This window comes from Camellia sinensis, chromosome 9 (assembly GCF_055761805.1).
Source record: "Camellia sinensis isolate YWXY chromosome 9, ASM5576180v1, whole genome shotgun sequence".
NCBI lineage: Eukaryota > Viridiplantae > Streptophyta > Magnoliopsida > Ericales > Theaceae > Camellia > Camellia sinensis.
This window is the reverse complement of record NC_138969.1, coordinates 68,892,967-68,965,055: the sequence shown is the minus strand read 5'-3', so window position 1 is coordinate 68,965,055 and position 72,089 is coordinate 68,892,967. Positions and strand designations below refer to the sequence as shown.

Here is a 72,089-nt window from a genome sequence, read left to right as displayed (position 1 = left end):
TTGACTCGTGAGATAGAGAGGAATGACCTACAACAAATCTATGCAACATATGAAGAAAAAATTGAAACTCTTGAGATGTCTCAAGTTGCTTTGAAAGAACTAATGATCAAGAAAGAGGAAGAACTCAAGTGTGCTATGGCTACCATTGGTCTTTGGAACAGAGGATCAAAGACTTTGGACAATATCATTGGGTCTCAACAAATTTGTTCTGACAAGAGTGGCATTGGCTTTGGTGATAAGAAAGAGCAAAAACAAAGTGCTTCCACATCTCATGATACAAGAACTCAAGGAAAGGGAGAACAAAAAATTCAACATGAGGATGGACTTCTCAATCTTCCTAGAGTTGGTAAGGTCAAAGAAAAGAAGGTACACTCTGTTTTTATTTGTCATCATTGTGGTATGTATGGTCACATTCGGCCTTTTTGTTTTAAGTTGCATGGGAGGAGACACTTCATGGGTCGTAAGGAGGTTAAGGGTCATAATAAACTTTGCTATTTTGATTTGCTTGAGACCAAACATGGAGCGAGTTTGTATTTGCCTAGACCTAAAAATAGGAAGTTGGAAGCCAAGTCGAGAAGGGTTCCCATTGAAAGCAAAGGGAACCACAACGTCAAGACACCACCCAAGAACCGCAATGCTCATAACTTTGTTCATACTAAAGCAGTTTGGGTAAGAAAACTTGACTTGTGTTAATTTGTTTATTCATTTTAGTTTTTCGGTTTCTATGTGTTTTTTTTTTTAGCCATTTAATGTGTGCATGTTCGTTTCTGTCTTGCTTTGTTTAGAAAAAGAAAAAATTAAAAAAAAATAAAAAAATCCCAAAAAGATTTTCTTAGTATGGTTTTGCAAGCTTGAAATTTTTGAGTGGTCCTTGATGCGTATTGGAATTGATGAGAATATCCATTACATGTTAATATGTGTGTACTTTCTGTGGTCATTACTCATTTCGGAGTGTGTGTTCTTTGATTGGTATGTCTCATTCTGTACACACTCTTGGATTAGCAAATATTGGAGTCTTCCGCCTCAGTGATTTTTTTTTCTCTATGGACTTCTGGCATGGTATCTTTTGCTTTTCTAGAGGAATTGACTTATATTAGCATATCATGGGTGATGTTGAGTCTCTTAACCACCTTCCATCTTTTTGCATCTCCATGGCTTTCCCCTCTGTCCTTTGGACCCTAGCCATGAGAAAAGGCTACCTCAGAGTCACCAACCAGGCCATCCGTATTTTATTCATGCTTCTCTGGTTCGGTTTCCATACTCTTGAGCGTGTCAGCTACCAATGAGTGTGCAAAAGAAAGAAAAAATGTGAAAAAGAAAGATAACATGTGCAAAAGAAAGAAAAGAAAAAAAATGTGCAAAAGAAAAAAAAATGTGAAAAAAAAGGATTCATTGATTAAGGGGGAGCCTCCGTTTTTACTCGCCAAATACCCCTTAATTCCCAGTGGTTTGACTTTCCTTAGTTGTGCTTAGATTCTCTTGTCAGAGGTCCAGCTTTTATATCACTACTAGGATTTAAATCTAGTGTTTGTTGAACCCCAAGAGTCACACACACACTTTTTTCATGGGATCTATGCTTTTCACGTAATGCATCACTTTCTTTTATGATGAATCTTCTAGAGGCTGTACACATTGTGTTTTCAAGTAATTGTGCTTCTTAGATAATCTTGTGTGTTTCAAGGTACACATCTGAAATTCTTTGCTTCCTCCACCATATTATTTTTGTCGTTTTCTTCTTGTTCATTTTTTTCAATTTGTGGTTGCTATTCGTGAGAAGGAGTTTGATTTATCTTTATAGGAGATTGTTAGGTTTTATTCATGTCATGTGTCAAGTGCATGTGTCTTAGTTTTCATCTCTTCATACTATATGTTCTTAAAATCTTCTAGTCGCATCTATTCATGTTTTCCATCTCATGCTTCAAGATAATCTTGTCATATGTTTATTTTTTTTTTTTCATATACTCTTGTGGGACTAATAGTTGTTTTGGAGATTGTGGCACTGATAGTTGTTTTGCAGATCATGACCCTGAGAAAGAAATTTGTGTTCGTTGGCTGTAATGGGTTGGGGTGATTAGGATTTTGTTTGTTAGGTGTGTTTTGTCACGGCATTGCCAAAGGGGGAGATTGTTAGGTTTTTATTCTTGGCAACCCCGTTTGACAAAACTCCTTTTCAGTTGTATTTGTTTCCTTGTAGAGAAGTTTGTGATGTTAATGCTTTCAAGATTACCACTTCGCTGATTATAACGGGGGTCGAGCTACCCGGTCAGCTCGCGGGGTCAAGGGGCAGCGCCCCCGAAGCAAAATGCAAAAATGCATTCAAAGTTGCCTATTCACTCAAGCGGACATTCCCCCGCTCGAGCAGAGAATGCTGAGTTTCAGAAGTTTGGTGAGTCTGCAAATATACTGTGATCCATGTTTTCACGCTCGAGCGTCCATTTCCCCGCTCAAGCGTACACCCTAGTGCGGAACACGTCATATAGTGTCCCCGCTCGAGCGTCAATTCCCACGCTCGAGCGGACCTCGCGATTTCAAATTCTATAAATTGACAAGTTGCTCCAAATCTAGGATTACTTCTCTAGATCTTCTTCTTGGGTTCTAGGGTTTATATCTAGGGATATTTTGCTAGTTTTCTTTGATGTTTTGATTGAGTATTCAACTCATGGTTTAAAGAGTATACATCAAAGGATTATTTGTTTGTTTTACACAGAAAAGAGAGAGTTGTTCTTCGGTGGATTCTGAAGAATTCGAGCCTGAAGCTTTGGTGGATTCTGGAGTGACTCATCGTCAAGACAATTCCGAGGTGAAGCCGGGGTTGGAAGAGGCACATAGGGGTTGGTTCAATTCGGGCATGGATTCGCTAGGTAATTGAGAGTATACCTGTGTAATTCATTTATGTCTTTTTAGTGGATTGTTTTGTGGCTTTTGCCCATGATTTTTTTATCACAATTGGAGGTGTCCAATTGTGGTTTTTCCACATAAAATCGTTATGTCGATTTGTCTTGATTGTTTGATTGGGATTGTTATATACTGCTTAAAATTGATACATAATCACAAATCAACTTCTACGGGATTTCTAGATTTTTCAAGTTGTCTCATGATTGACTCCAACCTTATCCAGGACATGTGGAACAAGCTGCATTATTAAGCGGAAAGTGGTCAAACAAACCCTTTCAGCCAACGCTACAAGACAGAAATGATCAGCTAAATCTTATTTGTTTTAGTCTATCCCTTTGTTTGTATATAATTGTAGCTTAGTTGGAGTTTGTCAAAACCTCCATAAATATATGTCTAGGTGTCATGTATATAATTGTCAAATTGTATTTATAAGCCTAAGTCTAGGTTAGTAAACTTTTGGAAAGCTTTGCAAATTTGGACATATGTATTTGTTAGTCCAACCAATTAGGTATGTATTAAATTTAGGCCATACTTGTTGGTTTTGTTTGTTTATGGAGTTGAATTCTATAAATTGGCATTAAAACCAACAAATAAAACAATATAAATTCTCTCTATCTTTGTTGCCTAAATTTCTCCGTTCCTTGATCTGTTTCTATTACTTAACTCGATAAAAATAGTAGAATAGAAATAGTAGAAAACTCCTTTTTTTTTTTTTTTTGTTTTGTAATTGGTATCAAAACTTGGTGAAAAGCTTTTGAAAACAAGATCAAGCTATGTAAATATTTCTATCTATGTATAAATTTTGATAAGTGTGTTTGGTGTACTTAATGATATAAAAAAATAAATTATTATTTAGTCAAGCTTAGTCTTTAATTGTGTATTCTTTGTGTTTTATAGCTTCTTAATTATTTGTTTCATTTATAATTGTTGTAAAACCTATATGCTTAGTGTATGTCAAAACCCATATACTCATTAAGATTTTTTGACTATTAGCCATAATTAGGCATTTTTAAGTCTTTAAGATCATAAAGAGAGGTTTTAGACACTAGATAAATACACTAGGAGGGTGTTTTAGGTACCAACAAATAAGGGATGTTTGGTGTGGATTCTACAAACTAATTATAGATATTTTAATTTGAAAAAATTAGGTTAGACTGTTTAGTGCAGTTTTTGCTTACAGTTTATTAGGCAGAAACAACTTAAATAAGCTAAGAAAAACTGATTATTTAGACGTTGGAGGAAGGGTGCTTTGGACTTCTACTTTCCAATTTTCAGCTTTTGACTTAAGTTACCCCAAATAACACCATAATATTGAAATTTTCTTGGGTTCTTTCCTAGTCAAACACTAAGAAATTTTGTGGGTCTTTCCTTAGTTAATAATTATTGGTAAGGGTGCAACTAGGGCGGGTTAGGTTAGGTTGAGAGGTTGTCCAAGCCCAACCCAATCCAAGTTATGCTGAGAGCTGCCTAGACCCGCCTAAGCCTGAATTGCAACACGAGCTTTTCTGTCCAAGCCTGACCTGAGGTAGGTCCGAATTATCCGAGTTGTCCAAATTAGCCCATAATTTATTTATTTTTTTTGCAACATAAGTTAATTAATTTGGTATAATAAGTCTCCATTAACAATTTTTTAGTAAAATTATTAATAACATCAAAATAAATAATTTATATGGGAAAGATAGAGAGGAAATAAGTTAGAATTGACAAGACTGATTCTCCACTATAGTGATCTTTGCAATTTCTAGGTGAAAAAAGAAAAGTTTTGTATTGTGTTACTTATATTTATATATATATATATATATATATAATAACAATCTAAATTATTTTAACATTTCACTAATAAATTATATACATGTTTAATATTTTTATATATTTATATATACAATTTGAGCTTCAGGTTGCTCGAGTTATTTAATGGCTTTGCCCAAACTCGTCCGAATTTAATTCGGGCTTCTGAATTTCTGTCCAAACCCGCACTGAATTAAAAAATATTTTTTCCAAACTCTAAAACATTTTGAGCTAAACTCGGATTGCTCGGGGTGAGCTCGCCTAAATTGCATCCCTAATTATTGGTTGTTTTTGTTTGAGTCAAATTTGAACCCATACACACGTTAGTAGAACGAGTAATTCGATTGGGACGTCTCATTATTTATCACTGCATACTGTTCAAAATATATATATATATATATATATATATACAATTTGGGTCATTTGGTTATCAAATTTCAAATAAAAATTAAATTTTCAGACATCAACTTTTAAATAAAAATGAATTGTTTTGATATAAATCCCATTCAATAAGTGTTTTCCAAATAACTTATTTTTCTACATTTGATTTTTGATTGGAAGTTAATGTTTGAACTACACAAATAATGTATACTGAGATAAGTTGTGGTGTGTAAATATAATTAGCCTAATAGAAAAATTATGCCGGAGATAAAAAAAAATAAAAAATAAAAAAAATTATGCATGGGTCTATGGGCAATATTACTCTTATTTTAAAGTGGTACTTACGCGCAGATTCTGTTGACTGAATTTATTTATTAAAAAATCTTATTCTAACCTTCAATGATAAATTTATCACTGTAAAAATATTTTAAAGCATAAATAATTCAACTATTTACACTTTTTGCATTATATTTCAATACAAACTAACACAAATAAACTAAAAATAAATCAAAACTCATAAGCAAAAGACAAAATATCTCAATTATTTATTATTTTGATAAATTTATCATTATTATTACTAACCACAAATTATCATTCCACGAACACAAAACACATCTAAAATGTTTCAAAATTATTCCTTATCAAAATGATGGGCAAATATGTAAAAAAGATTAACTCACGACTTATGAATAAATAAGTCTAGAGTAATTCTATTTCTACACACTAATTATCCTCAGTATACACACTTAATGAACATTTGTCAGTACACACATTATAAAAATATATATTCTCAGTACACATCTTTGTATTCCAATATTACCCTCATTTTCAATTTTAAAACCCTAAGGCTATGTTTGGTTTCAATTTTTGAATCAATTTGAAATTTTTATGAGAAAAATATAAATTAATTTGACAAAAAATAAACACCAAAAAAATATTTTTTAATTTTTAAATTTGTTTGCCCCTAAAAAGATGAAACTACATTGAAATAAGAAATTTTTTTTATGTATTTTTGAAAATATATTCTAAAACTATACCAAACAGAGTCTAATTTTATGGTATTTTTAGAAATAGGGTTTGAGTAGAAGAAGATGAGGGTATTTTGGTATTTTTATTTTGAGACAAATTATATTAATGAAAATTTTCATTAAATGTGTGAACTGAGTGGAATTGGTGTATGGAAATAGAATTAGTCATAAGTCTAGGGGTGCAACTCAGGCGGGTTCGGTCGGGTTGGGAGGTTGTCCAAGCCCAACCCAAGTTGTGCTGAAACCTGCCCAAGCCCGCCCAAGCCCGAATTGTAACCCGAGGTTGTCTGCCCAAGCCCAACCCGAGTTAAACCCGAATTGCTCAAGTTGCCTAAATTGCCCGAATTGTAAATGAATTTCAATTTTTTTTTTCCCAGCTACATTATTAAATTATTAAAATTTGACTCTATTTACAATTTTTTTTTTTAAAAAAAATAGAAAATTATTAATACCATCAAAACAAATAATTTATATAATGTAAGAGAAATGCCACTATAGTAGTCCTTACAATTTATAAATGAAAATAAAAAGAAAAAAAGTAAGATTTTATGTTATTTATATATATAATATATATTCAATATGATTTAATAATATAAATTATTTTAATATCATGTAATGGCTAATAATTTATATATATATTTAATATTTTTATATATCTATATATGTATAATTCGGGCTACGGGTTGCTTGACGTCTTTGCCCAAGCCTGCCCAAATTTAATTCGGGCTTCTGAATTTTTGCCCAAGCCCGTACCGAATTTGAAAATATTTTGTCCAAGCCCTAAAAAAATTCAGGCTGAGCTCAGGTTGCTCGGATTGAGCCCGCCCAAGTTGCACCCCTACATAAGTCTAGTCAACAGGATTAGTAATTTTTCTTATTTTAAATTCCAAACCCAACCCTCGCCTAACCGGCCATCGCCGCCACCGCTAATCTCCTTCCCAACTTGTAATTGTTTCCACTGTGAGATCGTGAGAGAGAGAGAGAGAGAGAGAGAGAGATGGGGAGGGATCGTGTGGCGATATTGCAATTGTGCTAAACCAAATCTAGTTTTGCATGAGGTAGGAAGACGAAGGGAAAAAAAGAGAGGTGATGGTTGGAGGCAGCGACAATGATTTGGGTTTCACAATTTTGTTCTTTTCTTTTCTTTTTTCCTCTCTCTCTCATGCTTGGGGGTAGGCGAGGAGGGGAGGCAAGGCATTAGCAACGGTAGGGAATGAAGAAGAGACTTTTCATTAAAGGCCCTGTTTGGTAGAGTTGTGGGAAAGTGATTATAGCTTATAACTTAACAGTTTATAGCTTATAGCTGTGAATATAAGTTGATTTTTGACTTATAAATTAAACTTTTCCCTCCCTCACTCAAAGAATAAGTTGATTTTTGACTTACAAAAGCTATAAACTGTATTGTTAAGCTAAACCAAACACATCAAAATAGCTTAAATTAAATTAAAAGCTGAAATAAGCTGAAAATAAGCCCACCAAACAGGGCCAAACTATGATTGAATTACGGTTTTGCAAAAGTCTTCTTAGTTTCCAATGTATTGTGCAATTATTTTAGATTATCATTGATCTTGCAATTATTTGTTGAACTTTTCATTTATGTGCAATTTCCCCCAATCTAATTGTCCATTGATCATTGCCTGTGATAATTAATTTAGCTCATTGTTATAATGTAACTAGTTTTTCCGCTGCAGTGTTCCTCCAATTGGCCCATTTTAGGTGATTGTTGCATTAATTTTGTTTTCGGTAACAACTATTTAATACTGATTCAACAGTAGGCAGTTCGAGTGTTCACTTATAACCTCAAATAAAAAAACGTAAGACTTATTATATTTTTGTTAACTATATGTATATATATGAAAGAAATTATTAATCAAAATAATTTTCAAAATTAAAAATGTTACCAATAGGTTCTTTGGGAGTAAATAAAAAATGATCAAATCTTAAATTATCAAAAAAGGATACTATTCCCTCTGTCGAATAAAAAAAAAGACCAAAAGCCTCTTTCATTTGATACAAATATTATATTTACACCATTTTCATTCTCTTAGTCAACGTTAAAAAAATTATTTAAATTGTAAAAGTTAAAGATATTGATATGAATTTTAAATAAAGATTATAGTATCGACAAATAAAATTTGTTGAAAGTAAACAAGGGAGGACGAAAGAGAAGGTCGGGTTGGGTTGGGTTGGGTTGGGTGGGGGTGGACAGAAGGTAGTGGAAGCAAAAATGAAGTTTTGCTTTAAAAAAATTATCAAAATGGCACCAAGGATCCTCTAGAGTGAAATTTCCCTAAAATTTCCTAGAGTGCTATATTGTGTGGTTGAGATTTACTGGCAAGTCACATCAGAAAAATTGATGTGACTTGCCAATAAATCTCAACCATACACTGTAGCACTTTAGAAAACTTTAGGAAAAAATCACTCTAGAGGATCCTTGCTCTCAAAATGGAGGCTGACGACAATGAATCATGGTTGCCAAAATGAAGGGAATTTGGAGAGGATTTTTTGTCCATTCAAAATTGACATGTATGAAGTATGCGAAGAAAACATTCTATCTCCGGATAAACTTTAAAATTAACTTAAATGGGCCCATTCATTAGTAAAAAAATAAAAAATTAAAATTAGTCCAGGATAAAAAAAATTAATTTACATTCCATGACTTAAAAAATAGCTCATTCAATGGCTCAAAAATAGAGGGGGATTTTTTTTTTTTGGGATCGAGATTATTTATCTAGGCTGTGTACATTTGTATATTATGGGATCAAGCCCAACATAATTTAGGACTAAAAATGCTTGGGACCCTCTTTTTTTGGAGATTCCTACAACTCTTTTTGGATCTCAGCCATTGACATATGTGTGAGATCTATTCATGTATGTGTGGGGCTCACACAGTTGTGATCTAAAAGGGATTATGGGGTCCCCAAAAAAGGGAGTCTCAATCATTGTTGATTTAGGACAATGAACATATTCTTTATTTTATTTTTTTATTTTGAGTTTGATGGGTATATAACCCATCTAATTTGAAATTTATTTTGTTTTTAATGGGTAGATGACCCATTATTATTTTGGGTTTGATTTGAATGGATGAATGACCTAACATTTGATTTAAATTAACATTTGCATTCACAAAAAATAAAATAAAACCAATTCATTATTTTGAGTATCCGTGTCAATTAGTTCAAATGAATAATTCAAATTAAAATCAAATCAACCATTATTTTGAATTTTGATTTGAAAATTATTTGATTTTATGGCTACACCAAAATGAAATGGATTGTCTACGCATTCAAGTAAAGAATTGGCTCCGAATTGGAATTAAATAAAAGCATAATTTTTAATTTAAAATTTAATTTTTAAATTATTTGATTTTGTGATTACACTTAATGTAATAAGTTGTCTATGTATTTAAGTCGGGGAATTAGCTCCTGACTAGCATCAAGTCTATCCTAGTTTGAATTTAATTTGAATTTTCACAAATTAATTTTTAATCAATTTAATTTTACCATAATCTTAAAAGAGACTAGATTTAAAATGACAAGATTAACTTGGTAATAAACTTTTTGGGCCTTAAAAAGCTGAAACTTTAGGGCGTAAAAGAGGCCTTGAGACAATATTGTGGCCTGTAGTTAAAAGTCCAGAATTTGAGACTTTTGGGCCAGGAATTTAAGAAGTAATTTTCTGGTGTTTGGGACCTTCAGAAGTAAAATTTGGGCCACAATGTGTCCATTTTTGGACCATTTTGAAGCAATTTTTGAGACGTATGGCTGTATAAGTGGGGACATTTATTTTATTATTTATTTATTTTTATTGGATCAAAATTTTGGGTCATTTGGAGAGCCGTTGGAGGCCCCATCTTTAATGCCATGAAATATAATAATATGTATTTTTGAACTACTGGACAGGTCTTTTTGGAATAATTTTGTAGGGACATTGGATGCGGCATATGTCATGGAAGAAGGTGAAAAGTATATCTGATTCTATGATTTATTTATGTATTCTTAGACATTTTCAAATGGAAGATCCATGGTACAGACAAATGGAAGTGATGAGGGGCACCTTTCCTCACACACACACACTCTCTCTCTCTCTCTCTCTCTCTCTCTCTCTAAAGTAGTCTCTCAATCTATACAGCATTGCTATTATCACTAATGATGCCAAAGCCCAACTTTGAATATTATGGGAGAGCGTAACGTATCCAAGCACAGCAGCGACAGATTGATTGTTGCAGTTGTTGGAAAGTATGGTTTTTATAAGCTTATTTTGGGCTAATTTTGAGCCCAAATTTGAGTGGGTTTCACACATCTTTTGGGCTGGGTTCAAAGAGGTGACGTATTCCTTACTGCGTGGCAAATCACACAGTGCAACAGTTTGTCGAAACTATTTATGAATGAATGAGAAATTGACATTATTTTCGGGTTCGTGGAATGAACAATTAAAGAAGTAAAATGGAGGTTTTCTTGAAATGGATTGTCCCACATTGAAACTTGAAAAGAGCTTGTATGTGTTTATAAGCTCTAGGTGGACAAACTTGGGTTGGGCCCCAAGGGGCACCCCAAGTTTGTAGAAGGAAGAAGCTATGGACAAAGTATGCTTTGGCTCAAACTACCACACGCGCACTGCCGCCATCCGACTGGTCAGGTCCAGGTTGTGGGTTGGGTCCTTACATTAATTTTTTGGACAAAATTTGTTTGAATTTTTTCCAAAAATTCTTGTGGGAAAATTATTTTTTCTAAACGAAATTAATTCAAATTTTGCACCGAATTTAAATTTAATTTTCTGTCCAAAAGTAGTGCCTTTTCCGGTCTGGCAAGTTCAAACAGGTTGACAGTTTGCACCAAATTGATTCGGTTTCTTCCAGATAGATTCAAACTGTTCAAACATATTTGAATTTATTTATGATTTTGTTCAATTCAAATTGTGCATGTTCGGCTCTGCCCAATAGTCACCTTCTATGCCTATAAACTTCCAAACAGATTCAAACTGTTCAAACATATTTGAATTTATTTATGATTTTGTTCAATTCAAATTGTGCATGTTCGGCTCTGCCCAATAGTCACCTTCTATGCCTATAAATTCAGGATCATTTCCAGCAGTTTTGGACATCCAGAAAATTCATTTCTCTTCCTGGTTTTGCTCTCTCTTTGCATTATTCTTTATACTAGTTTTTAGAGAAATTTCTAAGAGTGTAGAACACAAGTTCTAGTTCACTGTACAGATTATTTGGAGTACTACTAGAATCTGTGTAGATCATTGTATTTTGGGAGATAAATGCCATTTATCTATAAGCACCGAAGCGGAGCGAATCTATCTTAAGAACAGAGTGTCATACACTCACCTTGATCTTTTTGTACTTATTCGGTTCGGTAAATAAATTCAGTAAGTAACTTGTTTTTATTTTTTTTGTTTGATTTGGTTTCAAGTTATTTATTTTACACAGAAGATTATTCCAACAGCAATTGTGTGGTATTAGTGAGGCGTCCAAAACGTTAACTTTTAATACCATGAGTGAGCGTGTCATTTCCGAACAAAATAATAAGTGATTGATTATTGCACTTCTGTAGCATTTATATGGTGTTCGTTTATTTTTCTAAAATAACAAGTTATACTTCTGATTTCACTTTGCTCTTGTTACACCCACAGTGGTGTGTGTGTAAATTAAATAAACAACAAAATAAAATAATTTAGAAAATGATTGTATAAATTAAATTCTAAATTAAACGCTTACAGAAATTAAAGTCGAGGCTTGTGTTGGACACAATCTCCTTAAAGTAGATTTCGCCATCGCTCCAGTGCTTCAAGATTTATCGGCGTCTACTTCTCAGGATGCAATGACCAACACTTGATTTTACAGCACTATAAAATCAAGTCTAGCGAACCAAACAATGTTGTAACCCTTTCTTTTTTTTCCTAAAAAATTATATGTAAAACAGATGTAGAAACACAGAGACAAACAAAATAAGAAGGACGAAAATCTGATGAAAAAATCTGATCCAAGAATTGCTAGAATGCAGGCTTTATATAGGAAGAATGGTAACTTTTCCGAACAGATAGAAACCTGTTCGGACAGATTGAACGGGTACAAATTTGTTTAAATAGATATAAATTTAAATTTAACAGGTATGAACCTGTTTTGAACCCTTTGAACTTGTTCGGGTGTGTCTGAACTCATCAGGGATCTGTTTGGATGAAAGAAAAATTCTAGACCAATTTATTTTGAATTTTGAAACCAAAATTAAAAATAAATTACAAAATTTTTTGGCCCAAAAAGATAAGTATTGGGTCGGACAAGTCCAACCCAACCTCACACCATGCACTCGCGCCCAAGCCCAGGCCATGCACATGTGGTTCTTGTTTTGGGTTCAATGGGTCTAGCCCACTTTACCCATAACATCACTCTTCCACAAACTTGGATACCCTATGGGACCTATCCCAAGTATCCCAAGCTAAGGTATATAAACCCACACAAATCCATAAGCCTTTCCAATGTGGGACAAACACATTTCACAAATATATGAGAAACCCATCTAAAGCCATTTCCACAAACCCGAAAACACGCATTGAATTCTCATTCATCCGGAAATGGTTTTGAGCAACCAAATTCACGATTTTATTCACTACGCGACATTAAACATGAACCCAATGAAAAACTTTAAAAATAATATTAGGGTCCCACCTTAATTAATGCTCAAAGTTAGCAAAAAATAAGGATTTTTAAAGCCATTTTCCAACAATCCCCCACATTAATGGAATTCACGATAACGGATATGCAACAAGATACAAACAAAGAAAGAGTACATTAAGAAGATGCACCACATCGAGATAGGTAGCTTTTGGCTTTGAACCTCCTCTAGAAAAAGCCTATCGGACTTACTGGCTAACCGGTGGACGCGATGCTTTGAACTGTTCAGCTGTTTGTGTAAGCCAAGACAATAGACTACATATAGTGTATCTGCAGACATAGTTTGGTTCTTACGGTTATGTTCATTTTGGCCCTGAACAACGCCTGGTAATTCATGAGTGCTCTAGAGAATTTGGCCTTCTCAATTCTCACAGAACTGGCCCAGTTCACACTCATATAGATGACTTCTTATTAAGAGTATCCTGCTATACCCCACTTGGATGTCCAAGCTATAAGAATCATTAAAAGCAAAGCTTATCCTACTAACGCTATAGGTATCACTCTTCTTATCATAGAAATGGGTAGGAGAAAACCTCCTTAGTGATACGTGAAGTTATCCATAATTCGATTGTCCCTTTAAACCTAGATCTTGAAATCTCCAGTTAACTAGGTTGGGTTGCCATTATGGCAACTTTTAATAAGCTTTAATCCCATTCCCCTTGATAAATAGTACACCTACTCTCTAGCTAGCCCTTTAGTCAATGGATCCGCAATATTCTCCTTTGACTTTACATATTCTATGGAAATTATTCCATGTAAGAGCAAATGCCTAATGGTATTACGTCTTCGACGAATGTGTCAAGACTTACCGTTATACATATGATTTTGTGCCTGTCCTATTGCTGCTTCACTATTACAGTGTATGCATATAGCTGGCATAGGTTTAGGCCACATTGGAATCTTTTCTAAGAAATTACGAAGCTATTCTGCTTCTTCTCCTGTTTTATCTAATGCGATAAACTCAGATTCCATTGTCGACTTTACTATGCTTGCCTGCTTTTAGGATTTCCAAAAGACTGTCACACCTCCTAGTGTAAAGTCATATCCATTAGTGGATTTTGAGTCTTTAGTATCCGATATCTAATTTGCATCGCTGTACCCCTCAAGTACTGCTGGATATTTGGTATAATGTAAGCCATAATTTCAGGTATGTCTTAGATACCTAAGTACCCTAATTATCGCTTTCCAATGATCGGACCGTGGATTACTTATGTACCTACTCAATTTGCTAACAGCATAGGTTAAATCTAGCCTAGTGCAATTCAGTGAGTATATCAAGCTTCCGATTATCCGAGAGCACTCTAATTGTGATATGTCTGCACTTGTATTTTTTGACAAATGAAGACTAATGTCAACAGGTGTTTTAGCAGGACGGTCGTCATATTTTCCAAATTTCTCGACAATCTTCTCAACATAGTGAGACCGAGATAAAGCATATCCTTCAAATGTTCTAGTAATTTTTATTCCTAGAATTACATCTGCTACTCGTAGATCTTTCATGTCAAACTTTTTGTTCAACATTTTTTTTTTGTGGATTTAATCATGTCATTATTGCTTCCAACAATGAGCATGTCATTCACATAAAGACAAACTATGACATAGCTTTTGTCTGTGCTTTTAACACAGACGCATTTGTCACATTCGTTTATCTTAAAACCGCAGCACTTGTATCCTTTTAAAACTTTTAAGAAGTGTATTTGAACCCTTTGTTTTATTTTGGGGATCTTTGGTGTTATTATGGGTTGGTTTTGAAGGAGTATAATTCGATTAAAACTTGTTCGGTTTGGTTGTTCGCACTTATTCTTGTCAAAAGTTCCTTGGAGACTTAGAAATTCTATTCTAAGGTCGACACCAGCCTTCCTAAGGGTCGACCCTTACCTGTTGGTGAAATTTCTAGAAGTGTTGCTGGAAAATAGGGTAGACACCAGACTGGAGAGGGTCGACCCTCTTATGTCTGTGTGTTAATTGCTGGAAGATAGGGTAGACACCAGACTGGGAGAGGGTCGACCCTCTTATGTCTGTGTGTTAGTTGTTAAGAGATAGGGTAGACACCAGACTGGGAGAGGGTCGACCCTTTTATGTTTGTGTGTTGGTTGCTGGAAGACAAAGCCGATCCCTCCTGTCTAAGGGTCGACCCCTGCGTCTTTTTTTTCAGATTTTTTGGGTTCGAATGGGCCCTACCCTTGGGGGGGTTTTGGACCTATTATTTTATTTGACCTTGGGGCTATTTGCTACTAGTATAAATAGACCCAAACCACTTTCCTCTCATTACTTTTTCTCCTCTGTTCCTCTCAACCTGTGATTTCTCTCCTCTCTCTCTAAAACTTAACTTTTCGCACTTAGATCTTCAGATCTACTCACCTAGAGCCATCTTTTCACCTTGGTCCTTCGAGAAATGTTGTAGATCTTGTCAAGGGCTTTCTATTGATCCAAGTGGTTCGTGGTTTCGTCACTGGTGATTTTTGGGCTGTTTTCTCTTCGCTTCAAGAGGTAGGGATTTCTTTGCTCTTTTCCAATACTTAGTTTATAGATAGACACGTGATAGATTTTATTGCATAACAACCATATTCATTATGGATTTTCCTGAAAGTCATGAAAGGGGATCTAGGGTTTGATATTTGTGATTGGAGTTGTTAAGTTGTTTGTTGTTGGGTTCTTTGGGAAATGATTTATTATGTTTATGAGGAGAGGGAGGAAAGCCCTAATTTAATATTATTGATGTAATGGATTTAAAAGGGAGGAAGTTGAATAATCCTTATATATTTTGCTAATATGGGTTGTATGATTGTGTTTATATCAAAAGAAAAAAAAATGAGAAGTAACCACGGCGTTGGTTTTGTTTTAGACTAATCACGTGAAGTTGAGTTGAGTTATGGTTTTGATACCAATGGAATTGGTTTTGTAAAATAAAGAGGATGGGTTTGGTTTTGATTTTGTAAAATGACAAGACTGAATTCTTAGAAAATGGTTGGAGTTATGTGGATTGGAAAAATAAAGAAAAGTGGTCTTTTTGAAAGAAAATGAAATCATCACCATTTGTAAACGAATAATGAACTTGAGGTCGAATCTTGGAACCTTTACACATTATCATTGTTATTGGACTGAAAGTCTTGCGAGAATTGGATTTTTGTTTTCCTTTCGTATTAGATGCATAAATGGATAGATATGAATGTAAATAGTGGAGTTGGTTATTTGTAATTTCTCACCTATGAAAATATGGACAGCTTATCTATTTTGGAGATTATATATATGTTTAGAAATATATATTTTGGATTATCGGTGGAGGATAGCTATGACTGTTGTAGAAATTGCATGTGGACTAGGTGAATTAAAACTAATCCTTCATTGGTTGTCATTGAATATGACTGTGTTTATATACATTGTGTATGTATTACACTTGTGTTATTATGTATTCTTGCATGTTGAGATGGTTGGGAATGTGCTTGCGCTTCGAATGAGAGGTACCAGTACCTTCCAACTAGCGCCTAGAGAAACTTGGCGGAGGTACCATTACCTTTCAGCCGGTGTCTGGTAAATTACGATTTTAGTATGGAAAGATGTATCCTTGACTTGGCATTTTGTTATGGAAAGGTGTATCATTGACTTACCGTGCTTAAGGTGTATCTGGGTATATCATGGGTTATGATAGTTATTGTTCTAGAAGGCTGTGTTGCCTCAATTGTTGAAGCAGATAGTTATTGATTGCTTGTTGTTTTCCTTTTGTATTAAAGGCATACTTGAATAGTTATGCATGTGTTGGAAACGAACGTAAGTATTGTGTTGTGATGGTGAAAAACGTGAAAGACTTTGAATACTTGTGTGAACATGTTTTGAAAAAAGCAAATTAGGTATAAGTCTGGGAAGTGAGAAAAAAACGTAATGAGTTTGGTGAAATTATTTTCTTCAGAAATTCATCATAGTCAAATGAATTTTGGAAAAAGGTAACAAGAAGAAAGAAAAGTGAATTGCTTATGTTATTGAATGAAATGAACGACTTTGAGAAAAGTTCTTATATACATATATTTATGTATAAACCGTCACATTATTTATACAGTATGAGACTAAGCATTCATGATCATAGCTATTTGTAAGTTGATATTGTTTAGGATCATGTTGAGATCCCTACTAGACTTTATGTTCATCCCACGTTCGAGAAGTGTTTCAAGATCATGGATCTTCTTTACCTGTTGGCCACGGGGCCTTTTATTTGTGGACGGAATACCATTGATGTAAAAGGGTTAAACCCTTTCCTTTGCTTTTAAAGATGTAAGCCTACGGGCAATTTATTTGGTTATGCTCTTGTTGTATTTAATTTACATTTGGATGAGAGAATCTTTATTTATTCTTACTCGTTGATGCAAAGTGTTTTCTGCATGTTATCTCTGAAATTGAATTAAATTAATGAATCTGGTAATGGTTCCAAGAAATAAAAAAAGTGGGGCGTTACAAAAGCCATCCAAAAGCATAGCGTGATCAAATTTTTCATGCCACTGTTTCGGAGCTTGTTTTAATCCATAAAGGGATTTGATAAGTTTACAAATCTTTTTCTCTTGGTTGGGAACTTGAAACCCTTCTGGTTGTTCCATACAGATTTCTTCATCTAACTCGCCATTCAAAAAAGCTGTTTTAACATCCATTTGATATATTTCTAGATTATACAAAGCTGCAATCGCAATCAACCTGTGAATAGATGTTATTTTTGTCACTAGTGAATAGGTGTCAAAATAATCAAGGCCTTCTTTTTGCCTATATCCCTTAACAACAAGCCTAGCCTTGTATTTATCTATTGAACTATCTGCTTTCATTTTTCTCTTGAATATCCACTTATATCAAAGAGGTTTATACCCTGGTGGAAGATCCACCGGTTCCCAAGTATAATTTTACAATATTGATTCAATTTCACTATTCACAGCCTCTCTCCACAATGAAGCTTCAGGACTTGACATTGCTTCCTTGAAGTTTTGAGGCTTATTTTCTAGCAGGCATGTCAGAAAATCTGGACCAAATGATTTAGAGATCCAGGCCCTCTTGCGACGTCTAGGTTCATTTGCTTCATTATCATTGTGCTATTCACTGCTACCCATATCAGTATCAAAAGTTCTTTTATTTAAACTTTTCTCTTCAGTTTCCTTGCATGGAAAAATGTGTTAAAAAAATGACGCATTCCTTGACTCAATAATAGTGTTTACATGCATATCAGGATTTTCAGATCTATGAACTAAAAATCTATATGCACTACTATTATTTGCATAACTAATGAACACACAATCAACGGTTTTGGGTCCTATCTTAGTCGTTTTGGAACTAGGAACTGCCACCTTGGCCAAACACCCCCACACTTTGAGGTAATTATAGGTAGGTCATCAACCTTTCCATAATTCACAAGGTGTTTGATTAAGTTTCTTGTGGGGTATCCTGTTAAGGATAAAGTTAGCAGACAAAATCGCCTCTCCCCACAAGTTTTGAGGTAACCTTGAACTAATCAACATGCATTCATCATCTCTTTCAGAGTTCGATTCTTTCTCTCAGCAACTCCATTTGACTGAGGAGAATAGGGTGTAGTGGTTTGGTGAATAATACCATGTTCAGAAAAAAAAAATCCTCAAATGGTGCATCATACTCACCACCTCTGTCGCTTCTCACTATCTTAATAGTTTTGCCAAGTTGATTTTTAACCTCAAGTTTATATTGCTTAAAAGCTTCTAAGACTTCATCTTTACTTCTCAATAAGTAAACATAGCAATATCGAGTGCAATCATCAATAAAAGTAATAGGGTAAATTACACTAATAATCCCTATAGTTTGGGGCTCGTGTCACTTTGGTCTCTGACTTTTCAATTGTGACACATTTGACCTTGAATTTTGAATTTTATTTCAAATAAAGACAGTTGAAGATACCATTGCTTAATTTGAAGGACAAAGTCGCCAATTCGATAAAATATAAACTAATTTGACAAAAATAAATGTCAAAAAAATATTTTTGAATTTTTAAAAATATTTTCTACCCACCAAAGATAAAATTATATAAAATTGATAAATCTTTTAGACATTTTTTTTTTTTTTTGTGCCAAATTAACTTTTATTCGGTGTTTGGATGATGATCATGTAATGGGTGGTTGTTAGGCTTTTAATGTGTAATTGATATATTTAATATATGAAATGTTTATTGTAGCGATCCCAATTTCGATCATTCTTTCATATTTTTCCACTTCGACTGGGCCGATCGGGGATCAAGCTGCCCCGTCAGCTCGCGGGGGTCCAGGTGGCAGCGCAAAATGCATAATGCATTCAAAATTGCTTGTCTGCTCGAGCGACTGTTTATGCGCTCGAGCGAAGAATGTTTGGATTCAGAAGTTTGACCTGTCTGCAAAAGTACTGGGTTAGTGTATTTAACGCTCGAGCGGGGCTTTCTACGCTCGAGCGGACCATGTTATATTAGTTCGTGAATCTGATATTTCAAATCACTTTTTCAGTCCTCTCTCTCTAAAACTCTCCAGAATTCTAGATTGGGAGCTTCTCTCTCTAGAAGTCATCTTCTCTTTTTGATTCCTCCCAATCTATTGGGATTTCGACCTAAGTTCTTCACCAAAGCTGGTTATCATCTTGAGGGCTTCACTGTGTGTGGTGAAGATTGAGTTTCGACATTGTTGATTTTGGGAGTTTCATCTCATTTCTTCTTCAAAACTCGAGGTAGGAATTTTCTTAGAGTTATATATATATATATATATATTTGCAAGATCTATATGATTTTCGAAATCATCTTTCGATAACTTTGAAAATTGATTGTTGATTCAAGAAGTTGAGCGATTTTGAAAGTGGGTTTGTCTCTTATTCTTTTAAAATGATCTTATGGATTTTGATCATCATTGATTGAAGAAAAGATGATTTTGGAAAGTTTTCTTTCAAGAGATTTGAGTTGTATAGTTTTGGTGAGAAAACTCAGAATTTGGAGATTTTTTTTAAGGAGACTGAAAATCCATGAATGATATTATTATATTTATTTTGTGTGTCAAAATAAATAGATGTTTAGAAAATTTCTTATTTATATTTATATAAATGATAAATTTCAGAGAATATGAGAATTGTTGTTCATTTTGGAAATCATTGTTCAAAACGTTAAAATAGTCTTAAAATGACTAATTGTTGAGGATACTTGAGAAGAGGGAATTATGTTATTCCTTGAATGATGAATTGGAATAAAAGTATTTATATTCATTTTGTGTAATTGACATAACAATTCATTTGATTACATTAAACTTTGAAAGTTGATTTGAAACTTGCATTGAGAAAAGAATGTTGAGAAACAAGTTTTCATGAAATGGTTTTGGGGAAATACGTTGGTAAGTCTTGATAGATGGTGTAGATGATATTGAATAAGTTGGCCTAAGAGTCCGAAGTGAAAGACCGAAAACCCGTGCAGATAAGTGTCAAGCCTTCCGGTTAATACCGGTAAAAATGACAATTTGGTAGCACTTGTATAGTCTACTTGCAGACACCGACCTAGGGATTACCAGAATCGTATTTACCACTTTTGAAATGAAGTGTTAAGTTTTGAAAAATTGAAATTGCATGATATCATTGAGCATGATGGTTTTCAAAAGATGAAAATGTGATTTTCTTTCAAAACGGCATAACATGGCATGTGCATTTCATCTCTTGAGACTTGTATAAAATGTATGTACTTTGTTAAGGATTTTCCACTGGACTTTATGCTCACTCTACGGGATTTGTGCAGGAAAAGATATGGTGATGCCGCGTAACTAAAGGCGAGGAAATGTGTGTTGAGAGTACGAAACTCTCATTTTGCTGTGACTCTGTGTGTAAGCCAAGGGCTGTACGTGTGTGGGTTTGAATAACTGTTTTGTGTAACCAGGCTCAAGCCTTGAAAACTTGTAAACCCTTGGGGGGTATTTATTTGTTTATTTTCTTGTTGTTGGATTAATTTATTGTTGCATGAAGAACTATTGCATCACGTAATGTAAGTTTGGAGATTTATATTTTGTTTTTCTTGAAAGAGCCATGATTTTTGTATTATCATTTGGGCTAGAAATTTGGGGCGTTACAACTTGGTATTAGAGCTACTGGGTTTGAATACTTGGAGCTCGTGGGAAGTGGTTGTTTAACCACAATGGGTTCATTTAGCATGCTTAGGAAGTGTTATGCATTTCATGAATATGTGATAACATGCTTATGTGACTAAATGAGTATGAGATTGGACTTTTGGGATGTTATTTGCGCCTGTTAAATTCCTTGAGGTCTTATTAGAAGAGTACTTGATCAATACTCATTCTACTAAGAATTCTTGGTTTTTCGTGGGACGAATCTCATTATAAGAGTATAATCTGTATGTGACTACATGACTAAGTGCTTATGTGGGGTGAAATTGAATTGTTACATGGTAGAGAAATATATAGCATTATTGTGATCAAACGTGTAAGGCAAGTTGTGGGCACGTGTGGGTTAGTGTGCTAAATTAAGTCTATTGTCATTCATAGGATGTCAGGAAGAGGTCAAACCCATGGTGGTAGAGGCGGGAGGCGTGGTAGGGCTTGCTGAGGTGTACATGAGGTACCGATCCATAAGGTTTCGGTGCAAAAAGAAGGGTTCGATCAAGCTAATATGGCCTAGCAAGCAGGCCAAGCTTATGTGGCCAAACAGGTGGGACAAGCAGGTCAAACCGCAATTGAGGCCCTAGCTCGAGAAATGGCAGGGGCTTTAAGAGAGTCTATGAACTTGTTGAGAATGGAGAATCAAGCCTGAGAGAACACCACGACGTCAAGGGCGAGTTTCCTTAGTAGAGAGTTCTTACAGGCCAAACCGGATGAGTTCTGTGGTGGTCCTGAGCCTAAGAAAGCGGACGAGTGGCTCGAACAAACTGTGAAGACATTTGAGATGCTTCACATTGAAGATAGTGAACTAAGAGTGACTCTAACGAGTTACTGCCTTAAGGGAGACGCGGGTCAATGGTAGAAATATGCCAAGGGTAGAGTGGGGCCAACATGGGAAGCCTTTGCGGTTGCTTTCTAGGATAAGTACATACCTCACACTGCTAGGGAGAGATTGAGGCAAGAGTTGAAAGACCTCAAACAACTCGATATGTCTGTGGCCGAGTTTGAGGCGGTCTTCTCTAGTTTGTCCAGATTTGCACCAGAGTTGGTTGCAACGGAAAAGCGCCGTTGCATTGAATTTGAAAAGAAATTGAAAACAAAAATTATGTTCAAGCTTGTCGGAAATATGATTCGGGAATATGATCGTTTTGTGGAGACGGCGACACACGTAGAAATTTCCATGCAAGCCGAGGAGGAGAGGCTTCAGAGTTCAAGGTCTAGGGGCCAAGAGTCTCAAGGAGACTATAGGCAGAATAAGAAGAGCAGGAACACCTATCTATCCCAGTCCCAACCACAGCAATCTAGATCCACTTTTCCTTTGCCTAGTACGGGTCCAGGAAAGAGTGCATCGAGTAGCTTTTAGTGTTTCAAGTGTGGCCAATCGGGTCACAAATCCTTCTCATGCCCACAGAAGGGAGGAGGGAAGTTAATGTTACCACTACCTAACCGATCTCAAAGTCAGTCTCAGTCTCAGAATAAAGGTCAAGGGTTTAATTGTTATCAGTGTGTTCAGCCGGGGCATATGAAGAGAACTTGCCCACAGTTGGGAAGCGCATCTGGCATATCTAGTGCATCAGGGTCAAGGCAGACTCAGAGCCACCAGTAGACTCAATCAGTCCAAGCTTCACGAGTTAATCAGGGAGCCACTTTGGCTCAATCAGTACAATAGGCCTATGCTCCGAGAGGAGAGCAAGTTAATCAGGGGGCATAAGGGCGTGTGTATGCTGTTACCGTGCCAGAGCAGTTGCCAGAATCCTTAGTTGTGAGAGGTGTTTTTGTTGTGTGTAATTCTTTGGCTAATGCATTGATAGACACGGTGCGTCTCATTTATCTATATCTACTGTATTTGTTTCTGCATTGGGGTTAGAGGTAGCACGGTTAGTGCCTCTACTCAGAGTAGAGTCATCTGTTGGGGGTATAGTTGATTTAGCCAGGGTTGTCGTGATTGTGAAATAGAAGCTGCCGGGCGTCGACTTCCGTTTGCTTTTGTGTTGTTAGATATGTTGAGTTTTGATGTCATTTTAGGCATGGATTGGTTATGTTCTTACCAAGCTGTGATTGATTGTTACCATCAGAAAGTTACGGTGTGCACTTTGAGTGGTAATTGTTTTTACTTTTTGGGAAACCGAGTTGATAGGACCTTGTCGCCAATTGTTGACCCTTGTAATAGGAGCAAGCTTAGTGGCCTTCTTGCAACTCTCTTAGATAGTGAGAGTGACAGGGCTCGTGTTGAGTTACCAATGGTGGTTTGTGAATACCCGATGTCTTTCTAGAAGATCTTACTAGTTTACCACCTCACTGGGAGATCGAGTTCTTCATTGAATTAGTGCCTGGCACAACACCAATTTCCATGTCAACGTATAGATTTGCACCCGCCGAATTACATGAGTTGAAGATTCAACTCCAAGAGCTTTTAAATAAGGGCTTCATTCATCCTAGTACATCACCTTGGGGAGCACTGGCTCTCTTTACGAAAAATGAGGGTGGATCGTTGCGGTTGTGTATTGATTACCGCAAGTTGAATAGAGTTACAGTTAAGAACAAGTATCCTCTACCCAGAATAGATGATTTGTTTAACTAGCTTAGAGGGTCTCGTTACTTCTCAAAAATAGATTTGAGGTCAGGGTACCATCAGTTGAGAGTCCGGGGGGAGGACATTCAGAAAACGGCCTTTCGTACGCGTTATGGCCACTATGAATTCCTTGTAATGCCTTTTGGGTTAACCAATGCGCCTGCTTCCTTTATGGATTTGATGAACATAATTGTTTGGGAATACTTGGACCATTTTGTGGTCGTCTTTGTGGACGACATCTTAATTTATTCAACCTCTGAAGAGGAACACGAGACTCACTTGCAGGTAGTGTTGGGTTTACTTAGTGAGCACCAATTGTATGCCAAATTTGAAAAATACGAGTTTTGGTTAACAGAGGTGAGGTTTTTGGGGCATGTAGTGTCTAGAGAGGAAGTGACTGTGGACTCCTCAAAGATAGATGCTGTACAGGATTGGGAACAACCCAAGAATGTTTTTGAAATTTAGAGTTTCTTGGGATTAGCGGGGTATTATCGACGTTTTGTAAGGGACTTCTCTAGACTAGCTGCACCCTTGACTAGGTTGACTAGAAAGGGTATCAAATTTGTGTGGAATGAGGCTTGTGAAAAGTCATTCCAAGAGCTTAAAACTAGATTGACTACAACACCGGTTTTGATAATTTCGAAAAGGGGTTTGAATTACACTTGCATCTAGGGATGGCCTTGGTTGTGTCTTGATGCAAGAGGGAAAAGTTGTGGCCTACAGTTCACAACAATTGAAAACTCATGAGAAAAATTACCCCATCCATGATCTAGAATTAGCAGCGGTGATTTTTGCTTTGACAATTTGGAGGCATTGCTTGTACGGTGAGAAGTTTAAAGTCTTCTCCGATCATAAGAGTCTAAAGTATTTGTTTTCTCAAAAAGACTTGAATTTACGACAACGGAGGTGGATGGAATTTATGGAGAATTATGACTTTGAGTTTCACTATCATCCAGGGAAGGCCAATGTGGTGGCCGATGCTTTGAGTCGAAAATCTATGAGTAGTTTGGAAAGCGTGGCCATTCAGGAATAGGATATGCTAAATGTTATTGGCAAGTTTGATTTGCACTTGGGTGAGTCCAGAGAGAGTGCTACCTTGTTTACTTTGAATGCTCAACCTACCTTGGTTAGTAAGGTCAGAGAGGCACAACGAGGAGCCTGTGATGTGGAATCAATCCGTGTTAAGATTTCCAATGGAAATGAAGAGAAAGGTTTGAACGTTCACTCGAACCTGAGTGTACGTTACCTAGACCGTTTGTTTATACTAGAATCTTGTAGAGAGGAAGCACTTTGGGAGTTCCATCACTCACGCCTTGCGGTATACCCGGGAGGCACTAAAATGTATCATGATCTTAGTCGTCAGTTTTGGTGGAGGGGTATGAAACAGGATGTCACTTTATTTGTATCGAAGTGCCTTACTTGTCAACAAGTGAAGGCCGAACACCAAAAACCAACAGATTTGTTAGAACCCTTATCGATAGCCGAGTGGAAATGGGAGTGTGTTACCATGGATTTTGTAGTTGGGCTTCCTAGAACACAATGAGGCAATGACACCGTTTGGGTGATTGTTGATAGGTTGACTAAGTCTACCCATTTTATTCTGATGTGCTCCAACGACTCAGTTGAATGCTTAGCAGAGTTGTACATTAGAGAGATAGTTCGACTTCATGGAGTGCCTGTGACTATTGTGTCAGATAGGGATCCTCATTTTACTGTCCGGTTATGGCAAAGCCTTCAAGAGGCATTGGGAACTAAGTTGACTCTTAGCACTGCTTATCATCCTTAAACCGATGGACAGTCGGAACGTACCATTCAGATTTTGGAGGACATGCTTAGAGCTTGTGTTTTTGCTTTTAAGAGGCCTTGGGAAAGGCACTTACCATTGATTGAGTTTGCTTACAACAATAGTTACCAAGCTAGTATTGGGATAGCACCATTTGAGGCCTTGTATGGCCGACCTTGTAGATCACCAGTTTGTTGGGCCGAAGTGGGTGATGCATCGTTACTGGGTTCAGAAATTGTTAGAGAGACAATCGAGAAAGTTATTCTCATTCGAAAGAGGTTAGCTACGGCCCAAAGCCGACAAAAAAGTTATGCCGATAAGAGGAGACGACCTTTATCTTTTGAAGTTGGTAACCATGTGTTTCCAAAAATCTCACCAAGGCGGGGTCTGATGAGATTTGGTAAGAGTAGCAAATTATCTCCAAGGTTCATTGGGCCTTTTGAGATCTTAGAGCGAATTGGGAAAGTGGCATACCGGTTAGCTTTACTGCCACAACTTTTGGGAGTTCACAACGTATTTCATGTAGCTATGCTTAGGAAGTATGAACCCGACCCTTCTTATGTGCTTGATTGTGTTGACTTGGAGGTAGATGAGGATGCCTTTTACAAAGAACGACCGGTTCAAATATTAGATACACGAGAGTAAGTGCTATAGAGCAAAACTATACCGTTGGTAAAGGTGTTGTGGAAACACCATTGGGTTGAAGAAGCGAAGTGGGAACGAGAGGTGGAAGTCTGCTCCAAATATCCGGATTTGTTTGAAAATGCTTAAGTTGCTTTTCTTTGTAATATTCCCTAGTGTTGAGGGAAACGTATTTAAAGTTGTTAACGACATGTTGATATGTGCGTTGTTGTTTTAAGCATAAGGTTGTTGAGAGTTGCCATTACCTTTTTAAGAAATTTCATGTTTATGCATATTTGGAAGGTTGTTGTTAATGAGATAACTATGGTGGAAATGGTGGAATTTTGTTGAGAGTTAGTATTGTGATTTGAAAATGAAATAGCGTGGCTTTGATCGCTAGAAACCCCTTTGTTTGGGTAGTTTGATTTGAAATTTCAGGGATGAAATTCTTTAAGGGGGGAAGGTTGTAGCGATCCCAATTTCAATCCTTCTTTCATGTTTTGCCACTTTGACTGGGCCGGTCGGGGATCGAGTTGCCCAGTCAGCTCGCGGGGGTCCAGGGGGCAACACAAAATGCATAATGCATTTGAAGTTGCTTGTCCGCTCGAGCGGCCGTTTATGCACTCGAGCGAAGAATGTTCGGTTTTAGAAGTTTGACCTGTCTGTAAAAGTACTGGGTTAATGTATTTGACGCTCGAGCGGCCCATGTTATATCAGTTTGTGAATCTGATATTTTAGATCACTTTTTCAGTCCTCTCTCTCTCTCTCTCTCTCTAAAACTCTCCAGAATTCCAGATCGGGAGCTTCTCTCTCTAGAAGTCATGTTCTCTTTTTGATTTCTCTAAATCCATTGGGATTTAGACCTAAGTCTTCACCAAAGTTGGTTATCATCTCGAGGGCTTCGTTGTGTGCGGTGAAGATCAAGTTTCGACACCGTTGATTTTGGGGGTTTCATCTAATTTCTTCTTCTAAACTTGAGGTATGGATTTTCTTAGAGTTATATATATATATATATATATATTTGCAAGAACTATATGATTTTCGAAATCATCTTTCGATATCTTTGAAAATTGATTGTTGATTCAAGAAGTTGAGCAATTTTGAAAGTGAGTTTGTCTCTTATTCTTTTAAAATGATCTTATGGGTTTTGATCTCGTTGATTAAAGAAAAGATGATTTTGGAAAGTTTTCTTTCAAAAGATTTGAGTTGTATAGTTTTGGTGAGAAAACCTAAAATTTGGAGATTTTTTTTTAAGGAGACTGAAAATTCATGAATGATATTGTTATATTTATTTTGTGTGTCAAAATAAATGGATGTTTGAAAATTTTCTTATTTATATTTATATAAATGATGAATTTCAAGGAATATGAGAATTGTTGTTCATTTTGGAACTTATTGTTCAAAACGTTAAAATAGTCTTGAAATGACTAATTGTTGAGGATACTTGAGAAGAGGGAATTGTGTTATTCCTTGGATGATAAATTGGAATAAAAGTATTTATATTCATCTTGTGTTATTGGCATAACAATTCATTTGATTACATTAAACTTTGAAAGTTGATTTGAAAACTTGCATTGAGAAAAGAATGTTGAGAAACAAGTTTTCATGAAATAGTTTTGGGGTAATTATGTTGGTAAGTCTTGATAGGTGGTGTAGATGATATTGAATAAGTTGGTCTGAGAGTCCGGGGTGAAAGACTGAAAACCCGTGCGGATAGGTATCAAGCCTTCCGATTAATACTAGTAAAAATGACAATTTGGTAGTACTTGTATAATCTACTTGCAGACACCGACCTAGGGATTACCAGAGTCATATTTACCGCTCTTGAAATGAATTGTTAAGTTTTAAAGAATTGAAATTGCATGATATCATTGAGCATGATGGTTTTCAAAAGATGAAAATTTGATTTTCTTTCAAAAGGGCATATCATGGTATGTGCATTTCATCTCTTGAGACTTGTATAAAATGTATATACTTTGTTAAGGATTTCCTACTTGGCTTTATGCTCACTCTACGGGATTTTTGTGCAGGAAAAGATGTGATGATGCCGCGTAACTAAAGGCGAGGAAATGTGTGTTGAGAGTACGAAACTCTCATTTTGCTGTGACTCTGTGTGTAAGCCAAGGGCTGTATGTGTGTGGGTTTGAATAACCGTTTTGTGTAACCAGGCTCAAGCCTTGGAAACTTGTAAACCCTTGGGGGTATTTATTTGTTTATTTTCTTGTTGTTGTATTAACTTATTGTTGCATGAAGAACTATTGCATCACGTAATGTAAGTTTGGAGATTTATATTTCTTTTTTCTTGAAAGAGCCATGATTTTTGTATTATCATTTGGGCTAGAAATTTGGAGCGTTACATTTATAGTTTTAGACTTTTTTTGATTTGATAGATTGGTTTAATAATGACATCAAAGTTGTCGTCATATTTGACTTTTAGAAAAATTGAAACTAATTTAATGAAAATAAAAATAACCACCCATCATATGATCACCATCCAAATACATAATAAAAATTAATTTAGTAAAAAAATAAATAAATAAATGTTTAAAAGATTTATTAATTTTATATAATTTTATATTTATTGGGTAGAAATAATACTTAAAAAGTTAAAAATATTTTTTTGACATTTATTTTTGTCAAATTAGTTTATATTTTATTAAATTGAGGACTTTACCCTTGAAATTGAACAATGGTATCTTCAATTGTCCTTATTTGGAACAATATTTAAAATTCAGGGTCAAATGTGTCATAATTGAAAAGTCACGGACCAAAGTGACACAAGGCCCAAACTATAGAGACCGTTAGTGTAATTTTCCCAAGTAATAAAGTACTTCTTACCTCCTCTAGTTTGAACAAATTTTAAATCACAGATATTTATGTGAATTAAACTTAGCAGTTCAGTATTTCTTTCTACTTTATTAAATGATGCCCTAGTAAATTTTGCTTTAACACAAATCTCACATTTATGATTAGGATCAAATTCTAAGTTTGGTAAACATTCTAAAACAACAAGTCTACACAAAGAATTAAAATTTACATGTCCTAATCTATCATACTATAAAAAAGAAGACTCAGCAATATAAACAGAAAATGTATTCTTATTATTAATAGCCAAATTATATACAACAGTATTTACTAGGGCTGTACACGGGTCGAGTCGGCTCGGTTTTACCACTGAACCGCCACTCGAACCGATCTACTTCGGGTGGAGAAGAGTTCATCCGATTTCGACTCATATGATGATCGAAACCGTGCATGTCGGTTGTTCGGTTTGGCAGATGGTTTTCGGTCGAGTGATTTTCTTCACCATTTTAGTTTAATGGCTTTTGTCTCCCTTACAAAATCACAGAACCACGCACATACACAAAATCACAATAACGTACTATACATATCTACTTTCCTCACATACTATATATGAAAGGAACAATGGATAAAATTTGAAAACAGAGAGGAGATATTTACCTTTCCGCAATGGTACAACGCCATCATCGTCATTACCATACAGCACCGCCGTTCATGTCTTCAACCAACACTCAGTGAACTCCTCTTTCTAATGATTGCCACCTGTGCTCTTTCATTTGCAACAATCAGTGTCCCATTCAGTACTTGAGCCTAGTTTCCGTGAATGCGATTAGATCTGAGAACTCTGTGTATGAGAGTGAAAGACTTTGAGATGAGAGGGATGATGAGAGTATAAAGGAAGTTAGAGAGATGGAGGAACTTTAGGATTTCTGAGAGAGAGGGAGAAAGAGGTTCTGAGAGAGAGGGAGAAAGAGGGATAGAGAGTCGATGGTTTCTGAAAGAGTGAGGGAGAGAGAGTCGGTGGCGTTTGACTGATAGAGAGAGAAAGAGGGACATATGGTGATACTGTTGTATGACACAGAAAAAGAGAGAGAAAAAGCTGAAGAGGCGTGAGGCAGATACAGAAAAACAGGGAGAGCGAAGCAGGTGTGAGAGACAAAGGAGAAAAGAGAGAGAGAGGGGGAGAATGCGTGTATGTAAGAGTGAGAGAGCTGAAGAGGTGTGTGAGAAAGGAAGATAAAAATAAAAAATAAAAAGAGAGAGAGAGAGAATCAGAGAACACGTGAAGGGAAGAGACACAAAAAGAAAGAGGGGAGAGAAAAGGACATCAATGTCGGGCACAATTTTTAAGAATCCTTATCACTTGTAACCCACTCCTTATAGTCTATTACAATCAAGTGTTAAAAGTCAATATCACTCTGTCAGGTTATGATGTTTAGAGATAAAAAACACAATATAAAGAGCCAATAGCCCACGTACACGAGTAAAATTATATAATATAATAAATATCGGTCGGATCGGTTTTTCGGTTTTCAAGTGTAGGAAACCGTGGCCCGTCCGAGAAAATTAATTTTTTCATTAAAAACACCCGTCACCGACCGTTGGCTGTGGAAAACCCGTCCGTGGGTTGATTTTTCGGTTCGGATTGGTCGGTTTCGTCGGATGATTCGGATTTTTGTACAGCCCTAGTATTTACATTAAACTTCAAAAGCCCATCACTCATATAACCTCGCCCCACATACATGTCACTTTTGGAGAGTGCAACCTTGTCTGATTCAAAGACTAATTTAAACCCATTATTGATCAACAATGACCCATAAATCAAATTTTTACGAATTTCTGGCACATGAAGTACATTGTTGAGTGTGAGTTCTTTCCCCGAGGTCATTTTCAGCACGATTTTTCCTTGTCCTTCCATAATTGAAGTGGAGGAGTTTTCCATAAAAAGCGGTTCCTTATTTTTCACCACTTTGTAGGTTGTGAACATCTTCTTATCTACACAGCTATGACAGGTTGCTCCAGTATCCACCCACCACTCCTTGGGATTGCCCACCAAATTTGCTTCAGAGACTACTACAGCAAGATTGATATCTGCCACTCCATCAGAAAGATAAAAATCATCGGCTATGTTGGTTTGTGTTGGCTTTTTTCTTGAACTCCCTCCATCCTTGCAAACATGACAATCTATAGCGCGATGTCCATCTTTGCAGCACACAAAACACTTGCCTTTGAACCTCTTGTTGAACCCGTTGTTGATACCTTTGATCTTATTAGCGAATCCTTATTTGGGACCATTGCTATCATGTTTTCGCTTCTTATTGTTGAACTTTGACCCATGTTCATGTTTCACAACATTTGCTTTAGCTTGCATGACATGGTTTCCTGACTTCTTATCGAAACCACGGTTGTCCTCCTCAATCCTGGGCCGCATTATCAGTTCTTCTAATTTCATCTCCTTGCGCTTATATTTTAAATAATTCATGAATTCTTTCCAAGATGATGGTAATTTTTTAATGATTGCCGCTACATGGAAAGATTCACTGAGAACCATCCCTTCTGCATGTATGTCATGGAGAATTAATTGGAGATCTTGAACCTGGCTAATAACCGTCTTGGAATTTATCATTTTAAAATCCAGAAAATGGCCAACAACAAATTTCTTTGTACCGGCATCCTCTGTCTTATATTTATGATCTAGAAATTTCCACAATTCTTTAGCAGTGCTTTTGACACTATACATATTGTACAGTGTATTGTCCAACCTATTGAGGATATAATTCTGACACAAAAAATCACCATATTTCCATGCATCGACTGCGACAACCACTTGCCGGTTAGTTTCTCCCTCGTTTAGTGCCAGAGCCTTTTCATGGGTGAAGCGAGCCAAATTCAATGTAGTAAAATAAAACATCATTTTTTGCTGCCATTTTTTAAAAATCATCTCCACTGAATTTTTCTGGCTTCTCCCCATGATTTACTAGTACTGCCGGAGTCATTACTGGTACAACAGATGTGAGGGTTTGAGTAATAACAGTCTCAGTATTATTTATTTCAGTTGTCATAATTTTGACGAAATAATAATACACCAATCACAAATTTATACAGAAAAGAATTTATATACAAAATATACAGAAAAATATTTTGTAACAAAATTTCAATGATAAACAGTATATTACTAGTATATTATCAAAGAAATCATTAAACAGTATATTACTATTATTTAAGAAATTAAACAGTATATGATTACTATTTAATTTTTAGAAACAAAATATTCGTCTATCTAGCACAGAAATAAATAAAAATCGAAAATCTACTTTAAGATTATTATATCCACAGTGGTGTATGTGTGTGTGTGTGAATTAAATATATAAATTAAATAAACAACAAAATAAAATAATTCAGAAAATAATTATATAAATTAAATTGCCGAATTAAACGTTTAGTCGAGCTTGTGTTGAATATAATCACCTTAAAGTAGATTTTGCTCTCGCTTCGGTGCTTCGAGATTTATCGGTGTCTACTTCCCAGGATGTAACGACTAACACTTGATTTTACAACACTATAAAATCAAGTCAAGCGAACCAAATAATGTTATAACTCTTTCTGTTTCTTCCTAAAAAATTAAATATAGAACAGATGCAGAAACACAAAGACAAAAATAATAAGAAGGGCGAAAATCTGATGAAAAAATCTGATCCAAGAATTACTGGAATGCAGGCTTTATATAGGAAGAATGGTAACTTTTCCGAACAGATAGAAACTTGTTTAGATAGATTGAACAAGTACAAATCTGTTTGAATAGATATAAATTTAAATTCAATAGGTATGAACTTGTTTTGAATCCTTTGAACATGTTCAGGTGGGTTTGAACCTGTTAGGGATCTATTTGGATGGAGGAAAAATTCTGGACCGATTTATTTTGAATTTTTATTTTGAATTTTGAAACCAAAATTAAAAATAAATTACAAAAGTTTTTGACTCAAAAAGATAAGTATTGGACTGGACAAGCCCAACCCAACCTCACACCATGCACCCGTGTTTTGGATCCAATTGGTCTAGTCCACTTTACTCATAACCTCACCCTTTCACAAACTTGGGTACCTCTTGGGGCCCATCCCAAGTATCTCAAGCTAAGGTATATAAACCCATACAAATCCATAAGCCTTTTTAATATGGGACAAGCACATTTCACAAATGTGTAAAAAACTCACCTAAAGTCATTTTCACGAACCTAAAAATACGCGTTGAATTCTCATTCATCCGGAAGTGGTTTTGAGCAACCAAATACATGGTTTTATTCACTACGTGACATTAAACATGGACCCAATGAAAAACGTTAAAAATAACGCTAGGGTCCCATCTTAATTTATGCTCAAAATTAGTAAAAAATAAGAATTTTTAAAGCCATTTTCCAACTGCTCTATCATATGTTGAAGTCATGATTTCATTTCAAAATTGGATATTGAACATGCCATTTAAAATTGTAATTTAAATTTGCAATTTCAAAAAGTGCTATATTTTTGCCAAATAATTTTAAAGTGCAATGATTTTATTAAAAATTGTAATTTTAAGGTCCATTATCCTTTACTTGAACCATTAAAAAGTTTGTTGAAACATAGCCATCTAAAAGACCTCCAAAACATTTGAAACGTAGCAGTAGACAACATGCTAGACCTAGTGGTCTATCGGTCTATGAAGTGAAGGAAAGGAAAAATGGTGTACACAAAGCTACTTTTTCATATAAAAATTCCATCCATTATGATGAGTTAATTGAAATTTAAAAATTCTGAGCCCAAGATTGGTATTTTGTTTGAAAATGAGAAGATTACAATGAATCACATTACTTTGTATAAAATATTTATCTGTATAACATAACTTATACACACAAATGATACAAAACTCCATATAGCTGGACTAAAACTAATATGACCCTATTCTCTCTTACTCACATAAGCATTACGTATTTCATTTTTTAGGTAATGGCATTGAGGTACATATAATAGAGTGGGATGTGCAAATAAACAAAATTATCATGGGAAAACTGGTGTTTTTTTTTATTTTTTTTTACATAAGGTAGATTGTTATCAGGTTAATATATTAAAGTTAGCGCATACTTCTATTTAGAAATTCTTAAAGTACAATGATTTGAAATATGCTCCATTTCATATAGTATAAGAAAACTATACCTTTAAAGCCTATTTGTTTTAGTCCAATCTCAATGGAACTGGATTAATAATCCATGAGTTCTATAAATATTGTTGGAATGATAATTTTAGGACAAAGAGTCCCTTGGGACTACTAATACCCTCCAAGGAGGGGACTAGCAAACCCATGGGAGAAGTGTGATTGGTATTCTAATCCCATGGGATTAGAGGATTGGAGGAGAAAATACAATTTTGCCCTTCATTTTACAAAAATAACAAAGTTTTACTTTATATAATGAGATTTTTTTTACCTAATTTCTTATATTTAATACCAACCAACTAATACTATACATGAGTAGTGATACATAGTTTCAAAATAGTAGTTCTAATGAAAGCTCTAATGAGGTGAAAGAGAGAGAGAGTAAAGAGAGATAGACAGATTATTGTACTATATATTATTATGCACAAACAAATGCAATTTATCTTAGAGTTATGCTAAGGACCTAAATAAATTACCAAACAAATCACCAAATCTCTCACATGGTGTAGGACACACACAAATCACATGTGTGTTGGTCTCACGCCTATGTGAGAGGTTTGATAATTTATTTGATAATTTACTTGAAATCCATAACATTTTCATACCCTTCCCGCACTAATAATTCCTCTACTAATAATTCTATCTAACCTAATCAGACAAACAAACTGGTAATGTCATGTTTTGGCAATGAAATTTTTTTGTTACTTGCCATTTTTTAAAGATTTTTTGGCTGAGTTTTCAGAATTACTTTCTAAAACAAATTCAAAAAATTATTTGATAAAATAAACACTAAAAAAATTTCAATATTAGAGCCCATCTGAAATCGCATCTACGGTTTCCCGAATCCTAACCTCCCGTTGCCGTACCAAGCCTGGAGAAACCATTGGAGAACATCTGAAATCACATCTACGGTTCAATGTCTTCTCTCATTGTCTCTATTTTGCTTCGTGTTATTTGATTTTGGGGCAATCTCGTAACTCTAATTTCATAACAGATTACACGACGGTTCTTTACTACTTCTACGACAAAACATCTCGAAATCACCATATACAGTTCAAATTTAAGGTATGCTCTCTATTTTGTTTCTAATTTTTTTTTTTCCAATTAATGCTCAGTTTTGATGTGTGAGGTGTTTTTTGATGCTCTGCGTCATGCTTTTCTGATCTTTCTCCTAATGGTTGTTTAGAGAGAATATGTGCCTGTGGCCTGTAAGAAAGTATGCGACTGCTTTTTGTTATGTCTGAGAGAGTATGGCCATGAGAGAACAATCCACTTGTTATGTCTTGCATTAGCATTGCACACCGAGTGTTTGACGGTATGTCTGAGAGGGAAAAACCATAACGATCGTTTATTAACATATAAAAATACAGTTTCTACTACTATGACTTTGAAAAAAAAAGGGTGAAATCATAGTTTATGAATTGAAATTTATTAAAGTAATTAATTCAAAATGAAATTATTTCCTTTTTGCAACCAAACAGGCATGTGAAGCTCAAACATTGTCATACATAAGTTGGGACTAAGTGGTGGTTTCAAGTTTTATTGTTGTAGTCAATATTTTGAAGTTTTGAATCCTACAAATAATACAGCAACATAGTTCATCATTTTTTGCAATTACCAAGTATTAAGAAGCTATGACCAAAGGCAAAAAAAGCTGACTATGAAGATGTCATGTTATAAGATAATTAGGGGGGGAAAAATTTATATATGGTATAGTATAGATAACTACAATTTCTTTTTTCTTTTTACTAAATGGTAAAATCGTGTCTTTAAAATTAAATTTACGCTCCGCTTGTTTTGGACGAAAATATTTTTTGGGAAACGTTTCTTGTATGATGTTTTGGACTTATTGGTGTTTAGTTCAATTTTTTATTGTTGTAATCAATTTTAAATTTCTGAAACTCCCGCAAAGGTTTAGTTTCTTTTTGTTTGAGTCACATACACAATTTGAACTTATAGCGATCCCGGATTTACCCTTGTTGTATAGTGATCCGGACATGTGTCCGTGGATGTTGGAAGGTGTTTATTATCTTGTTTGCATCCTCTTTACTTTGTTATTGAGTTATAGGATGTGTTGGGCAGGTTTGTTTCAGGTTGGTTGTGTTTGGGAGCCTAGTGTTGCTGCCCAGATTTTTGGACCTTCGCTCGAGCGAGGAGTTTGTCGCTCAAGCGAGAGTGAGGTTCGTATCTGGTGGGTCGAGCCAGGATGGCTTCGCTCGAGCGAGTGTTGCGTCTGGTTCTGGACCTGAGAGTGTGTTTCTTGGCTCGAGCGAGCTTTTCTTAGCTCGAGCGGTCTGGTTTGTTCTTCGCTCGAGCAAGGAGTTGGTCGCTCGAGCGTGCTTCTGGTTGCAGACCTGAGGGTTTGAGTTGTTGGCTCGAGCGAGCATTCTTTGGCTCGAGCGCACTTTTGAGTTTTTGGCTCGAGCGAGTGCTTCTTGGCTCGAGCGAGAGTTTCTGTGTCTGGTCGCTCGAGCGACCATGTCTTCGCTCGAGCGAGCGTGTTTTATATTAGCGGGCAGTAGCGATTTTAAACATCACTTTTTCACTTTCTTTTTGATCCAAAACCTAAATCCGAGTCTCTCTCTCTCTAAACTTACATTCTCTCTATGATTTGATCTCCCTAGGGTGTGAATCTAGCCTAAGGCCTTTGTTAAAAAGATAGAGGGTGTTGAGAGCTTCGATTTAATCTGAAAAAGTTTGGATTTGGAGCACGTTGATCTTCGAGTCTTTATCTCCTTTTTGGCTAAAACTTCAAGGTAGGAATATCCTACTCCTCTCTATGGACTTTGTCTTTAAATTTTGGTATTTTGAGATGTTGGGGTTGGTTTGGTAATTTTGTGAAAGTTTGGGGCTTTTGTGTAATTTTACAAAAGTTGGGGTTTTATTCATAATAAACCTAGATGCATGTTTGGCATGGAGAAATGGAATTAATGTTGAATCATTGATGAAAATGGGACCTAGGGGTTGAAATGTTAATTATGGGAATTGACCTAATTACATTGTTTAATTAATTGGGATAATTAATTGTGAGGAATGAGGAAATGAAATGTTGATTGAATATCCATTGTGCATTTATTTTCTGTTTAGAAATAACTGCTTTGGGCTATCGGTGGAGGATAGTCGTGATTGTTGTAGACAATGCATGATGATTAGGTAAACTGAAACTAATCAATGAAGTGTGTCATGGAACTTGACGGTTGATAGAATACATTAATTTTATGTATTGAATAATTGTATATAGAACCAATGTGTTTGTATACGTCAGGTGTAGAGGAGGAGATGGGGGATGTACTCCGCGGTTTAGGGGAAGATAGGGGATGTACCTCTAAACCGGATAGTGTTGGGAGAAGATAGGGGATGAACTCCGTAGATACAGCTCATATGCTTATCTTTGTGAAGTGTGGATATAGCTTATATGCTTATCTGTGGATATTGTGGTTATACATATCTGTTGTAAAATATGGATATAGCTTATATGCTTATCTGTGAATGTGGATATTGTTGTTATACATATCTGATAAGAATGTGGATAGAACTTACATGTCTATCTGTTGAAAAAGGGAAAATGAAAAGTAACTCGGACTTATAAGTCGGTTGACATAAATATATGATTTATGTGATTGTATCAGAGTTGGCCATCTATCAATTGCTAATATTTTAGTCATTGTTCATGGATGGTTTAGTGTATTTCTACTGGGCTGTGGCTCACCCTATATGGGAATATCATTTTCAGGTGCAGGAAGCATGCCACCTCCAAGGACATAGCTTGGGAGGCTAGATGCGGACATGTTTTGTCGATATCTTTTGATGTATTACATGTAACTTCAAGCCAAGGGCTTAATGTGTAAACGAGTTAGTACTCTTATGTTGTAACCAAGTGTTAACTTGGAAAGCTGTAAGCCCGTAGGGCATTTTGTTTTGATGTTAACATGTAATACCTATGTAATGGAACTCTAATGTATAATAGAATGTGGTTAGTTTATATGTAAATGCATATCTTATCTGATGGGTTTAATGTTGTTATTTTGAGGGCGTTACAACTTGTTATCAGAGCGTACCGGGTTCGAATACTTTGGGTACGTGGGAAGTGATTAGGATCACAATGGGTTTGTCTCGCTTGATAGAGACTTAGATGTAGTATCATATGCAATGTGCTTAAATGCTAACATGCTTATGTGACTATGTGGGTATGGGATTTAATTTCTAGGATGTTGATTGGATCCTTGGGTTTCTGGGAGTCTTGTTGGAAAAGCACTTGATCAATGCTGTTTCTAACCGGAACTCTAGTAATGCCTCGGGACTATCATTATCCGGAAATGAAATTCGTAAGTGCTTATGTGTTTATGTGCTTATGTGGAGTGAATTACAGTTGTCCATGCATTAGAACGTGAGTGTTTAGTTTCGGCACATTTATGAATGTGCTAATGTTCTGTGTTGCCTTTATTAGGATGTCAGGACGAGGAAGAGGAGCTAGGCGTGGTAGACCTGCGAGGCAGGAAGTACCGTTACCGGGTGAGATTCCGGCAATGCAAGAGGGAGTCGGGCAGGCCAATGTGGCCGAGCCAGTAGGTCAACAGGCTATGGGTGCCTTGGCCAGAGAGATAGCAGGAGCTTTGGGTATTCTTAGAGCTGGGAATCAGGCAGCTGAGACAGGGCCTTCTTTCTTGAAGAGGGAATTTTTCCGGTCTAATCTGGATGAGTTTATCGGGGATCCGAAGGAGCCACTGAGGGCTGATGAGTGGTTAGAACAAATGAGTAAGACGTTCGAGATGCTTGGCATTGAGGACGGAGCACTGAAAGTGACCTTGGCATCCTTCCAGCTGAAGGGAGATGCGGGTCAATGGTGGAAGTACGAGAAGGCTCGTGTTGGTGGTACTTGGGAGGCGTTTATAAATGCTTTTCAGGAGAGTTTTTGTCTGCAGCAGTTAGGGAGAAGCTGAGGGATCAGTTTAGCCGGCTTAATCAGCAGGGCTTGTCAGTGGCCGAGTTTGGGGCTACCTTTACTAGTTTGTCCAGGTTTGCACCTGAACTGGTGGCGTCTGAGGAACGCCGTTGCTATGAGTTTGAGCGGAAGTTGAGGCGGGGCCTCAAGTTGAGAGTTGGTGGGTCTTACATCCGAGAGTATAGACACCTGGTAGATGCTGCAGCTCATATGGAGCTCATGATGCAGGAGGAGGATGAGGGGCAGAGAGGCTCCAAGAGGAGCCAGGATAGTCAGGGTGATGGCAGGAGGCAGAGGGGTTCTAACCCTCAGCAGTCGCAGGGTGGTGTTGCTAGATCGACCTTTCCAGTGCCTAGTGCAGGCTCCGGGAGAGGTGGTCAGGGGGATTTCACCTGTTTCAAGTGTGGCCAGTTGGGTCACAAGGTTTCAGTTTGCCCGCAGAAGGGTGGGGGTCAGAAAGCTGCTTCTTCTTCAGCTAGACCGCAGAGTCAGAGTTTGGGCAGGGGGCAGCCCTTGACTTGTTATCAGTGTGGACAGTCTGGGCACCTGAAGAGGTTTTGGCCACAGTTGAGTGCCACTTCGGGAGCGTCTAGTTCTAGGCAGACGCAGGGTTTTCAGCCAGCTCAGTCTGTGCAGGCCTCGAGGGCCAATCCGGGAGCTTCGTCATCCCAGTCTGTGCAGCAGTCTTTTGCTCCGAGAGGTGAGCAGGTAGACCAGGGGCCTACGGGGCGCGTGTATGCTGTTGCCGCGCAGGATTTAGTACCGGCTCCATCAGTAGTGAGAGGTACTTTTCTGTTTTGCAACTCGGTTGCTAGTGTGTTGATAGACACGGGTGCATCTCATTCTTTTGTATCTGCTGCATTTGCATCTGTTTTGGAATTGGAGTTAGCACAGTTAGCATCTCCTATTTGTGTGGTATCGCCTTTGGGTGGTGAGTTGATCCTGAAACAGGGTGTTAGAGGATGTGATATAGAGGTCGCCGACTATAGGCTTCCTTTTCCGTTTGTTGTCATGCCCATGAAGGGTTTTGATGTTATTTTGGGTATGGACTGGCTATCGTCATATCGGGCTGTTATTGATTGCTACCGCCAGAGGGTCACGTTATGTACCTTGAGCGGGGAGTGGTTCCATTTCTTGGGAGACCGGGTTGGTAGTGTTTTGCCACCGGGGTATGATTCGCGAGGGCGAAGTGAGCTTAGTAGTCTACTTGCTAGCTTTGAGAGTAGTGAGTGTGTTGAGACTCAGATTGTGTTGCCGAGGGTGGTTTGTGAGTATTCGGATGTTTTTCCCGAAGATCTTGTTAGTTTGCCACCTCACCGAGAGATAGAGTTCTCTATCGATTTAGTGCCTGGTACGGCGCCGATTTCTATGGCACCTTACCGTTTTGCTCCAGCAGAGTTGGTTGAGTTGAAAGTTCAGCTCCAGGAATTGCTCGATAAGGGCTTTGTTCGCCCTAGTGTTTCGCCGTGGGGAGCGCCGGCCCTCTTTGTTAAAAAGAAAGATGGTGCCTTGAGATTGTGTATAGACTACCGGAAGTTGAATCGGGCTACGGTTAAGAATAAGTACCCTATGCCCCGTATAGATGATTTGTTTGACCAGTTGAAGGGTTCCCGTTGTTTCTCTAAGATAGACTTGAGATCGGGTTACCATCAGTTGAGGGTCAGGGAGGAAGATATTCCTAAGACGGCATTCCGTACGCGGTATGGCCATTACGAGTTTTTGGTGATGCCATTCGGGCTTAGCAATGCACCGGCAGTCTTTATGGACTTGATGAACCGGATTTTCTGGGAGTTCTTAGACCGATTTGTGGTTGTCTTCGTGGACGACATCCTTATCTATTCGTCTTCTGAGGAGGAGCACGAGGCACACTTGAGAGTGGTGCTTGAGTTGCTTAGAGCCCATAGGTTGTATGCCAAGTTTGGGAAGTGTGAGTTCTGGCTGAAGGAAGTCAAATTCTTAGGCCACGTGGTATCCGGGGAAGGGGTGTCTGTTGATACATCCAAGGTTGAGGCAGTGCAAGATTGGGCACAGCCTAAGAGTGTGTTTGAGATCCGCAGTTTTCTGGGATTAGCTGGGTATTACCGTCGGTTTGTGAAAGATTTCTCCAGGTTAGCGTCACCGTTGACTAGACTGACTCGGAAGGGAGTCAAGTTTGTGTGGAGTGAGACTTGTGAAAAGTCGATCCAAGAGTTGAAAGTTAGATTGACCACCGCTCCGGTGTTGATTATTCCGGAGAGAGGGTTGGGTTATGCTGTATATTGTGATGCCTCACGAGAGGGTTTGGGTTGTGTGTTGATGCAGGAAGGGAAAGTGGTAGCTTATGGCTCACGTCAGTTGAAAATTCACGAGAAGAATTACCCCACACACGACCTAGAGTTAGCAGCTGTGATCTTTGCCTTGAAAATCTGGAGGCACTACCTTTATGGTGAGAAGTTCGAGGTGTTCTCGGACCACAAGAGTTTGAAGTACCTGTTTACACAGAGAGACTTGAATTTGAGGCAGAGGAGGTGGATGGAGTTCATCGAGGATTATGATTTTGAGTTGCATTATCATCCGGGAAAGGCCAATGTTGTGGCCAATGCCCTTAGTAGGAAATCCATTAGTGATGTAGCTTGTATAGCCATCCGGGAATGGGAGATGTTGGGAGCACTTGGCGAGTTTGATTTGCTACTGGGCGAATCTGTTGAGGTTGCGGCCTTGTTTTCTGTTGTTGCGCAGCCTACACTTGTGATTAGAGTGATAGAGGCACAGAGAGGTGACCTTGAGATAGAATCCCTCCGAGAGAAGATCTCCAGTGGGAAAGTTGAGAAGGGTTTGACAGTGTATCCCGACCTGAGTGTGAGATACCGAGACCGTTTGTTTGTACCGGAGGCTTGCCGTGAGGAAGTACTCCGAGAGTTTCACCATTCGCGCCTTGCGGTGCATCCGGGAGGTACTATGATGTACCAGGATTTGGGTCGCCAGTTTTGGTGGCGGGGTATGAAGAGAGATGTGGCTGTTTTCGTATCGAAGTGCCTTACTTGCCAGCAAGTGAAGGCCGAGCATCAGAGGCCAGCGGGTTTGTTGCAACCCTTGCCTATTGCCGAGTGGAAGTGGGAGCATGTCACTATGGACTTCGTTGTAGGTCTTCCGAGGACTCAGCGGGGTAGTGATGCTATTTGGGTGGTTGTAGACCGGTTGACTAAGTCGGCGCACTTTATTCCTATGCGCGTGAGAGATTCGGTAGATCATCTTGCCGACTTGTATATTCGGGACGTAGTGAGATTGCACGGGGTCCCAGTGACGATCGTCTCAGATAGAGATCCTCGTTTTACTGCTAGGTTGTGGCAGAGTTTGCAGAGTGCCTTGGGCACTAAGTTGACCTTTAGTACGGCTTATCATCCTCAAACTGACGGGCAGTCCGAGCGTACTATTCAGATCCTCGAGGATATGCTTCGAGGTTGTGTCCTAGACTTCAGTGGGACATGGGAGAGGCACTTGCCTTTGGTAGAGTTTGTCTACAACAACAGTTTTCAGTCTAGCATCGGTATGGCACCGTTTGAGGCCTTGTATGGCCGACCGTGTAGGTCTCCAGTGTGTTGGGCCGAGGTGGGTGATGCACCTTTGTTGGGTCCGGAGTTGGTTAGGGAGACGACGGAGAAAGTTGAGCTTATCCGTAAGAAGCTTGTTACAGCCCAGAGTCGACAAAAGAGTTATGCCGACCGTAGGAGGAGGCCTTTGGCGTTTGAGGTAGGTGATCATGTCTTTCTGAAGATATCACCTAGACGAGGTTTGATGAGGTTTGGGAAGAGTGGGAAGTTATCCCCTCGGTTTATTGGTCCTTTTGAGATCCTTGAGAGGATTGGGGAGGTTGCTTATCGGTTAGCCTTACCGCCGCAGTTGTCCGGAGTGCATGACATGTTTCATGTGAGTATGCTTCGGAAGTATGAGCCAGATCCATCACATGTGCTGGATTGGACCGATTTAGAGGTAGATGAGGATGCCTCGTATGAGGAGAGACCGGTTCGGGTCTTGGATAGGCGGGATCAGGTCCTGCGTGGAAAGACCATTCCTTTGGTGAAAGTCTTGTGGAAACATCACGGAGTGGAGGAAGCCACTTGGGAACGTGAGTTGGAAGTCCGAGAAAAATATCCGGACTTGTTTGTTGATATGTGATCTTGTATTTAAATTTTACATTTTGTTGAACTTAAGAGCTTTTATATATGTCTTAAGTTGTGAAACATTGAAAATGTTTTGATTATTGGAAGTATGTTTTGGAACTTACCTCATATGGAAGTTGAATGTGACATTATATATGTTGATTATATTGTTGAAATTGGAAAGTTAATGCATAATGTTAATGCATGTTGAAAGTACATATGTTGTTTACATATTGTGAGATGCCTCTTGTTAAGGGGGGATGACCGGAATGGGTCGAATTGTTGAATGTTAAAGTGTAACATTGTTTAAAATGGAGAAAACTTGTTTTGAAAACTTGTGCTTAATTTCGGGGACGAAATTCTTTAAGGGGGGGAGGTTATAGCAATCCCGGATTTACCCTTGTTGTATAGTGATCCGGACATGTGTCCGTGGATGTTGGAAGGTGTTTATTATCTTTTTTGCATCATCTTTACTTTGTTATTGAGTTATAGGATGTGTTGGGCAGGTTTGTTTCAGGTTGGTTGTGTTTGGGAGCCTAGTGTTGCTGCCCAGATTTTTGGACCTTCGCTCGAGCGAGGAGTTTGTCGCTCGAGCGAGAGTGAGGTTCGTGTCTGGTGGGTCGAGCCAGGATGGCTTCGCTCGAGCGAGTGTTGCGTCTGGTTCTGGACCTGAGAGTTGTGTTTCTTGGCTCGAGCGAGCTTTTCTTAGCTCGAGCGGTCTGGTTTGTTCTTCGCTCGAGCGAGGAGTTGGTCGCTCGAGCGTGCTTCTGGTTGCAGACCTGAGGGTTTGAGTTGTTGGCTCGAGCGAGCATTCTTTGGCTCGAGCGCACTTTTGAGTTTTTGGCTCGAGCGAGTGCTTCTTGGCTCGAGCGAGAGTTTCTGTGTCTGGTCGCTCGAGCGACCATGTCTTCGCTCGAGCGAGCGTGTTTTATATCAGCGGGCAGTAGCGATTTTAAACATCACTTTTTCACTTTCTTTTTGATCCAAAACCTAAATCCGAGCCTCTCTCTCTCTAAACTTACATTCTCTCTATGATTTGATCTCCCTAGGGTGTGAATCTAGCCTAGGGCCTTTGTTAAAAAGATAGAGGGTGTTGAGAGCTTCAATTTAATCTGAAAAAGTTTGGATTTGGAGCACGTTGATCTTCGAGTCTTTATCTCCTTTTTGGCTAAAACTTCAAGGTAGGGATATCCTACTCCTCTCTATGGACTTTGTCTTTAAATTTTGGTATTTTGAGATGTTGGGGTTGGTTTGGTAATTTTGTGAAAGTTTGGGGCTTTTGTGTAATTTTACAAAAGTTGGGGTTTTATTCATAATAAACCTAGATGCATGTTTGGCATGGAGAAATGGAATTAATGTTGAATCATTGATGAAAATGGGACCTAAGGGTTGAAATGTTAATTATGGGAATTGACCTAATTACATTGTTTAATTAATTGGGATAATTAATTGTGAGGAATGAGGAAATGAAATGTTGATTGAATATCCATTGTGCATTTATTTTCTGTTTAGAAATAACTGCTTTGGGCTATCGGTGGAGGATAGTCGTGATTGTTGTAGACAATGCATGATGATTAGGTAAACTGAAACTAATCAATGAAGTGTGTCATGGAACTTGACGGTTGATAGAATACATTAATTTTATGTATTGAATAATTGTATATAGAACCAATGTGTTTGTATACGTCAAGTGTAGAGGAGGTGATGGTGGATGTACTCCGCGGTTTAGGGGAAGATAGGGGATGTACCTCTAAACCGGATAGTGTTGGGAGAAGATAGGGGATGAACTCCGTAGATACAGCTCATATGCTTATCTTTGTGAAGTGTGGATATAGCTTATATGCTTATCTGTGGATATTGTGGTTATACATATCTGTTGTAAAATATGGATATAGCTTATATGCTTATCTGTGAATGTGGATATTGTTGTTATACATATCTGATGAGAATGTGGATAGAACTTACATGTCTATCTGTTGAAAAAGGGAAAATGAAAAGTAACTCGGACTTATAAGTCGGTTGACATAAATATATGATTTATGTGATTGTATCAGAGTTGGCCATCTATCAATTGCTAATATTTTAGTCATTGTTCATGGATGGTTTAGTGTATTTCTACTGGGCTGTGGCTCACCCTATATGGGAATATCATTTTCAGGTGCAGGAAGCATGCCACCTCCAAGGACATAGCTTGGGAGGCTAGATGCGGACATGTTTTGTCGATATCTTTTGATGTATTACATGTAACTTCAAGCCAAGGGCTTAATGTGTAAACGAGTTAGTACTCTTATGTTGTAACCAAGTGTTAACTTGGAAAGCTGTAAGCCCGTAGGGCATTTTGTTTTGATGTTAACATGTAATACCTATGTAATGGAACTCTAATGTATAATAGAATGTGGTTAGTTTATATGTAAATGCATATCTTATCTGATGGGTTTAATGTTGTTATTTTGAGGGCGTTACAACTTGGTATCAGAGCGTACCGGGTTCGAATACTTTGGGTACGTGGGAAGTGATTAGGATCACAATGGGTTTGTCTCGCTTGATAGAGACTTAGATGTAGTATCATATGCAATGTGCTTAAATGCTAACATGCTTATGTGACTATGTGGGTATGGGATTTAATTTCTAGGATGTTGATTGGATCCTTGGGTTTCTGGGAGTCTTGTTGGAAAAGCACTTGATCAATGCTGTTTCTAACCGGAACTCTAGTAATGCCTCGGGACTATCATTATCCGGAAATGAAATTCGTAAGTGCTTATGTGTTTATGTGCTTATGTGGAGTGAATTACAGTTGTCCATGCATTAGAACGTGAGTGTTTAGTTTCGGCACATTTATGAATGTGCTAATGTTCTGTGTTGCCTTTATTAGGATGTCAGGACGAGGAAGAGGAGCTAGGCGTGGTAGACCTGCGAGGCAGGAAGTACCGTTACCGGGTGAGATTCCGGTAGTGCAAGAGGGAGTCGGGCAGGCCAATGTGGCCGAGCCAGTAGGTCAACAGGCTATGGGTGCCTTGGCCAGAGAGATAGCAGGAGCTTTGGGTATTCTTAGAGCTGGGAATCAGGCAGCTGAGACAGGGCCTTCTTTCTTGAAGAGGGAATTTTTCCGGTCTAATCCGGATGAGTTTATCGGGGATCCGAAGGAGCCACTGAGGGCTGATGAGTGGTTAGAACAAATGAGTAAGACGTTCGAGATGCTTGGCATTGAGGACGGAGCACTGAAAGTGACCTTGGCATCCTTCCAGCTGAAGGGAGATGCGGGTCAATGGTGGAAGTACGAGAAGGCTCGTGTTGGTGGTACTTGGGAGGCGTTTATAAATGCTTTTCAGGAGAGGTTTTTGTCTGCAGCAGTTAGGGAGAAGCTGAGGGATCAGTTTAGCCGGCTTAATCAGCAGGGCTTGTCAGTGGCCGAGTTTGGGGCTACCTTTACTAGTTTGTCCAGGTTTGCACCTGAACTGGTGGCGTCTGAGGAACGCCGTTGCTATGAGTTTGAGCGGAAGTTGAGGCGGGGCCTCAAGTTGAGAGTTGGTGGGTCTTACATCCGAGAGTATAGACACCTGGTAGATGCTGCAGCTCATATGGAGCTCATGATGCAGGAGGAGGATGAGGGGCAGAGAGGCTCCAAGAGGAGCCAGGATAGTCAGGGTGATGGCAGGAGGCAGAGGGGTTCTAACCCTCAGCAGTCGCAGGGTGGTGTTGCTAGATCGACCTTTCCAGTGCCTAGTGCAGGCTCCGGGAGAGGTGGTCAGGGGGATTTCACCTGTTTCAAGTGTGGCCAGTTGGGTCACAAGGTTTCAGTTTGCCCGCAGAAGGGTGGGGGTCAGAAAGCTGCTTCTTCTTCAGCTAGACCGCAGAGTCAGAGTTTGGGCAGGGGGCAGCCCTTGACTTGTTATCAGTGTGGACAGTCTGGGCACCTGAAGAGGTTTTGGCCACAGTTGAGTGCCACTTCGGGAGCGTCTAGTTCTAGGCAGACGCAGGGTTTTCAGCCAGCTCAGTCTGTGCAGGCCTCGAGGGCCAATCCGGGAGCTTCGTCATCCCAGTCTGTGCAGCAGTCTTTTGCTCCGAGAGGTGAGCAGGTAGACCAGGGGCCTACGGGGCGCGTGTATGCTGTTGCCGCGCAGGATTTAGTACCGGCTCCATCAGTAGTGAGAGGTACTTTTCTGTTTTGCAACTCGGTTGCTAGTGTGTTGATAGACACGGGTGCATCTCATTCTTTTGTATCTGCTGCATTTGCATCTGTTTTGGAATTGGAGTTAGCACAGTTAGCATCTCCTATTTGTGTGGTATCGCCTTTGGGTGGTGAGTTGATCCTGAAACAGGGTGTTAGAGGATGTGATATAGAGGTCGCCGACTATAGGCTTCCTTTTCCGTTTGTTGTCATGCCCATGAAGGGTTTTGATGTTATTTTGGGTATGGACTGGCAATCGTCATACCGGGCTGTTATTGATTGCTACCGCCAGAGGGTCACGTTATGTACCTTGAGCGGGGAGTGGTTCCATTTCTTGGGAGACCGGGTTGGTAGTGTTTTGCCACCGGGGTATGATTCGCGAGGGCGAAGTGAGCTTAGTAGTCTACTTGCTAGCTTTGAGAGTAGTGAGTGTGTTGAGACTCAGATTGTGTTGCCGAGGGTGGTTTGTGAGTATTCGGATGTTTTTCCCGAAGATCTTGTTAGTTTGCCACCTCACCGAGAGATAGAGTTCTCTATCGATTTAGTGCCTGGTACGGCGCCGATTTCTATGGCACCTTACCGTTTTGCTCCAGCAGAGTTGGTTGAGTTGAAAGTTCAGCTCCAGGAATTGCTCGATAAGGGCTTTGTTCGCCCTAGTGTTTCGCCATGGGGAGCGCCGGCCCTCTTTGTTAAAAAGAAAGATGGTGCCTTGAGATTGTGTATAGACTACCGGAAGTTGAATCGGGCTACGGTTAAGAATAAGTACCCTATGCCCCGTATAGATGATTTGTTTGACCAGTTGAAGGGTTCCCGTTGTTTCTCTAAGATAGACTTGAGATCGGGTTACCATCAGTTGAGGGTCAGGGAGGAAGATATTCCTAAGACGGCATTCCGTACGCGGTATGGCCATTACGAGTTTTTGGTGATGCCATTCGGGCTTAGCAATGCACCGGCAGTCTTTATGGACTTGATGAACCGGATTTTCTGGGAGTTCTTAGACCGATTTGTGGTTGTCTTCGTGGACGACATCCTTATCTATTCGTCTTCTGAGGAGGAGCACGAGGCACACTTGAGAGTGGTGCTTGAGTTGCTTAGAGCCCATAGGTTGTATGCCAAGTTTGGGAAGTGTGAGTTCTGGCTGAAGGAAGTCAAATTCTTAGGCCACGTGGTATCCGGGGAAGGGGTGTCTGTTGATACATCCAAGGTTGAGGCAGTGCAAGATTGGGCACAGCCTAAGAGTGTGTTTGAGATCCGCAGTTTTCTGGGATTAGCTGGGTATTACCGTCGGTTTGTGAAAGATTTCTCCAGGTTAGCGTCACCGTTGACTAGACTGACTCGGAAGGGAGTCAAGTTTGTGTGGAGTGAGACTTGTGAAAAGTCGATCCAAGAGTTGAAAGTTAGATTGACCACCGCTCCGGTGTTGATTATTCCGGAGAGAGGGTTGGGTTATGCTGTATATTGTGATGCCTCACGAGAGGGTTTGGGTTGTGTGTTGATGCAGGAAGGGAAAGTGGTAGCTTATGGCTCACGTCAGTTGAAAATTCACGAGAAGAATTACCCCACACACGACCTAGAGTTAGCAGCTGTGATCTTTGCCTTGAAAATCTGGAGGCACTACCTTTATGGTGAGAAGTTCGAGGTGTTCTCGGACCACAAGAGTTTGAAGTACCTGTTTACACAGAGAGACTTGAATTTGAGGCAGAGGAGGTGGATGGAGTTCATCGAGGATTATGATTTTGAGTTGCATTATCATCCGGGAAAGGCCAATGTTGTGGCCAATGCCCTTAGTAGGAAATCCATTAGTGATGTAGCTTGTATAGCCATCCGGGAATGGGAGATGTTGGGAGCACTTGGCGAGTTTGATTTGCTACTGGGCGAATCTGTTGAGGCTGCGGCCTTGTTTTCTGTTGTTGCGCAGCCTACACTTGTGATTAGAGTGATAAAGGCACAGAGAGGTGACCTTGAGATAGAATCCCTCCGAGAGAAGATCTCCAGTGGGAAAGTTGAGAAGGGTTTGACAGTGTATCCCGACCTGAGTGTGAGATACCGAGACCGTTTGTTTGTACCGGAGGCTTGCCGTGAGGAAGTACTCCGAGAGTTTCACCATTCGCGCCTTGCGGTGCATCCGGGAGGTACTATGATGTACCAGGATTTGGGTCGCCAGTTTTGGTGGCGGGGTATGAAGAGAGATGTGGCTGTTTTCGTATCGAAGTGCCATACTGGCCAGCAAGTGAAGGCCGAGCATCAGAGGCCAGCGGGTTTGTTGCAACCCTTGCCTATTGCCGAGTGGAAGTGGGAGCATGTCACTATGGACTTCGTTGTAGGTCTTCCGAGGACTCAGCGGGGTAGTGATGCTATTTGGGTGGTTGTAGACCGGTTGACTAAGTCGGTGCACTTTATTCCTATGCGCGTGAGAGATCCGGTAGATCATCTTGCCGACTTGTATATTCGGGACGTAGTGAGATTGCACGGGGTCCCAGTGACGATCGTCTCAGATAGAGATCCTCGTTTTACTGCTAGGTTGTGGCAGAGTTTGCAGAGTGCCTTGGGCACTAAGTTGACCTTTAGTACGACTTATCATCCTCAGACTGACGGGCAGTCCGAGCGTACTATTCAGATCCTCGAGGATATGCTTCGAGGTTGTGTCCTGGACTTCAGTGGGACGTGGGAGAGGCACTTGCCTTTGGTAGAGTTTGCCTACAACAACAGTTTTCAGTCTAGCATCGGTATGGCACCGTTTGAGGCCTTGTATGGCCGACCGTGTAGGTCTCCAGTGTGTTGGGCCGAGGTGGGTGATGCACCTTTGTTGGGTCCGGAGTTGGTTAGGGAGACGACGGAGAAAGTTGAGCTTATCCGTAGGAGGCTTGTTACAGCCCAGAGTCGACAAAAGAGTTATGCCGACCGTAGGAGGAGGCCTTTGGCGTTTGAGGTAGGTGATCATGTCTTTCTGAAGATATCACCTAGACGAGGTTTGATGAGGTTTGGGAAGAGTGGGAAGTTATCTCCTCGGTTTATTGGTCCTTTTGAGATCCTTGAGAGGATTGGGGAGGTTGCTTATCGGTTAGCCTTACCGCCGCAGTTGTCCGGAGTGCATGACGTGTTTCATGTGAGTATGCTTCGGAAGTATGAGCCAGATCCATCACATGTGCTGGATTGGACCGATTTAGAGGTAGATGAGGATGCCTCGTATGAGGAGAGACCGGTTCGGGTCTTGGATAGGCGGGATCAGGTCCTGCGTGGCAAGACCATTCCTTTGGTGAAAGTCTTGTGGAAACATCACGGAGTGGAGGAAGCCATTGTATTTAAATTTTACATTTTGTTGAACTTAAGAGCTTTTATATATGTCTTAAGTTGTGAAACATTGAAAATGTTTTGATTATTGGAAGTATGTTTTGGAACTTACCTCAAATGGAAGTTGAATGTGACATTATATATGTTGATTATATTGTTGAAATTGGAAAGTTAATGCATAATGTTAATGCATGTTGAAAGTACATATGTTGTTTACATATTGTGAGATGCCTCTTGTTAAGGGGGGATGACCGGAATGGGTCGAATTGTTGAATGTTAAAGTGTAACATTGTTTAAAATGGAGAAAACATGTTTTGAAAACTTGTGCTTAATTTCGGGGACGAAATTCTTTAAGGGGGGGAGGTTATAGCGATCCCGGATTTACCCTTGTTGTATAGTGATCCGGACATGTGTCCGTGGATGTTGGAAGGTGTTTATTATCTTGTTTGCATCCTCTTTACTTTGTTATTGAGTTATAGGATGTGTTGGGCAGGTTTGTTTCAGGTTGGTTGTGTTTGCGAGCCTAGTGTTGCTGCCCAGATTTTTGGACCTTCGCTCGAGCGAGGAGTTTGTCGCTCGAGCGAGAGTGAGGTTCGTGTCTGGTGGGTCGAGCCAGGATGGCTTCGCTCGAGCGAGTGTTGCGTCTGGTTCTGGACCTGAGAGTTGTGTTTCTTGGCTCGAGCGAGCTTTTCTTAGCTCGAGCGGTCTGGTTTGTTCTTCGCTCGAGCGAGGAGTTGGTCGCTCGAGCGTACTTCTGGTTGCAGACCTGAGGGTTTGAGTTGTTGGCTCGAGCGAGCATTCTTTGGCTCGAGCGCACTTTTGAGTTTTTGGCTCGAGCGAGTGCTTCTTGGCTCGAGCGAGAGTTTCTGTGTCTGGTCGCTCGAGCGACCATGTCTTCGCTCGAGCGAGCGTGTTTTATATCAGCGGGCAGTAGCGATTTTAAACATCACTTTTTCACTTTCTTTTTTATCCAAAACCTAAATCCGAGCCTCTCTCTCTCTAAACTTACATTCTCTCTATGATTTGATCTCCCTAGGGTGTGAATCTAGCCTAGGGCCTTTGTTAAAAAGATAGAGGGTGTTGAGAGCTTCGATTTAATCTGAAAAAGTTTGGATTTGGAGCACGTTGATCTTCGAGTCTTTATCTCCTTTTTGGCTAAAACTTCAAGGTAGGGATATCCTACTCCTCTCTATGGACTTTGTCTTTAAATTTTGGTATTTTGAGATGTTGGGGTTGGTTTGGTAATTTTGTGAAAGTTTGGGGCTTTTGTGTAATTTTACAAAAGTTGGGGTTTTATTCATAATAAACCTAGATGCATGTTTGGCATGGAGAAATGGAATTAATGTTGAATCATTGATGAAAATGGGACCTAAGGGTTGAAATGTTAATTATGGGAATTGACCTAATTACATTGTTTAATTAATTGGGATAATTAATTGTGAGGAATGAGGAAATGAAATGTTGATTGAATATCCATTGTGCATTTATTTTCTGTTTAGAAATAACTGCTTTGGGCTATCGGTGGAGGATAGTCGTGATTGTTGTAGACAATGCATGATGATTAGGTAAACTGAAACTAATCAATGAAGTGTGTTATGGAACTTGACGGTTGATAGAATACATTAATTTTATGTATTGAATAATTGTATATAGAACCAATGTGTTTGTATACGTCAGGTGTAGAGGAGGTGATGGGGGATGTACTCCGCGGTTTAGGGGAAGATAGGGGATGTACCTCTAAACCGGATAGTGTTGGGAGAAGATAGGGGATGAACTCCGTAGATACAGCTCATATGCTTATCTTTGTGAAGTGTGGATATAGCTTATATGCTTATCTGTGGATATTGTGGTTATACATATCTGTTATAAAATATGGATATAGCTTATATGCTTATCTGTGAATGTGGATATTGTTGTTATACATATCTGATGAGAATGTGGATAGAACTTACATGTCTATCTGTTGAAAAAGGGAAAATTAAAAGTAACTCGGACTTATAAGTCGGTTGACATAAATATATGATTTATGTGATTGTATCAGAGTTGGCCATCTATCAATTGCTAATATTTTAGTCATTGTTCATGGATGGTTTAGTGTATTTCTACTGGGCTGTGGCTCACCCTATATGGGAATATCATTTTCAGGTGCAGGAAGCATGCCACCTCCAAGGACATAGCTTGGGAGGCTAGATGCGGACATGTTTTGTCGATATCTTTTGATGTATTACATGTAACTTCAAGCCAAGGGCTTAATGTGTAAACGAGTTAGTACTCTTATGTTGTAACCAAGTGTTAACTTGGAAAGCTGTAAGCCCGTAGGGCATTTTGTTTTGATGTTAACATGTAATACCTATGTAATGGAACTCTAATGTATAATAGAATGTGGTTAGTTTATATGTAAATGCATATCTTATCTGATGGGTTTAATGTTGTTATTTTGAGGGCGTTACAGAACTTATGTTTCGAACATGGATAATTGGGTGTTCAATTTGTGAGTTTAATAATAAGATTATGCTGCTTGCAGGGTTAGTTAATACATGCAATTTGTGATCCTTCAAATGTCTTCTGGAAGTTTGAAGGCTTATGACTTCCAAATTTTGTGACCTCATTCAAAGGTACAAATTATAATAAACCAAAACCAAGTTTGAAGTAGCATAAACTGTTATCATTAATGAAGTAGTTTTTCCTGTTTTTGTTATGGATGTCTATAAATAGTATTGATGAATTATTCAATGAATTAGTCATGGATGAACTGTAAATGGTACACTTTGAACTCCATGATTCAAATAGCTCATATTCTTTTTTCATGTTTGATTGCCTAACATGCTGAAAAAGAAAGACAAGGTGCTTAGGTAAAATGGTACACAAACATAATGGTAAAGACAAGGTGCTTTGGTAAAATGGTACACAAACATAATGGTGTCTCAAGTATTTTTTGAAACTATGAGCCTAAGTAATGGGTATTTTGTTTGAAAATGAAAGAATAATTTGGCAACCAAATCATTTTGTATAAAAGTATACAATAATGTTTGAGAGCTCTAATTTGAGAGCTCTAACGCAATTCTAATGATGTGGAGAGTACCCATGTGAAGGTAGGACCCACACTCCTCTCTCTATCTCTCTCTACTCTCTCTCTCTCTCTCTCTTCCACCTCACTAGAGCTCCATTTAGAGCTCTCAAATTAGAGCTATGTATCATTACTCAAAAGTATAGATTTCATTGTATTCCTTTTCACAGTGAATACAACCAAGCAATGATTTGGGCCATCAATAAAATTGACCCACGACACTATTTGTCAAATAAATCAATGATACTACGTCTTCCTCACTTTTATTTGATTAGTAAAAGGGAAAGTCTATAGTCAGAGAGAGATGTATATTGATATTGGGGGTTCAACTCTCCCAAGTTGCTAATATAATAACTAATTATTGATTTTCGCCGATCAAAAAAAAAAAAAATTAGTGGCAAGTGATCTCATTAATATTTAGCAGATCCTAGCATAAACGTTCTCAATACCCAATGCCCCCTGCATCTTGAGCTGCTACCTCCAATTTAAGCTGAATTGGACATTGTTTTTTGAACCTCTAAATACTAACATTTTTCATCATGTAATACTACTTTTTTGTCCATAATTTTAATTTTTTAGAATAGAAATTAGCCTCATTTCAGGGATCCTTATCAAAGGCAATGAAGTAAAATGAATCGGCAACTTGATTTTTCACTCTGTACAAAATGAAGCAAACACTTCTATATACTCCATAAGTTTTCTTTTATTACTTGCTTATATTTTAAACTTCTTGTAGTGATTTTTTGAGGCACAGTTTTCTTTCAGTGCCAAATTTCAAGTCAACAGTGCAGCTTTCGGGTTATTAGTTAAAAGCACAAAATTTCCAAAGGTCCAACAAAATGTAAAAACTTTTAGTTGTCATGACACCCAAACACTAGTCCATGCAAATTTAAGGTCCTAATTCAAAAACGAAAAGCACTAGCCTCTTCAATCTAGGGAGATTCAAGGTCATTTAAAATTCAACATAGTCATATTTCAGTAAGAAAAAATGTGTGAAATTGGTAGCATTAGAAAAAGGCCCTCAACTGATGAATAGAAACTTATTTTAAGACAATTAAGGTGAAGACGCTTGCGTTCTCTCTTTCACACACAATTCAAGTGGACTAAGAGCAAACCCTTAATAATTTAGTATAATGTTAATATCTCGTTATGATTAAATGCATAATATTATTATTTAATATAATAAATCATCATATGTAAATGTAATAAATATTATGTATCAGATGTGATAGTTATTAAATTATATTGAATCTAATAATTACATTTAAATAGTATTTATCATACCATGTGATAATTTATTATTGAATGATAATATTACATGTTAATAATTATACGATACGGCTATTACACTCATTTTTAAGTCAAACCCCTTTGCACCCACACACCATTCAAGTGAACCATTACTAATGCCCCCTCCTGCCTCTCGGGCCGACCCAAGGCCTAAGTCACTCAAGTAGTGGCTTTAAGCCACGATTTGAAAGAGAACCCAAATTTTTCTTTGATCAAAATTACAATAATATTTTATCTAGAGATAAAGCCTACTAGCAACCATGAAGGGTGATGGAACAAGAAGGGTGATATGAGGTGCCAACACCTTTTGCACTTATAACCATGAAAACCCCAAACACAACCACTATCACAAAAGAAACAAAAACTACACTAAAATCGGACAAGCAGAGAAGCTTTATCTCTAGCTTATTTGAATTTCAAGAACCACAAATGAAACTTAGAAATATACTAATGAAATGATGACAAGTAATTTAGTGAAGTGCTAACATTACACCCGAAAGATCATAAACAAGATAAGAAAAGGAAAAGTTACAGACATATAAACTTACTCTAAATCATCCCACATCAACAAATTTTACAACTCCACATGAGAAGTAAAGTCGAAGTTATTTATTGAACGCACAGCTGATGAAGACAACGTAAGGATCACACCAACATATAGATTGTAGCCCCTAAGCATCCTCAGAGAAAATAGGGCAGTCATAAGCATGATTTTATTTGCTTGTATTTCCTACACAAACAAATTGAAACCCAAAAGAAAATTATGAGAAATCGAACTTAAATTTTCGGATAGGGTAAAATCTATTTTGTCATGCACACATATATGGAAGAGAGTTGTTGGGAGACACACCTTTGGATTTCATGTTTGATAAGATTTTCCTAGTCTTGTCTCAACCCATTATTTTCACAAACTTTTTTTATCTTACGTAATGCGTTAACTACATCTTGAATCTGCATTCGATCCCTTGGTGATTCCATTGAACATGCAACTCCAATTCTCAAGACAGAAACCAGATTGTCTTTAAGCCAACTTCTTGGCTCGTGTTCTGAAAGAATGCGGGGATCCACAATCTTCGGCACTTGGTCGGGCAAAGCACTCTCAACCAAGATATGAAGATTTAGATCATCCTTAAATACTTTATCAGTTGGTCTTTTACCTGTAAACATCTCCAAGAGAAGAATCCCATAGCTATACACATCGGCTATTGTGGAAGCCCTATTGCCCATGGCATACTCTGCAAATTGATTTAAGTGTTAGTACCCAACAGTTTGCAAATTGAGAGTCTGATTAATTCACATAGTTGTAATAGTAAAATAGTTTTTAAAATATAACCCAACTGTAGTTGGAAGAAACAATCTTGCTGAGGGCATAATGTTGCCTTTTCAAATATGTCAATAACAATTTTTCAATTTTTTGTGTTTGTACATGTGTGAGATTGGGAACACAGAATATGAAAACAAAACTGAATGTAATATGTTCTACTGAAAAAAATAAATTGGCTTTTGACTGAATCAAACAAAATGAGTCAAGCATGGACATTTCTTTCGTAATCAAATTTGTAAGTTTCCAAAAATGGAGTCACAGAGAGTTTGTGATGGCTTACAAAGAGTTTCCATCATTGGTTGTGCAAATTCAATGAATGATTTGAATATTTTTTTGTCAAACATTAGACGGCCTAGAAAAACTAGTGTGCTTTACCATCAGTTGTACTCACAAAAAAGGTTGTTCAAGTTGGATCGACTTAGTCTTTGGGATATATAGGCAAATTATAGCGATCCCGGGTTTACCCTTGTTGTATAGTGATCCGGACATGTGTCCGTGGATGTTGGTAGTTGATTATTACCTTGTTTACATCCTTTTTACTACGTATTTGAGTTATAGGATGTGTTGGGCGGATTTGTTTCAGGTTGGTTGAGTTTAGAAACCAAAACTAGTTGCCCAGATTTTTGGCCTGTCCGCTCGAGCGTAGGTGTTGGCGCTCGAGCGGGGAATACACCCATCCAGTATTTGTTGTGCAGTGTTGTACGCTCGAGCGTGGAGTTGGCCGCTCGAGCGGAGCTGTGTGAGTGGCCGCTCGAGCGTAGGGTTGGGAGCTCGAGCGGAGGCCTGGTTCTGCAAAAGTGCTCGGCGAGTGCATTCTGCGCTCGAGCGGGAGGTTGGACGCTCGAGCGGGAGTCTGTGAGTGACGCTCGAGCGGGGTGTTTTACGCTCGAGCGGGAGACTGGGTTTAAGTCCCGAAATTTGTGACTTTTCAAATCACTTTTTACTTTCTCTTCTCTCTCTTACTTTTCCAAAATCACCATTGTTGAGCCTCTCACTCTAGACTCTACCTTCTCTCTAGGTTTTGATCTAGTAGGAGTGATTTGCTCACCTTTGGCCTTTACAAAAAAGTTGTTGATCGTCGAGGGCTACATTTTAATCTGAAAATCTCGGGTTTTGGAGCACGTTGGGTTTTGTCGTCTTCTCCTTTGGGACTCCGAATTTGAGGTAGGGATATCCTACTCCTCTCTATGGATTTTGTCTTTAAATTTTGGTATTTTGAGATGTTGGGGTTGGTTTGGTAATTTTGTGAAAGTTTGGGGCTTTTGTGTAATTTTACAAAAGTTAGGGTTTTATTCATAATAAACCTAGATGCATGTTTGGCATAGAGAAATGGAATGAATGTTAAATCATTGATGAAAATGGGACCTAAGGGTTGAAATGTTAATTATGGGAATCGACCTAATTACATTGTTTAATTAATTGGGATGATTAATTGTGAGGAATGAGGAGATGAAATGTTGATTGAATATCCATTGTGCATTTATTTTCTGTTTAGAAATAACTGCTTTGGGCTATCGGTGGAGGATAGTCGTGATTGTTGTAGACAATGCATGATGATTAGGCAAACTGAAACTAATCTATGAAGTGTGTCATGGAACTTGACGGTTGATAGAATACATTAACTATATGTATTGAGTGTTTGTATATAGAACCCATGTGTTTGTATACGTTATGTGTAGAGGAGGAGAAAGGGGATGTACTCCGCGGTTTAGGGGAAGATAGGGGATGTACCTCTAAACCGGATAGTGTTGAGAGAAGATAGGGGATGAACTCCGTAGATACAGCTCATATGCTTGTCTAGAGAAGTGAAGATAGAGCTTATATGCTTATCTTTGTGATGTGTGGATATAGCTTTTATGCTTATCTGTGGATATTGTTGTTATACATATCTGTTGTAGAATGTGGATATAGCTTATATGCTTATCTGTGGATATTGTTGTTATACGTATCTGTTGAGAATGTGGGTAGTGCTTATATGCCTATCCGTTGAAAAAGGGAAAATGAAAAGTGACTTGGACTCATTAGTCGGTTGACATAAATATGTGATTTATGTGATTGTATCAGTGTTGGCCATCTATCAATTGCTAATATTTTAGTCATTGTTCATGGTTGGTTTAGTGTATTTCTACTGGGCTGTGGCTCACCCTATATGGGAATATCATTTTCAGGTGCAGGAAGCATGCCACCTCCAAGGACATAGCTGGGAGGCTAGAGGCGGACATATTTTGTCGCTTAACTTTTGATGTATTATATGTAACTTCAAGCCAAGGGCTTAATGTGTAAACGAGTTAGTACCCTTTTTTTGTAACCAAGTGTTAACTTGGAAAGCTGTAAGCCCGTATGGCATTTTGTTTTGATGTTAACATGTAATACATATGTATATGGAACTCTAATGAATAAAAGAATGTGGTTGGTTTGTATGTAAATGCATGTCTTATCTGATGGGTTAATGTCGTTATTTTGAGGGCGTTACAAAAATGCCAATATAACAAGGTTACAAGAAGATGAATCAACAATATTTCAAATTTTATTTTTTGGAATAAAAAACGAAAGCACAATATTTCAATTTTTTTTTTCTTTTTGTGAGGGAAGGGGGGTGGGTAGGATTTACAGTCCCCACCCACCCATTTTATACATGTGAGAATTTATTTTTTTGGCTTATTACCAGCATTTTGAAGATATATATACCAATGTGAATCCAACAATAAATCTCTCTGACTAAACAATACACCAAGTCACCCTAATTCCCTTAGGAATTGATTGCTTGTTCCATGATTTTCATCTTTTTCCAAATATTCCATATGACTTATATGAATCTAACCAGTAAAAATAGTTCTTTATTACATCGTTTCTAGAATTGAGACAATCTTAGTAAGCTTTTGGAATATGTTACAACTAATAAATGCTATAAGATATAAATGTTGGATTCTTCACATTGGCAAAAGTGGTGGGTCTCGATGTGCTTAAAATTACACACTAGAATCCTAACTAGATAAAAAAAAAAGGAAAATAAGTTCAGGTTTATGGACAAGTTCAATCCGGCCGATGACATCAAGCACAATTAAATTTCCATAAGATCAAAATGGTTGCATTTAGATTGAACTCAGAGTTGATTTGGTCATAATCCAAGGCATTTTGATGGTAACTACTAACTAACAAAAATACAGTTCAAAAGCAATTCTAGTTCGACAATCCATTCAAGCCAGGCAAGAACACACCCAAGAATGGCTAAAATGACAAAGCTATACAACATATCAGGGGGCAGTCATTGGCATGTGTGTCAAAGAGCTCTTAAAATAGGATATCAAAAGAAATGTACGTCTTTATAGTAAGCATATGTAGGAAGGGTAATGTTAAATTTCTTCTCGTGCGTTTGTGGTTGCATGATTATAGGGATTATAAAGAACCCATACCTGGAGCAACATAGCCTATAGTTCCCCTTACTGCAGTTGAATTGCTCTGATGTTGTACCACCTCATTTGAAATAATAATTTTGGCTAACCCAAAGTCTCCAACATGAGCGATCATCTCATCATCCAAAAGAACATTACTTGGCTTTAGATCACCATGAATAATTATTGAGTCACAGTGACAGTGAAGATACTCAATTGCAGAAGCAACATCTATGGCAATGTTTAGCCTTTGAATCAACTTTAGATTTCTGGATTCTTCTTCTTGTCCATTATTTTTGATTCCATCATGATGCAACCATTTCTCTAAGCTTCCATTGGCCATAAACTCATATACCAATGCCTTAAATTCATTACCTTGGAAATCCACACTAGAACAAGCGCTCAAAATTTTCAAGAGATTTCTATGTTTTATGGTTCTTAGTGCTTTGCATTCTGACATAAAACTTTTAGAAGCTCCTCTGAGTTGGAGATTGAGTACTTTTACTGCCACTATTATCTGAACTTGATCAAGAATTCCTTTGTAAACAGAACCATAGTTCCCAACACCAATTAGCTTGTCCTCTGAGAATCCATCAGTAGCTTTCAAAAGTTCTGCATAAGAAACCCGTAACAGATGGTGCTTGAGTGATGGCACGGAAAAGGCCTTCTTTCTTGAAACACGTCGCCAATGAAGGAATATGAATAAGCAAACCAACAAAATTGAACATAACACAAGAACAACCACAACAGTGAGTATCACTTTTATCTTGCGAGAGAGCTTATTCTTGTTGGACTTTGATGATGGGCAGAGAGGAAGACGCAAGTATGGAATGCCTCCACATAGATCATTATTACCAACCACCGAAATAGCACTTTCATTTCGAAAAATTCCTTCCATTGGAACTCGCCCATGTAGCTTGTTAAAAGATATATTCAACTTTTCTAAGTGGAGCTCACTTAGATAACTTGGGATCAACCCCGATAAATTGTTGCGTGAAAGGTCCAACTCTCGTAAACCCCTTAACTCTCTTAAACTTTGAGGTATCTCACCTTCAAATGAATTACCTTCCAAATGAAGCCATTCCAAGCTCAAACAATTGCTTAGAGAGTTCGGAATAGATCCTAATAATCTATTATTGGACACATCTAATGTTGCAAGATTTTTCAAAGACCCAACTTCTAATGGAAGAGAACCAGTCAACGCATTGTAAGATAAGTTGAAGGAAATTGAAATGGAAGAGAGACTCATAATTTCAGGGGGTATTGAGCCATGGAAATTATTATGAGCAAGATTTAAATCCAACAAGTTCTGACAGTTGCCGAGACTTGAAGGTATGCTTCCATGGATTTTGTTTTGAACCAAGTAGAGATCATTTAGCAAAGTCAAGTTACCTATTGAAGATGGTAATTGTGTGAAATAGTTTACGCCTAAGTAAAGTCCGTGCAAATTATGAAGTTTCCCAATGGTGGTAGGAATAGGGCCACTAAGATGATTCGTTGCCATATCAAAGATACTCAGATTGAGGAGGTTCCCAATACCTGATGGTAGGCTTCCATATATTTCATTGTCCTCCATACTAATTATGCTAACCTCGGAAGAGAGATTAGCTATGGACTCGGGCACCGGACCTCTGAGAAAATTGCCGCCAACGCTAAACGCTTGTAAACTCGTGCAATTCGTTAGTGATGAAATAAAACTGAGGTCATCCTGCAACAAATTTTCACCAACGCCAAACTTTCGTAGACTTAAAAGTCTTTCAAGATCTCTTGGCATTGGCCCCACAAAGTTGTTATAATCAAAGCCTATCTGTTGAAGTTTGGAAGCATTTGACAATGAAATAGGAAGTGGTCCTGTGAACTTATTTTCAGTAAGAAAAAGAAGCTTGAGATTGGGTAGGGTTAAGCCTATATCAGGAGGAATGCTTCCACGAAGTTGGTTATCAAAAATTTCAAACCAAGACAGAGTGGAGATGTTGTAAATGCTTGAAGGAACCTCGCCAGCTATATTGTTTTCAGAGATAAAAAACAATATCAAGCCTTGAAGTTGGGCAATTTCCTTTGGAATCTCTCCATGCAAAGCACATCGTCCTAAGGAAAGTTGGGTAAGAGAGGAAAGATTGCCAAGAAAAGGAGGGATGGTTCCTGAAATCTTGTTAATAGTTAAGCCTAAAAGTCTAAGCTTCCACAAAGATCCTAACTCGGCTGGGATGTTTCCGGTTAGGTTGTTGTCCATCAAGTTAAGGATTTCAAGATTTGAGCATTGGGAAAAGTTGGTGGGTACTTCACCATGAAATGAATTGTTGCTGAGTGAAATGTTTCGAAGTCGAAACAAGCGACCAATCTCTTGTGGGATTGGGCCATGGAAGCTATTGTTTTGAAGAATGAGGCTTTTGAGGAAGGAGAGGTTTCCAATATGAGGTGAGAGTGATCCCACCAGGCCTTGCGACCGTAGTCTCACCATCACGACTCTATTGGGATGTCGATGACTACACAAGATGCCATTCCAATCGCAGTAGTGCACTGAATCATTCCAGGATCTCAATGCCCCAAATGGGTCTTGATCAATGGCAGACTTGAAAGCAATCAAGGCTGATCTATCTGTCTCATTTTGCAAGCAAGTGGCAGGGGTGTTGCCAAAGCAACACCACCACACAATGGAGGTGAAGAAAATAATAAGCCAATTTGCCATGATTTTCTGATGAATCCAGCACCATGAAATGGTGTATATATATGATACTGAATTTATTGTTGTATGTTTGAAAGCAAAGAAAAGTTAGTATACTTCTTCTTCTGTTAGAGAAAGAACCACTGAAACACCTCCCCTAAAGTAACGAAGTTTGTTTGCCAGATTGGATGGGTTATTAGTACGATAGGATTGAATGAGGGGATTATTAGTGTCATTAAAAATGTAAAAATAAATTTTATTTGTTTGTATAGGAGTATGGTAATATTAGTTGGTTGTCATTTAATCTATAAATTTATGTAAAAGTCCTTAATATATAAAATTAATTTTATTATTTTTGTAAAGTGCGGATGTAATGATATTTTTACGTCCAATCTCGATCTCAAGGGATTGGACTGTGAAACACAACCCCTCATGGGATTGCTAATACCCCTTGGAAGAGATTCGTAGTCCCATGATATTATCACAAAGAGATAAACTTATTCACGGATGTACTGTGAATAATTTCTTTACACTATGTTTGGATCATGAATTTAAGGAGGAATTTGAAAAAAGAAAAAAGATGAGGCAAATTTAGCTGCTTCACCTTTTCCATTTCTTTTTTCAAATTACTAAATAAATTTATAATTCAAACACAATTTTATAATTTTCCAATAGGTTTCACTGGAGTACAATTAATTTCCTGCTATGGGTAACAAAGTTCAAGAATCTCATTAACCGAAAAGAATTTCCACGAGTAAAATTAATTGAAAAACCATAAAGGAACTATTCACGGCTGTGTCGTGAATAAGTTTATCTCTATTGGAGAATATGAGATCCACGAAATTGTTAGTCCAATTTCATCACTTTCAGACTAAAACAAACAAGGCCTAAGGGAGAGAAGAATAAGTCATTTCTACATTATATGACGATGAATATACAGTGTAGGGTAGAGTTTTCATTCATTGTTCAAGGATCAAAATTTTTATAACAAAATTCATTTTATATCTTAGTGGTTTAAGGTTGGAGCATTTTACACCTTATGGTTTAAAAATAGCCAAACAACTCCCTTGTAATTTTAGACTAAATTATAATAGTTACATTTTTTTGTCTAAACTAACAGAGAGAGTGTATAACACTGGACAAATTTTAAGTGCGGACCTCTTTATGAAAATAAAAAATAAAAAATTAATGTAAAATTAAAATAGAAAAAACATTAATACTCTTTATCAAACTAAGAGAACTATTTATTAAATGCAAAAGGATAACAACACTCAAAATTTTAAATAATAACGTTTTTTAATATATCAATATTGAAGAAATTATGTTGTGTCATCTCTAAAAATGATACATTGTAAGAAAATTACCAATATTTGTGATGTTTTATACCAATTTGTAGCAAAAATTATGGTTGAGCTTGTCATTTATTTTTTTTAAATGCAAATATGATTAAATTATGAGCTACAATTATCATATCAATCTAATTTATTTTATTTTTTCTGTGAATAGTCTGCACAATAAGACATATATATATTAAAAAAAAAAAAAAAAATCATCTAATTAGATTACCAAAATAGGGCCTGCAGTGAGCCAACGAGCCAAAATTGGATTAGTTGAGTTCACTTAAGTCATGTTTGTTTGAGCGGATTAGATTGAATAAGATTAGCATACCTAGAATTGTCAGTCTTAGGATTATCAATCCATTTGGATTGTATATCATATTCCATGTTTTGATTGACTTAGGATTATGAGGAAGGATTGACAATATCTTATCAATTTCACAATTTAGCTAATTAGCCCAATATCTCCTTAATCTTTTATTTTGTATCCTATCGTTTCTTGTGATTCAATAATTCTCCATATAGGGGACACTATGTGCAAATAAACTATTAATCCGGACTCTAATTTTCTTAATCAAACATCAAATTATACATTTTTTTAGATTATTAGTCCAATCGTAAGGCCATATCCGTCCAAACAAACAAGACCTTAATGGATTCGAGACAAGACGGGGTGATGGAACCCTACGATTTCAAAAAACTCTTTTAATATAGTGGTATTAGTTATTAATTATCTCCAAATTATATAAGCTCGTTCCACTAAGGCTTTTTTTTTTTTTTTTTAATTTAAAGCAGTAGATCCCTTTTAAATTTTTTTTAAAAAAATCAATGGTCTTCCCCTATATATCTATGAAACAGGTCAAAGTATAAAAACAAAAAATTTAGACAAAATTTAACGGAAGGAATAGTTTCTCATATAATTAGTGTTGATTACAAGCCCTAGACAATAAAGAAGAGAATAATGTGGAAGAAGAGTCCACAAGTAACTTAATCACATTAATTGAGAGAGGCATTATTCCTAGTTTTAATATCAGTTCTCTTATAGATGTTTCTAAGAGTAATGCTACGTATCATGAAAGATTCTGTATCGTTAGATTACACATACAAGAAAACACCACACACTAATCAAAAGATGAAAATTTTTCATGAAACATTTCATGATATATTTTTCATGATACCTAGTATTATTCTATTTTTAATGACATAAAAAGTATTGAGCACAATTCAAAATGCCTTTAGTATATAAATTATTTTATAACTGACATCTTTTGTAATTCAACCTGAATACAAGAAAACATATTATTTATATATGTTTTCAGCTTATTTTTTATTTTTTATACCTATAGGAATTGATGTTGTAATTCATATCTTTTATTTACGTTGACTTGCTATATGATAAAATTTTGAGTCCATCCCAGCAAAAGACTCTTGAATTAACTAATGCTGTAAAGTTTGAACCTATGCACACGTTAGTAAAAAGAGGATCACAGGAATTTTTTTGGAAAATTACATTTCGGTGGAATGTAGACAAAATAAAGAGTTGCACCCCTTCTATTTTTGATTTGCACCCTCCATGATTTTGCAATTTTTTAGTCAACACGTCACTGAAATGCAATTTTTCCAAATTTTTTTGGACTGATAAACCATTGATTAGAAAGAATTACTGTAAAGTTGGAAAGAGCCCAAGCAAATTTTTTTTTTTTTTAACTGACAAAAAGATTGATTAGATAGAAAAAATTTAATCAACTATAATTGTAAAGTGAAGTGAAAGAAACTAAATGAAAAAAATATATATTTTTTCTTATAAATATTTGGTAGGCTAAAAATGTTGTTAGATATAAATAACATTTTGCATGGACAAATTTCAATTTTCAAGTGAATTTTTACCAAAAAAATTAAAAATTTAGTCACCATGTTAGTATGTATTGTACAAAATATATATATATATATATATATATATATATATATTCTTATAATTTTTACCATTTTCATATTAAACAAACTCAATAAAAATTTACATTTTTTTTTTCTTCTTTTTCTCTCATTTTCTAACACTTTCATTATAATCAAACTCGGCCTAATTGAAACGAATCGAAACTTATTTCACGATGACCAAGATGAAGACCAAACCCAGACACAGACCTAGACCCAAACCCACGGCCTCCTCAAACTAAAGAAAAATATTTATTCAGAATAAAAAGAAAGTATTCATTTTTTTTTTCCTTGGATAATTAATTTTACTGACATTCTCTTACAATTATACAAACTTCCCTTATTATTTCTAAAATTACAAGGAATTATCTGTTTGAATTGTCTGTTAACAAATGGTATACTCTAACAATTTTTGGCCTTCTATAAAATTATAATTCCACAGCAATTAGATGCCCTATTCTTCTTCTTAATAATACTAACTTAATTGTCCCATAATAATACTAAATTTTATTTTATAAAATATCAAATTAAACCCAATAAGTATTGAACCTAATAATGTTGTTTTATGACTTAAAATTTTAAAAATGGTTACTATAATTAATTTGAAGAAATAAGCTAAATAATCCTCTCTCTTTTTTTCTTTTTTTGTGGGTCTTTTTCTTAGCTTACTAACTAGCAAAAGGCACAAAACATGTTTGCTTTCTAACAAACTAATAAACAAAATTCAAACCTTTACTTTGAGCACCAGATTGCCAAATCACCCGCGAGTATTAATAATTTATTCCTAGAGCCAAATAATTGAATTTAACTTTGTTTAAGGTTAAATACATGCAATCAACCTGAAATACACAATCTAAGCCAAATTTGCATGACTTCCTGTTTTTTTTTTTTCCATTTTTTTAACCTTTCCAGTTTTTATCATACATTTTATGAATATGGAAACTATATTCTCTTTGTAATACATTGCCACCAGAAAGAAATTATATGTTCTTAAATTTCTCATTCCCTCTATCTCAAAATACTCACAATTATTAAACCATCGAAAATCTTGAAATGTAGTAATCTCAATACATGATCCAGTAAATGTGAACGTTTTGAGAAAGAGGAAGAGAGAAATTTGAAAACAGAGAATCTTATGTCTGCCACAAGCAAAAATGCTATGCATCTAAATTGCCCCGTATTTCTATTCCAAACCACTCATAACCAGTTAATATTATTGAAAATCTCGAAATACAGCAAACTCAAAACATATTTTAATGTCTTTTTGTCCCAAAACACATAACTAGTGAATCATTAAAAATCTTGAGGTATAATAAACTCAAAACTTGTTTTAAGAAATATATATATTTTGAAACAAAAGGACAAAAATTTAAAAACAGAATATCTCATGCCATGTATAGAGAATAAAATAGTAGGAGTACAAAATATAGAGAAAGAAATGACTCACTCAATGAAAAAATTATTTAGTAAGTTCGGAATAGCACGTGGTGGTGAGCCTACCAATTCATTGAGCGGAATCCATGGGCAACAAACTTTACTTCTTTTTGCAATATTGTCTGAATCCGTTTAAAACGCAGAGAGTACAGAGTACAGAGTAGTCGTGTGGTGTGGTGTGGTGTGGTGTGGAGAGGGAGGAACAATATAATATTATTAAGAGGGCTGTTTTTTCATTGATTGTTTGTTATCAAGTTTGAAACCAAAGAAAAAGTTGGTTATTTTTACTCCCCAACGTATCAAAACCGTAAAGGTGGTTTGAAAAATGAAACATCCATAGAATGATAAGCCATTTCTAGTTTGAACCCATGACATACGTTTTCCAGAAAGGGACCCCCAAGAAAAAAAATAAAAAATTGCAATTAGTGGTAAATTTTAATAATTAAAATTATTACCTTTTTAAACTTAGACACCAACAAGACCTATGGTCTCTTGTGGCACGGCATCAATCAATTACAGCCATTGAGGCAATCAAGACTATTCTACTGTATAATGGGTTGTTTGGTGTTGTTTATTTAAGTTTTTTTATTTTTTTATTTTTTTATGAGTTCGTATTACATTGCTTGGTATAGTTTTATAATTTATTAAGTAGAAATAACTTAACTTATGAGAGGGTAATTTGTATGAATAAATTGGGCCAAGATTGGGTAATGGGCCGCTTTGGGCCGTAGTAAGAAAGGCGGAGTAAAATGGCTTTTTTCATTAGCTCGGTCCAAGAAGGCCTTGTTGTTATCTCGGTCGCCACAGCCAAATTGGTTAGTTCGGTCATGGCATGCAAAGCCGAGGTGGAAGTGAGGAAGTATACTGAGCCCTCTTCAGGACTTGGTTTTGGGTTAGTTCGGCTTAGACTCTTCTATGGATAGCTCAGTCTTGGCGTGTGGGGCCGAGGTAGGGGAAAAGCAAGGAATAGCTAAACTAACAGTCAGATCGGTCACTCCAGTTAGTCTAGCATGGCAATGTTATATCGGTTGTATGGTAGTCCGGCCATGGTGAAACCATCTCACTTGGTTTAAGCAGTGAGGGAGATGTTGAAGGATAAGCATTATCCTTCAGGAGTATGAATCCTAGGAGGACTCTACATGGAGGAGTAAGAGTCTTACTTGGATTGTGCCACACGGAACCTATAAAAGCTCACCAATATCACCTATGAAGAGGTAACACACAACTTTGATACACAGAGCTTTTTGTTTACTTGTCTATTTTGCTGACTTAGGCATCGGAGTGGTTTCCAGCGCACACCCGCCGGCTAACTCACGTTTGTGTTTTCAGGGAGTAAAGCGACGACGTTTTGAGGAGCGCAGACTTGATCAACAGGATTATACGAGAAGGTTTATTTCTTTCCCGTACAATTGGCGCCGTCTGTGGGAATTCAGACAAGAACAAAACCTCTTGATCAAGCTTCTCCTTTTTAGAAGCAATGGCACACAACGAAGATTTGCCGCAGTCCGCCATTGACGGACAAACACCAGAGGGGGATGCAAGGCGTGAAGGCCTACCTTCTATCCCTCCCATGGCGGACTTGGAGCCACAGCAACAAAATCCCAGGAGGGATACAAGGGGGAGGAGGCGGACTAACAGCCCCCGTCACTCTCGTTCACGAAGTCCTGACAGACAAAGGCAGAGGATTGATCCTCAAGTTCTGGCGGACCGCATAAAGGAGCAAGATAAATTAATATGGAAGATGGCGGTGGACATTGAGGCCATGAAGCGCCAGATAAAGGAAAAATGAGTGGCGACAGGAGAGGGGCGCAAAAACAAGACGCCCCCTCGCTGCTCAGAAGACCGTGGAAGGCATTCCACACCATCACAAGCAGAGAGTAGAAGCCTCAGGACAGGCGATACTCAATCCAGAACCTCCAGAACTCGTTTCTCCAGGTCTGAGAGAACGAGATCATTGAGGTCTTACACAGAGGGAAGCACCTATCGGCCCTCACACACGCACCATACATTATCCAGGCAAACGGAGTTGCCCAAATCATCCGATTTGCGGATCATGCTGGAAGAAAGGGCACGATTGAAGGAGGATACTAGGGCGCGCGACCCTCGCAGGGTATATGCCCTTCAGCGATTGGCTCCTCGGACGCATGGAAGCATTGAGGTTGGAATGCCATTACCGCACCCTGCCTACGAACCAACGGACAAAGCATTAGCAAGGCTGCAGGCCTCGCCGTTCGTTCTGGCAATAGAAAACGCGCCCCTACCTTCAGGCTTCCTTCAGCCCAAATTCACCACGTACGAGGGGAAGACGGCATCTGGAGGAGTTGGTGGCAGCCGGTCACCTGGATAAATACATTGAAGGAGGGACGCAACCAGCCCCCCAGGATCACAATAACCCCAATGGAATGCCAATTGACGCCCCACCTCAAGGTGTGATCAATGTGATACATGGAGTATTCGAACCTGAGCGTGTATGCGAGCTCAGAGGGTCGATCAAGAAGGCTGAGCACTTAAGGGAGGTACTAAGTGCCCAACCTACCATCAAAAAGGGGAGAACGGAGGCCACGAACGTCATGTCTTTTTCAGACAAGGACTTGGAAAGAATATATTTCCCTCACAACGATGCACTAATCGTCACCCTCCGCATCAAGGACTATGACGTCAAACGAATTCTGATAGACCAAGGCAGCTCGTGTGAGATAATGTACTACGACACCTTCAAACAACTGAAATTGGAGGACAAAGACCTGGCACCGGCTGTATCCCCCCTGATCGGATTCAACTCAATGCCAGAATGGCCAGTCGGCAAAATTATCCTGCCAGTCAGGGCAGGAAGCGTGACAAAACAAGTGGAAGTATTGAAAGTCCCTTCTACTTACAACATAATCTTTGGAAGAACATGGCTCCATGCCATGAAATCAGTAGCATCATCCTACCATCAAGTAATGCGGTTCCCCAACGGAACTAGAGTAATTGAAGAGGTCTTTGGAGACCAGATTATGTCTAAGCAATGCTTTGTCACGGCTAATGGCAGCCGCGCTGCCAAGGGATATGTTCATTCGGTGGAAGAACCTGAGAGTAATGAACTGTTCGCAGATGTCGGCAGAGCAGCTGATCAAAAAGCGGTGGAAGATTTGGTAGAGGTAAGAATAGATGAAGAGAACCCGGATAAGTTCTTTTTGCTCGGTTCGTCGTTGTCCAGCACTGAGAGATTAGAGGTCTTGGAATTCCTGACCTCTAACATCGAAGTGTTCGCCTGGACGCCATACGGCATGCCAGGCATCGATCCAAACTTCATCTGTCACTAACTCAATGTCCACTCATCGGCTAGACCAATCATTCAACGCACTCGCAGATCGGCACTCCACCACGCCGAGATAGTGGCGGAAGATGTGGGAAATCTGCTAGAGGCAGGAGCTATCAGAGAGATGCACTACCCCAGATGGATTTCCAACACAGTCGTGGTACCAAAGAAGAATGACAAATGGCGTGTCTGCGTCAACTATAAGACAGTCAACAAAGCATGCCCAAAGGACAGCTTCCCCCTACCACGGATAGATCAATTGGTAGACCTGACGGTGGGGCACAACCGACTTAGCTTTCTGGATGCGTACAGAGGCTACCATCAGATTGCCATGTACGAACCAGACCAGGAGGTCACGTCCTTTACCACTCCAAGAGGACTGTATTGCTATAAGGTCATGCCCTTTGACCTAAAGAACGCAGGGGCAACATTCCAGAGAATGGTCACCAAGATGTTTGAGCCATTGCTAGGCAGAACAATGGAGGCTTACATCGATGACATGGTGGTCAAGAGCAAGGATGAGAATGACCATCTAAGGGACCTAGGTGAGATGTTTCAGATTCTGAAGAAGCACAAGTTGCATCTTAATGCATCCAAGTGCGCGTTTGGTGTAGGATCAGGCAAATTCCTGGGCTTCCTAGTGACCAACCTGGGTATTGAGGCAGACCCCTCCCAGATCAAAGCTATTCAGAATCTAGAGAGGCCTAACTCAGTAAAAGAAGTGCAGCATCTCACCGGCATGGCAGCTGCACTCAACCGATTCATTAGCCGGTCGTCACACAGACTACGACCATTTTTTCAAGCATTAAAAGCCAAGTTCGAGTGGGACGAAGAGTGTATGGAAAGCTTGAAAGAATACATGTCTTCTCCACCATTTCTGGTCACCCCAATACCTGGAGAAGAACTCTTCCTGTACCTGGCAGTCTCTCAGCACGCAATTAGCGCAGTGTTGGTCCGTGCGGAAGGAATTCAACATTTGCCCATCTATTACGTCAGCATGACATTGCTAGGTGCCGAAACAAGGTATTTGCCACTGGAAAAACTGGCATTGGCCTTGATGATGGCCTCAAGGAAGTTGTCGCACTACTTTCACGCCCACACCATAGTTGTCCTCATAACTTTCCCATTAAAAGCTCTGTTTGAGAGGGCAAACTTTTCTGGGCGAATCTTAAAGTGGGCAGTAGAGTTGGGACAATTCGACATCAAGTTCCAACCCAGAACCGCGATAAAGGCCCAAGCTTTGGTAGACTTTGTCACAGAATTCACCCCAGGAAGTCATCATATCTGCCCAGTCGACCCGACTGATACAACCAAACCAGGAATAGAAGTTGACGCCGGAATAGCGCAATCCCTGGTGCAGGATATTCAGACAGACCCCAAGGCAGACCAAAATAAAGACAGCAAGGAAGAAGCAAACCAAGCTACACCGAGCCAAGACTCACCAACAAATAAAGACTTGGTACAATCAGATAGCGAGGGCCAAACAGCAAGCATGGACCTTGAAGAGAACACCAGCAACATTCTTGACCCCACGACATCATCTGATCCCTCCACTTGCTAGAAGTTGTTCGTTGGTGAGATGTGGAAGCTCTTTGTGGATGGAGCATCCAACCGGCATGGTGCAGGACTTGGCATAGTCCTCATCTCACCAGACAGCCTGGTTGTGGAGCAAGCAATCAACCTTGGCTTCCCAGCATCAAACAACGAAGCGGAGTATGAAGCACTTCTTGCAGGACTCAAATCAGCATTCTACATGAAGGCCACCGAATTAATGGTCTACAGCGATTCACAGCTGGTGGTAAACCAAATTTCTAGCGACTATGAAGCAAAGGATGACAGGATGGCCAAGTACCAAGAATTGGTCAGAACAGAGATCAAGAAATTTGAAGTAGTAAGGATAGAACAGATTGGCAGGGAGGAAAACAGCAGAGCAGACGAATTAGCAGGCTTTGCATCAATGGCAGAT

At 38.2% G+C, this 72,089-nt stretch overlaps 1 protein-coding gene and 1 long non-coding RNA gene across 2 annotated transcripts; one reads left to right on the top strand and one right to left on the bottom strand.

Moving 5' to 3' along the window:
- The first annotated feature begins 34,613 nt into the window (after positions 1-34,613).
- Positions 34,614-53,188, top strand: LOC114307593 (uncharacterized). Its single transcript, XR_014339929.1, has 3 exons — positions 34,614-34,752; positions 34,836-34,906; positions 52,906-53,188. It is a non-coding gene; the product is annotated as an uncharacterized LOC114307593 (long non-coding RNA).
- Positions 53,189-55,111: 1,923 nt separating this feature from the next.
- On the bottom strand, positions 55,112-62,268 carry LOC114307584 (uncharacterized). The gene is made up of 3 exons (XM_028252985.2): positions 59,476-62,268; positions 55,589-55,973; positions 55,112-55,468 (listed from the first exon to the last, which is right to left on the bottom strand). Exons 1-2 carry the CDS (start codon positions 62,141-62,143, stop codon positions 55,618-55,620), a joined length of 3,024 nt encoding a protein of 1,007 aa, XP_028108786.2. The 5' UTR covers positions 62,144-62,268; the 3' UTR covers positions 55,112-55,468; positions 55,589-55,617.
- Between the last annotated feature and the right edge of the window lie 9,821 nt (positions 62,269-72,089).

Excerpts from the sequence above, each read along its gene's own strand:
- LOC114307584 (XM_028252985.2), bottom strand. The coding sequence starts at position 62,143 with ATGGCAAATTGGCTTATTATTTTCTTCACCTCCATTGTGTGGTGGTGT. Across the intron at positions 55,974-59,475 it reads TATAGGCTATGTTGCTCCAG|AGTATGCCATGGGCAATAGG; the intron begins GTATGGGTTCTT and ends ATCAATTTGCAG.